The sequence below is a fragment of the Tasmannia lanceolata genome, unplaced genomic scaffold (assembly GCF_043159265.1).
Source record: "Tasmannia lanceolata isolate RefF3 unplaced genomic scaffold, GAP_Taslan_0.1 ptg000008l, whole genome shotgun sequence".
NCBI lineage: Eukaryota > Viridiplantae > Streptophyta > Magnoliopsida > Canellales > Winteraceae > Tasmannia > Tasmannia lanceolata.
In genome coordinates, this window is record NW_027518685.1 from 43746404 (window position 1) to 43818492 (window position 72089).

Consider the following 72089-nt stretch of genomic DNA (forward strand, 5'->3'; position numbering starts at 1 on the left):
TGGAGATTGAAAAAGTAGAAAGTTTCTAATTTTAGAAACTTTACAAAACACCCATCTTTTAGACATAGGAAACCCTATATATGGTGTCAAAGAACTTTTAGCTGAGTTTTGAGATGAGGATGAGATGATATTGAATCTTAGATTTAGTTGATGAAGAATAGAGATTTAAAAAATATATAGTTTCTTATTTTAGAAACTTTGTAAGACATATATCTTTTAGCAAAGGAAACCTTAGGGATGGTGTCAATGAGCTTTTAGCCACGTTTTGAGATGAGGATGAGATGGTATTGAATCTTAGATTCAGTTGATAAAGGATAGAGATTGAAAAAATAGAAAGTTTGTTATTGTAGAAAGCTTAAAAAACATCCATCTTTTAGACATATGAGACCCTAGAGACGGTGTCAATGAGCTTTTAGCCATGTTTTGGGATGAGGATGAGAGGGTATTGAATCTTAGATTTAGTTGATTAATGATGGAGATTGTAAAAATAGAAAGTTTCTTATTTTAGAAACTTTATCAAACATCCATCTTTTAGACGTAAGAAACCCTAGAGATGATATCAGCGAGCATTTAGCCAAGTTTTGGGATAAGAATGAGTGGGTATTGAATCTTAGATTTAGTTGATGAATGATGGATATTGAAAAAATAGAGAGTTTCTTATTTTAGAAACTTTATAAAATATCAATCTTTTAAACTTAGTAAATCGTAAAGATGGTGTCAAGGAGCTTTTTGCTTAGTTCTGAGATGAGGATGCGATGGTATTGAATCTTAGATTTAGTTAATGATGGATAGAGATGGAAAAAGTACAAAATTTATTATTTTAGAATCTTTATAAAACAAACATCTTTTAGATGTAAGAAAACCAAGATATGCTGTCAAGGTGCTTTTGTTGGTAGAGATTGAAAAACAGAAAGTTTCTTATTTTAGAAACTTTATAAAACATCCACCGTTTAGACATATGAAACACTATAGATGGTGTCCAAGAGGTTTTAGCCAAGTTTTGAGATTATGAATGATGGTATTGAATATTAGATTTTGTTGATCAAGGATAGAGATTGTAAAAATAGAAAGTTTGTTATTGTATAAAGCTTAAAAAACATCCATCTTTTAGACATATGAGACGCTAGAGACCGTGTTAATGAGCTTTTAGCCATGTTTTGGGATGAGGATGAGAGGGTATTGAATCTTAGATTTTGTTGATTAATGATGGAGATTGTAAAAATAGAAAGTTTCTTATTTTAGAAACTTTATCAAACATCCATCTTTTAGACATAAGAAACCCTAGAGATGATATCAACGAGCATTTAACTAAGTTTTGGGATAAGAATGAGTGGATATTGAATCTTAGATTTAGTTGATGAATTATGGATATTGAAAAAATAGAGAGTTTCTTATTTTAGAAACTTTATAAAATATCAATCTTTTAAACTTAGTAAATCGTAAAGATAGTGTCAAGGAGCTTTTTCCTTAGTTCTGAGATGAGGATGCGATGGTATTTAATCTTAGATTTAGTTAATGATGGATAGAGATGGAAAAAATAGAAAATTTCTTATTTTAGAAACTTTACAAAACAAATATCTTTTAGATATAAGAAAACCAATATATGCTGTCAAGGTGCTTTTGTTGGTAGAGATTGAAAAACAGAAAGTTTCTTATTTTAGAAACTTTATAAAACATCCACCTTTTAGACATATGAAACACTATAGATGGTGTCAATGAGGTTTTAGCCAAGTTTTGAGATTATGAATGATGATATTGAATCTTAGATTGAGTTGATAAAGGATAGAGATTGAAAAAATAGAAAGTTGGTTATTGTAGAAAGCTTAAAAAACATCCATCATTTAGACATAGGAGAGCCTAGAGACGATGTCAATGAGCTTTTAGCCATGTTTTGGGATGAGGATGAAAGGGTATTGAATCTTAGATTTAGTTGATTAATGATGGAGATTGTAAAAATAGAAAGTTTCTTATTTTAGAAACTTTATCAAACATCCATCTTTTAGACATAAGAAACCCTAGAGATGATATCAACGAGCATTTAGCCAAGTTTTGGGATAAGAATGAGTGGGTATTGAATCTTAGATTTAGTTGATGAATGATGGATATTGAAAAAATAGAGAGTTTCTTATTTTAGAAACTTTATAAAATATCAATCTTTTAAACTTAGTAAATCGTAAAGATGGTGTCAAGGAGCTTTTTGCTTAGTTCTGAGATGAGGATGCGATGGTATTGAATCTTAGATTTAGTTAATGATGGATAGAGATGGAAAAAATACAAAATTTATTATTTTAGAATCTTTATAAAACAAACATCTTTTAGATGTAAGAAAACCAAGATATGCTGTCAAGGTGCTTTTGTTGGTAGAGATTGAAAAACAGAAAGTTTCTTATTTTAGAAACTTTATAAAACATCCACCGTTTAGACATATGAAACACTATAGATGGTGTCCATGAGGTTTTAGCCAAGTTTTGAGATTATGAATGATGGTATTGAATATTAGATTTTGTTGATCAAGGATAGAGATTGTAAAAATAGAAAGTTTGTTATTGTATAAAGCTTAAAAAACATCCATCTTTTAGACATATGAGACGCTAGAGACCGTGTTAATGGGCTTTTAGCCATGTTTTGGGATGAGGATGAGAGGGTATTGAATCTTAGATTTAGTTGATTAATGATGGAGATTGTAAAAATAGAAAGTTTCTTATTTTAGAAACTTTATCAAACATCCATCTTTTAGACATAAGAAACCCTAAAGATGATATCAACGAGCATTTAACTAAGTTTTGGGATAAGAATGAGTGGGTATTGAATCTTAGATTTAGTTGATGAATTATGGATATTGAAAAAATAGAGAGTTTCTTATTTTAGAAACTTTATAAAATATCAATCTTTTAAATTTAGTAAATCGTAAAGATAGTGTCAAGGAGCTTTTTCCTTAGTTCTGAGATGAGGATGCGATGGTATTTAATCTTAGATTTAGTTAATGATGGATAGAGATGGAAAAAATAGAAAATTTCTTATTTTAGAAACTTTATAAAACAAATATCTTTTAGATATAAGAAAACCAATATATGCTGTCAAGGTGCTTTTGTTGGTAGAGATTGAAAAACAGAAAGTTTCTTATTTTAGAAACTTTATAAAACATCCACCTTTTAGACATATGAAACACTATAGATGGTGTCCATGAGGTTTTAGCCAAGTTTTGAAATTATGAATGATGGTATTGAATCTTAGATTGAGTTGATAAGGGATAGAGATTGAAAAAATAGAAAGTTGGTTATTGTAGAAAGCTTAGAAAACATCCATCATTTAGACATAAGAGAGCCTAGAGACGATGTCAATGAGCTTTTAGCCATGTTTTGGGATGAGGATGAAAGGGTATTGAATCTTAGATTTAGTTGATTAATGATGGAGATTGTAAAAATAGAAAGTTTCTTATTTTAGAAACTTTATCAAACATCAATCTTTTAGACATAAGAAACCCTAGAGATGATATCAACGAGCATTTAGCCAAGTTTTGGGATAAGAATGAGTGGGTATTGAATCTTAGATTTAGTTGATGAATGATGGATATTGAAAAAATAGAGAGTTTCTTATTTTAGAAACTTTATAAAATATCAATCTTTTAAACTTAGTAAATCGTAAAGATGGTGTCAAGGAGCTTTTTGCTTAGTTCTGAGAAGAGGATGGGATGGTATTGAATCTTAGATTTAGTTAATGATGGATAGAGATTGAAAAAATAGAAAGTTTCTTATTTTAGAAACTTTATAAAACAAAGATCTTTTAGATATAAGAAAACCAAGATATGCTGTCAAGGTGCTTTTGTTGATAGAGATTGAAAAACAGAAAGTTTCTTATTTTAGAAACTTTATAAAACATCTACCTTTTAGACATAAGAAATACTATAGATGGTGTTAATGAGGTTTTAGCCAAGTTTTGAGATTATGATTAGATGGTATTGAATATTAGATTTTGTTGATCAAGGATAGAGATTGTAAAAATAGAAAGTTTCTTATTTTAGTAACTTTATAAAACATCCATCTTTTAGACATAGGAAACCTCATAGATAGTGTCAAGGAGCTTTTTGCAAAGTTTTGAGGTGGGGATGGGATGATATTGAATCTTAGATTTAGTTGATGAAGGATGGAGATTGAAAAATTCGAAAGTTTCTTATTTTAGAAACTTTATAAAACAGACATCTTTTAGATATAAGAAAACCAAGATATGCTGTCAAGGTGATTTTGTTGGTAGAGATTGAAAAACAGAAAGTTTAATATTTTAGAAACTTTATAAAACATCCACCTTTTAGACATATGAAACACTATAGATGGTGTCCAAGAGGTTTTAGCCAAATTTTGAGATTATGAATGATGGTATTTAATATTAGATTTTGTTGATCAATGATAGAGATTGTAAAAATAGAAAGTTTGTTATTGTATAAAGCTTAAAAAACATCCATCTTTTAGACATATGAGACGCTAGAGACCGTGTCAATGAGCTTTAAGCCATGTTTTGGGATGAGGATGAGAGGGTATTGAATCTTAGATTTAGTTGATTAATGATTGAGATTGTAAAAATAGAAAGTTTCTTATTTTAGAAACTTTATCAAACATCCATCTTTTAGACATAAGAAACCCCATAGATGGTGTCAAGAGCTTTTTGCAAAGTTTTGAGGTGTGGATGAGATGATATTGAATCTTCGATTTAGTTGATGAAGGATGGAGATTGAAAAATTAGAAAGTTTCTTATTTATGAAACTTTCTAAGACATCAATATTTTACAAATAGGAAACCCAAAAGATGGTGTCGAGGAGCTTTTAGCTAAGTTTTGAGATGTGGATGAGATGGTATTGAATTTTAGAATTAGTTTATAAAGGATGGAGATTGAAAAAGTAGAAAGTTTCTTATTTTAGAAACTTTACAAAACACCCATCTTTTAGACATAGGAAACCCTATATATGGTGCCAAGGAAATTTTAGCTGAGTTTTGAGATGAGGATGAGATGATATTGAATCTTAGATTTAGTTGATGAAGAATAGAGATTTAAAAAATAGATAGTTTCTTATTTTAGAAATTTTTGTAAGACATCTATCTTTTAGCAAAGGAAACCTTAGGGATGGTGTGAAGGAGCTTTTAGCCAAGTTTTGAGATGAGGATGAGATGGTATTGAATCTTAGATTCAGTTGATAAATGATAGAGATTGAAAAAATAGAAAGTTTGTTATTGTAGAAAGCTTAAAAAACATCAATCTTTTAGACATATCAAACCCTAGAGACGGTGTCAATGAGCTTTTAGCCATGTTTTGGGATGAGGATGAGAGGGTATTGAATCTTAGATTTAGTTGATTAATGATGGAGATTTTAAAAATAGAAAGTTTCTTATTTTAGAAACTTTATCAAACATCCATCTTTTAGACATAAGAAACCCTAAAGATGATATCAACGAGCATTTAGCCAAGTTTTGGGATAAGAATGAGTGGGTATTGAATCTTAGATTTAGTTGATAAATGATGGATATTGAAAAAATAGAGAGTTTCTTATTTTAGAAACTTCATAAAATATCAATCTTTTAAACATAGTAAAATCGTAAAGATGGTGTCAACGAGCTTTTTTGCTTAGTTCTAAGATGAGGATGCGATGGTATTGAATCTTAGATTTAGTTGATGATTGATAGAGATTGAAAAAATAGAAAGTTTCTTATTTTAGAAACTTTATAAAACAAACATCTTTTAGATATAAGAAAACCAAGATATGCTGTCAAGGTGCTTTTGTTGATAGAGATTGAAAACCAGAAAGTTTCTTATTTTAGAAACTTTATAAAACATCCACCTTTTAGACATAGGAAACACTATAGATGGTGTCCATGAGGTTTTAGCCAAGTTTTGAGATTATGATTAGATTTAGTTGATCAATGATAGAGATTGTAAAATAGAAAGTTTCTTATTTTAGTAACTTTATAAAACATCCATCTTTTAGACATAAGAAACCCCATAGATGGTGTCAAGGAGCTTTTTGCAAAGTTTTGAGGTGGGGATGAGATGATATTGAATATTCGATTTAGTTGATGAAGGATGGAGATTGAAAAATTAGAAAGTTTCTTATTTTTGAAACTTTATAAGACATCAATATTTTAGACATAGGAAACCCAAAAGATGGTGTCGAGGAGCTTTTAGCCAAGTTTTGAGATATGGATGAGATGTTATTGAATTTTAGAATTAGTTTATAAAGGATGGAGATTGAAAAAGTAGAAAGTTTCATATTTTAGAAACTTTACAAAACACCCGTCTTTTAGACATAGGAAACCCTATATATGGTGTCAAAGAACTTTTAGCTGAGTTTTGAGATGAGGATGAGATGATATTGAATCTTAGATTTAGTTGATGAAGAATAGAGATTTAAAAAATATATAGTTTCTTATTTTAGAAACTTTGTAAGACATATATCTTTTAGCAAAGGAAACCTTAGGGATGGTGTCAATGAGCTTTTAGCCACGTTTTGAGATGATGATGAGATGGTATTGAATCTTAGATTCAGTTGATAAAGGATAGAGATTGAAAAAATAGAAAGTTTGTTATTGTAGAAAGCTTAAAAAACATCAATCTTTTAGACATATGAGACCCTAGAGACGGTGTCAATGAGCTTTTAGCCATGTTTTGGGATGAGGATGAGAGGGTATTGAATCTTAGATTTAGTTGATTAATGATGGAGATTGTAAAAATAGAAAGTTTCTTATTTTAGAAACTTTATCAAACATCCATCTTTTAGACGTAAGAAACCCTAGAGATGATATCAGCGAGCATTTAGCCAAGTTTTGAGATAAGAATGAGTGGGTATTAAATCTTAGATTTAGTTGATGAATGATGGATATTGAAAAAATAGAGAGTTTCTTATTTTAGAAACTTTATAAAATATCAATCTTTTAAACTTAGTAAATCGTTAAGATGGTGTCAAGGAGCTTTTTGCTTAGTTCTGAGATGAGGATGCGATGGTATTGAATCTTAGATTTAGTTAATGATGGATAGAGATGGAAAAAATACAAAATTTCTTATTTTAGAAACTTTAAAAAACAAACATCTTTTAGATATAAGAAAACCAAGATATGCTGTCAAGGTGCTTTTGTTGGTAGAGATTGAAAAACAGAAAGTTTCTTATTTTAGAAACTTTATAAAACATCCACCGTTTAGACATATGAAACACTATAGATGGTGTCCATGAGGTTTTAGCCAAGTTTTGAGATTATGAATGATGGTATTGAATATTAGATTTTGTTGATCAAGGATAGAGATTGTAAAAATAGAAAGTTTGTTATTGTATAAAGCTTAAAAAACATCCATCTTTTAGACATATGAGACGTTAGAGACCGTGTTAATGAGCTTTTAGCCATGTTTTGGGATGAGGATGAGAGGGTATTGAATCTTAGATTTAGTTGATTAATGATGGAGATTGTAAAAATAGAAAGTTTCTTATTTTAGAAACTTTATCAAACATCAATCTTTTAGACATAAGAAACCCTAGAGATGATATCAACGAGCATTTAACTAAGATTTGGGATAAGAATGAGTGGGTATTGAATCTTAGATTTAGTTGATGAATTATGGATATTGAAAAAATAGAGAGTTTCTTATTTTAGAAACTTTATAAAATATCAATCTTTTAAACTTAGTAAATCGTAAAGATAGTGTCAAGGAGCTTTTGCCTTAGTTCTGAGCTGAGGATGCGATGGTATTTAATCTTAGATTTAGTTAATGATGGATAGAGATGGAAAAAATAGAAAATTTCTTATTTTAGAAACTTTATAAAACAAATATCTTTTAGATATAAGAAAACCAATATATGCTGTCAAGGTGCTTTTGTTGGTAGAGATTGAAAAACAGAAAGTTTCTTATTTTAGAAACTTTATAAAACATCCACCTTTTAGACATATGAAACACTATAGATGGTGTCCATGAGGTTTTAGCCAAGTTTTGAGATTATGAATGATGTTATTGAATCTTAGATTGAGTTGATAAAGGATAGAGATTGAAAAAATAGAAAGTTGGTTATTGTAGAAAGCTTAAAAAACATCCATCATTTAGACATAGGAGAGCCTAGAGACGATGTCAATGAGCTTTTAGCCATGTTTTGGGATGAGGATGAAAGGGTATTGAATCTTAGATTTAGTTGATTAATGATGGAGATTGTAAAAATAGAAAGTTTCTTATTTTAGAAACTTTATCAAACATCCATCTTTTAGACATAAGAAACCCTAGAGATGATATCAACGAGCATTTAGCCAAGTTTTGGGATAAGAATGAGTGGGTATTGAATCTTAGATTTAGTTGATGAATGATGGATATTGAAAAAATAGAGAGTTTCTTATTTTAGAAACTTTATAAAATATCAATCTTTTAAACTTAGTAAATCGTAAAGATGGTGTCAAGGAGCTTTTTGCTTAGTTCTGAGATGAGGATGCGATGGTATTGAATCTTAGATTTAGTTAATGATGGATAGAGATGGAAAAAATACAAAATTTCTTATTTTAGAAACTTTATAAAACAAACATCTTTTAGATATAAGAAAACCAAGATATGCTGTCATGGTGCTTTTGTTGGTAGAGATTGAAAAACAGAAAGTTTCTTATTTTAGAAACTTTATAAAACATCCACCGTTTAGACATATGAAACACTATAGATGGTGTCCATGAGGTTTTAGCTAAGTTTTGAGATTATGAATGATGGTATTGAATATTAGATTTTGTTGATCAAGGATAGAGATTGTAAAAATAGAAAGTTTGTTATTGTATAAAGCTTAAAAAACATCCATCTTTTAGACATATGAGACGCTAGAGACCGTGTTAATGAGCTTTTAGCCATGTTTTGGGATGAGGATGAGAGGGTATTGAATCTTAGATTTAGTTGATTAATGATGGAGATTGTAAAAATAAAAAGTTTCTTATTTTAGAAACTTTATCAAACATCCATCTTTTAGACATAAGAAACCCTAGAGATGATATCAACGAGCATTTAACTAAGTTTTGGGATAAGAATGAGTGGATATTGAATCTTAGATTTAGTTGATGAATTATGGATATTGAAAAAATAGAGAGTTTCTTATTTTAGAAACTTTATAAAATATCAATCTTTTAAACTAAGTAAATCGTAAAGATAGTGTCAAGGAGCTTTTTCCTTAGTTCTGAGATGAGGATGCGATGGTATTTAATCTTAGATTTAGTTAATGATGGATAGAGATGGAAAAAATAGAAAATTTCTTATTTTAGAAACTTTATAAAACAAATATCTTTTAGATATAAGAAAAACAATATATGCTGTCAAGGTGCTTTTGTTGGTAGAGATTGAAAAACAGAAAGTTTCTTATTTTAGAAACTTTATAAAACATCCACCTTTTAGACATATGAAACACTATAGATGGTGTCCATGAGGTTTTAGCCAAGTTTTGAGATTATGAATGATGGTATTGAATCTTAGATTGAGTTGATAAAGGATAGAGATTGAAAAAATAGAAAGTTGGTTATTGTAGAAAGCTTAGAAAACATCCATCATTTAGACATAGGAGAGCCTAGAGACGATGTCAATGAGCTTTTAGCCATGTTTTGGGATGAGGATGAAAGGGTATTGAATCTTAGATTTAGTTGATTAATGATGGAGATTGTAAAAATAGAAAGTTTCTTATTTTAGAAACTTTATCAAACATCCATCTTTTAGACATAAGAAACCCTAGAGATGATATCAACGAGCATTTAGCCAAGTTTTGGGATAAGAATGAGTGGGTATTGAATCTTAGATTTAGTTGATGAATGATGGATATTGAAAAAATAGAGAGTTTCTTATTTTAGAAACTTTATAAAATATCAATCTTTTAAACTTAGTAAATCGTAAAGATGGTGTCAAGGAGCTTTTTGCTTAGTTCTGAGATGAGGATGCGATGGTATTGAATCTTAGATTTAGTTAATGATGGATAGAGATGGAAAAAATACAAAATTTCTTATTTTAGAAACTTTATAAAAACAAACATCTTTTAGATATAAGAAAACCAAGATATGCTGTCATGGTGCTTTTGTTGGTAGAGATTGAAAAACAGAAAGTTTCTTATTTTAGAAACTTTATAAATAATCCACCGTTTAGACATATGAAACACTATAGATGGTGTCCATGAGGTTTTAGCCAAGTTTTGAGATTATGAATGATGGTATTGAATATTAGATTTTGTTGATCAAGGATAGAGATTGTAAAAATAGAAAGTTTGTTATTGTATAAAGCTTAAAAAACATCCATCTTTTAGACATATGAGACGCTAGAGACCGTGTTAATGAGCTTTTAGCCATGTTTTGGGATGAGGATGAGAGGGTATTGAATCTTAGATTTAGTTGATTAATGATGGAGATTGTTAAAATAGAAAGTTTCTTATTTTAGAAACTTTATCAAACATCCATCTTTTAGACATAAGAAACCCTAGAGATGATATCAACGAGCATTTAACTAAGTTTTGGGATAAGAATGAGTGGGTATTGAAATCTTAGATTTAGTTGATGAATTATGGATTTTGAAAAAATAAAGAGTTTCTTATTTTAGAAACTTTATAAAATATCAATCTTTTAAACTTAGTAAATCGTAAAGATAGTGTCAAGGAGCTTTTTCCTTAGTTCTGAGATGAGGATGCGATGGTATTTAATCTTAGATTTAGTTAATGATGGATAGAGATGGAAAAAATAGAAAATTTCTTATTTTAGAAACTTTATAAAACAAATATCTTTTAGATATAAGAAAACCAATATATGCTGTCAAGGTGCTTTTGTTGGTAGAGATTGAAAAACAGAAAGTTTCTTATTTTAGAAACTTTATAAAACATCCACCTTTTAGACATATGAAACACTATAGATGGTGTCCATGAGGTTTTAGCCAAGTTTTGAGATTATGAATGATGGTATTGAATCTTAGATTGAGTTGATATAGGATAGAGATTGAAAAAATAGAAAGTTGGTGATTGTAGAAAGCTTAAAAAACATCCATCATTTAGACATAGGAGAGCCTAGAGACGATGTCAATGAGCTTTTAGCCATGTTTTGGGATGAGGATGAAAGGGTATTGAATCTTAGATTTAGTTGATTAATGATGGAGATTGTAAAAATAGAAAGTTTCTTATTTTAGAAACTTTATCAAACATCCATCTTTTAGACATAAGAAACCCTAGAGATGATATCAACGAGCATTTAGCCAAGTTTTGGGATAAGAATGAGTGGGTATTGAATCTTAGATTTAGTTGATGAATGATGGATATTGAAAAAATAGAGAGTTTCTTATTTTAGAAACTTTATAAAATATCAATCTTTTAAACTTAGTAAATCGTAAAGATGGTGTCAAGGAGCTTTTTGCTTAGTTCTGAGATGAGGATGCGATGGTATTGAATCTTAGATTTAGTTAATGATGGATAGAGATGGAAAAAATACAAAATTTCTTATTTTAGAAACTTTATAAAACAAACATCTTTTAGATATAAGAAAACCAAGATATGCTGTCATAGTGCTTTTGTTGGTAGAGATTGAAAAACAGAAAGTTTCTTATTTTAGAAACTTTATAAAACATCCACCGTTTAGACATATGAAACACTATAGATGGTGTCAATGAGGTTTTAGCCAAGTTTTGAGATTATGAATGATGGTATTGAATATTAGATTTTGTTGATCAAGGATAGAGATTGTAAAAATAGAAAGTTTGTTATTGTATAAAGCTTAAAAAACATCCATCTTTTAGACATATGAGACGCTAGAGACCGTGTTAATGAGCTTTTAGCCATGTTTTGGGATGAGGATGAGAGGGTATTGAATCTTAGATTTAGTTGATTAATGATGGAGATTGTAAAAATAGAAAGTTTCTTATTTTAGAAACTTTATCAAACATCCATCTTTTAGACATAAGAAACCCTAGAGATGATATCAACGAGCATTTAGCCATGTTTTGGGATAAGAATGAGTGGGTATTGAATCTTAGATTTAGTTGATGAATGATGGATATTGAAAAAATAGAGAGTTTCTTATTTTAGAAACTTTATAAAATATCAATCTTTTAAACTTAGTAAATCGTAAAGATGGTGTCAATGAGCTTTTTGCTTAGTTCTGAGATGAGGATGCGATGGTATTGAATCTTAGATTTAGTTAATGATGGATAGAGATGGAAAAAATACAAAATTTCTTATTTTAGAAACTTTATAAAACAAACATCTTTTAGATATAAGAAAACCAAGATATGCTGTCATGGTGCTTTTGTTGGTAGAGATTGAAAAACAGAAAGTTTCTTATTTTAGAAACTTTATAAAACATCCACCGTTTAGACATATGAAACACTATAGATGGTGTCCATGAGGTTTTAGCCAAGTTTTGAGATTATGAATGATGGTATTGAATATTAGATTTTGTTGATCAAGGATAGAGATTGTAAAATAAAAAGTTCCATATTTAGTAACTTTATAAAACATCCATCTTTTAAACATAGGAAACCCCATAGATGGTGTCAAGGAGCTTTTTATAAAGTTTTGAGGTGGGGATGAGATGATATTGAATCTTAGATTTAGTTGATGCAGGATGGAGATTAAAAAATTAGAAAGTTTCTTATTTTTGAAACTTTATAAGACATCAATATTTTAGAAATAGGAAACCCAGAAGATGGTGTCGACGAGCTTTTAGCCAAGTTTTGAGATGTGTATGAGATAGTATTAAATTTTAGAATTAGTTTATAAAAGGTGGAGATTGAAAAAATAGAAAGTTTCTTATTTTAGAAACTTTACAAAACATCCATCTTATAGACATAGGAAACCCTATATATAGTGTCAAGGAACTTTTAGCTGAGTTTTGAGATGAGGATGAGATCATATTGAATCTTAGATTTAGTTGATGAATAATAGAGATTTAAAAAATAGATGGTTTCTTATTTTAGAAACTTTGTAAGACATCTATCTTTTAGCAAAGGAAACCTTAGGGATGGTGTCAATGAGCTTTTAGCCACGTTTTGAGATGAGGATGAGATGGTATTGAATCTTAGATTCAGTTGATAAAGGATAGAGATTGAAAAAATAGAAAGTTTGTTATTGTAGAAAGCTTAAAAAACATACATCTTTTAGATATAAGAAAACCAAGATATGCTGTCAAGGTGCTTTTGTTGGTAGAGATTGAAAAACAGAAAGTTTCTTATTTTAGAAACTTTATAAAACATCCACCTTTTAGACATATGAAACACTATAGATGGTGTCTATGAGGTTTTAGCCAAGTTTTGAGATTATGAATGATGGTATTGAATCTTAGATTGAGTTGATAAAGGATAGAGATTGAAAAAATAGAAAGTTGGTTATTGTAGAAAGCTTAAAAAACATCCATCATTTAGACATATGAGAGCCTAGAGACGATGTCAATGAGCTTTTAGCCATGTTTTGGGATGAGGATGAAAGGGTATTGAATCTTAGATTTAGTTGATTAATGATGGAGATTGTAAAAATAGAAAGTTTCTTATTTTAGAAACTTTATCAAACATCCATCTTTTAGACATAAGAAACCCTAGAGATGATATCAACGAGCATTTAGCCAAGTTTTGGGATAAGAATGAGTGGGTATTGAATCTTAGATTTAGTTGATGAATGATGGATATTGAAAAAATAGAGAGTTTCTTATTTTAGAAACTTTATAAAATATCAATCTTTTAAACTTAGTAAATCGTAAAGATGGTGTCAAGGAGCTTTTTGCTTAGTTCTGAGATGAGGATGCGATGGTATTGAATCTTAGATTTAGTTAATGAGGGATAGAGATGGAAAAAATACAAAATTTCTTATTTTAGAAACTTTATAAAACAAACATCTTTTAGATATAAGAAAACCAAGATATGCTGTCTAGGTGCTTTTGTTGGTAGAGATTGAAAAACAGAAAGTTTCTTATTTTAGAAACTTTATAAAACATCCACCGTTTAGACATATGAAACACTATAGATGGTGTCCATGAGGTTTTAGCCAAGTTTTGAGATTATGAATGATGGTATTGAATATTAGATTTTGTTAATCAAAGATAGAGATTGTAAAAATAGAAAGTTTGTTATTGTATAAAGCTTAAAAAACATCCATCTTTTAGACATATGAGACGATAGAGACCTTTTTAATGAGCTTTTAGCCATATTTTGGGATGAGGATGAGAGGGTATTGAATCTTAGATTTAGTTGATTAATGATGGAGATTGTAAAAATAGAAAGTTTCTTATTTTAGAAACTTTATCAAACATCCATCTTTTAGACATAAGAAACCCTAGAGATGATATCAACGAGCATTTAGCCAAGTTTTGGGATAAGAATGAGTGGGTATTGAATCTTAGATTTAGTTGATGAATGATGGATATTGAAAAAATAGAGAGTTTCTTATTTTAGAAACTTTATAAAATATCAATCTTTTAAACTTAGTAAATCGTAAAGATGGTGTCAAGGAGCTTTTTGCTTAGTTCGGAGATGAGGATGCGATGGTATTGAATCTTAGATTTAGTTGATGATGGATAGAGATTGAAAAAATAGAAAGTTTCTTATTTTACAAACTTTATAAAACAAACATCTTTTAGATATAAGAAAACCAAGATATGCTGTCAAGGTGCTTTTGTTGATAGAGATTGAAAAACAGAAAGTTTTTTATTTTAGAAACTTTATAAAACATCCACCTTTTAGACATAGGAAACACTATAGATGGTGTCCATGAGCTTTTAGCCAAGTTTTGAGATTATGAATGATGGTATTGAATATTAGATTTTGTTGATTAAGGATAGAGATTGTAAAATAGAAAGTTTCTTATTTTAGTAACTTCATAAAACATCCATCTTTTAGACATAGGAAACCCCATAGATGGTGTCAATGAGCTTTTATAAAGTTTTGAGGTGGGGATGAGATGATATTGAATCTTAGATTTAGTTGATGCAGGATGGAGATTGAAAAATTAGAAAGTTTCTTATTTTTGAAACTTTATAAGACATCAATATTTTAGAAATAGGAAACCGAAAAGATGGTGTCAAGGAGTTTTTAGCCAAGCTTTGAGATGTGTATGAGATAGTATTGAATTTTAGAATTAGATTATAAAGGGTGGAGATTGAAAAAATAGAAAGTTTCTTATTTTAGAAACATTACAAAACATCCATCTTATAGACATAGGAAACCCTATATATGGTGTCAAGGTACTTTTAGCTGAGTTTTGAGATGAGGATGAGATCATATTGAATCTTAGATTTAGTTGATGAATAATAGAGATTTAAAAAATAGATGGTTTCTTATTTTAGAAACTTTGTAAGACATCTATCTTTTAGCAAATGAAACCTTAGGGATGGTGTCAAGGAGCTTTTAGCCAAGGTTTGAGATGAGGATGAGATTGTATTGAATCTTAGATTCAGTTGATAAATGATACAGATTGAAAAAATAGAAAGTTTGTTATTGTAGAAAGCTTAAAAAACATCAATCTTTTAGACATAAGAGACCCTAGAGACGGTGTCAATGAGCTTTTAGCCATCTTTCGGGATGAGGATGAGAGGGTATTGAATCTTAGATTTAGTTGATTAATGATGGAGATTGTAAAAATATAAAGTTTCTTATTTTAGAAACTTTATCAAACATCCATCTTTTAGACATAAGAAACCCTAGAGATGATATCAACGAGCATTTAGCCAAGTTTTGGGATAAGAATTAGTGGGTATTTAATCTTAGATTTAGTTGATGAATGATGGATATTGAAAAAATAGAGAGTTTCTTATTTTAAAAACTTTATAAAATATCAATCTTTTAAACTTAGTAAATCGTAAAGATGGTGTCAATGAGCTTTTTGCTTAGTTCAGAGATGAGGATGCGATGGTATTGAATCTTAGATTTAGTTAATGATCGATAGAGATGGAAAAAATACAAAATTTCTTATTTTAGAAACTTTATAAAACAAACATCTTTTAGATATAAGAAAACCAAGATATGCTGTCAAGGTGCTTTTGTTGGTAGAGATTGAAAAACCGAAAGTTTCTTATTTTAGAAACTTTATAAAACATCCACCTTTTAGACATATGAAATACTGTAGATGGTGTCCATGTGGTTTTAGCCAAGTTTTGAGATTATGAATGATGGTATTGAATCTTAGATTGAGTTGATAAAGGATATAGATTGAAAAAATAGAAAGTTTGTTATTGTAGAAAGCTTAAAAAAATCCATCATTTAGACATATGAGAGCCTAGAGACGGTGTCAATGAGCTTTTAGCCATGTTTTGGGATGAGGACGAAGGGTATTGAATCTTAGATTTAGTTGATTAATGATGGAGATTGTAAAAATAGAAAGTTTCATATTTTAGAAACTTTATCAAACATCCATATTTTAGACATAAGAAACCCTAGATATGATATCAACGAGCATTTAGCCAAGTTTTGGGATAAGAATGAGTGGGTATTGAATCTTAGATTTAGTTGATGAATGGTGGATATTGAAAAAATAGAGAGTTTCTTATTTTAGAAACTTTATAAAATTTCAATCTTTTAAACTTAGTAAATCGTAAAGATGGTGTCAAGGAGCTTTTTGCTTAGTTCTAAGATGAGGATGCGATGGTATTGAATCTTAGATTTAGTTGATTATGGATAGAGATTGAAAAATTAGAAAGTTTCTTATTTTAGAAACTTTATAAAACAAACATCTTTTAGATATAAGAAAACCAAGATATGCTGTCAAGGTGCTTTTGTTGATAGAGATTGAAAAACAGAAAGTTTTTTATTTTAGAAACTTTATAAAACATCCACATTTTAGACATAGGAAACACTATAGATGGTGTCAATGAGCTTTTAGCCAAGTTTTGAGATTATGAATGATGGTATTGAATATTAGATTTTGTTGATCAAGGATAGAGATTGTAAAATAGAAAGTTTCATATTTAGTAACTTTATAAAACATCCATCTTTTAGACATAGGAAACCCCATAGATGGTGTCAAGGAGCTTTTTATAAAGTTTTGAGGTGGGGATGAGATGATATTGAATCTTAGATTTAGTTGATGCAGGATGGAGATTAAAAAATTAGAAAGTTTCTTATTTTTGAAACTTTATAAGACATCAATATTTTAGAAATAGGAAACCCAGAAGATGGTGTCGACGAGCTTTTAGCCAAGTTTTGAGATGTGTATGAGATAGTATTAAATTTTAGAATTAGTCTATAAAGGGTGGAGATTGAAAAAATAGAAAGTTTCTTATTTTAGAAACTTTACAAAACATCCATCTTATAGACATAGGAAACCCTATATATGGTGTCAATGAACTTTTAGCTGAGTTTTGAGATGAGGATGAGATCATATTGAATCTTAGATTTATTTGATGAATAATAGAGATTTAAAAAATAGATGGTTTCTTATTTTAGAAACTTTGTAAGACATCTATCTTTTAGCAAAGGAAACCTTAAGGATGGTGTCAAGGAGCTTTTAGCCAAGATTTGAGATGAGGATGAGATGGTATTGAATCTTAGATTCAGTTGATAAAGGATAGAGATTGAAAAAATAGAAAGTTTGTTATTGTAGAAAGCTTAAAAAACATCAATCTTTTAGACATATGAGACCCTAGAGACGGTGTCAATGAGCTTTTAGCCATGTTTCGGGATGAGGATGAGAGGGTATTGAATCTTAGATTTAGTTGAAGATGAGGATGGAGATTGTAAAAATATAAAGTTTCTTATTTTAGAAACTTTATCAAACATCTATCTTTTAGACATAAGAAACCCTAAAGATGATATCAACGAGCAATTAGCGAAGTTTTGGGATAAGAATGAGTGGGTATTGAATCTTAGATTTAGTTGATGAATATTGCATATTGAAAAAATAGAGAGTTTCTTATTTGAGAAACTTTATAAAATATCAATCATTTAAACTTAGTAAATCGTAAAGATGGTGTCAAGGAGCTTTTTGCTTATTTCTGAGATGAGGATGCGATGGTATTGAATCTTAGATTTAGTTGAAGATGGATAGAGATTAAAAAAAATAAGAAACTTTATAAAACAAACATCTTTTAGATATAAGAAAACCATGGCATGCTGTCAAGGTGATTTTGTTGATAGAGATTTAAAAGCAGAAAGTTTCTTATTTTAGAAACTTTATAAAACATCCCCCTTTTAGACATAGGAAACACTATAGATTTTGTCAATGCGCTTTTAGCCAAGTTTTGAGATTATGATTAGATGTTATTTAATATTAGATTTTGTTGATCAAGGATAGAGATTGTAAAATAGAAAGTTTCTTATTTTAGTAACTTTATGAAACATCCATCTTTTAGACATAGGAAACCCCATAGATGGTGTCAAGGTGCTTTTTGCAAAGTTTTGAGGTGGGTATGAGATGATATTGAATCTTAGATTTAGTTGATGAAGGATGGAGATTGAAAAATTAGAAAGTTTCTTATTTTTGAAACTTTAAAAGACATCAACATTTTAGACATAGGAAACCCAAAAGATGGTGTCGAGGAGCTTTTAGCCAAGTTTTGAGATGTGGATGAGATGATATTGAATTTTAGAATTAGTTTATAAAGGATGGAGATTGAAAAAATAGAAAGTTTCTTATTTTAGAAACTTTACAAAACATCCATCTTTTAGACATAGGAAACCCTATATATGGTGTCAAGGAACTTTTAGATGAGTTTTGAGATGAGGATGAGATGATATTGAATCTTAGATTTAGTTGATGAATAATAGAGATTTAAAAAATAGATGGTTTCTTATTATAGAAACTTTGTAAGACATCTATCTTTTAGCAAAGGAAACCTTAGGGATGGTGTCAAGGAGCTTTTAGCCAAGTTTTGAGATGAGGATGACATGGTATTGAATCTTAGATTTAGTTGATAAAGGATAGAAATTGAAAAAATAGAAAGTTTGTTATTGTAGAAGGCTTAAAAAATATCCATCTTTTAGACATATGAGACCCTAGAGACGGTGTCAATGAGCTTTTAGCCATGTTTTGGGATGAGGATGAGAGGGTATTGAATCTTAGATTTAGTTGATTAATGATGGAGATTGTAAAAATAGAAAGTTTCTTATTTTAGAAACTTTATCAAACATCCATCTTTTAGACATAAGAAACCCTAGAGATGATATCAACGAGCATTTAGCTAAGTTTTGGGATAAGAATGAGTGGGTATTGAATCTTAGATTTAGTTGATGAATGATGGATATTGAAAAAATAGAGAGTTTCTTATTTTAGAAACTTTATAAAATATCAATCTTTTAAACTTAGTAAATCGTAAAGATGGTGTCAAGGGGCTTTTTGCTTAGTTCTGAGATGCGGATGAGATTGTTTCGAATCTTAGATTTAGTTGATGATAGATAGTGATTGAAAAAATAGAAAGTTTCTTGTTTTAGAAAGTTTAAAAAACAAACATCTTTTAGATATAAGAAAACGAAGATATGCTGTCAAGGTGCTTTTGTTGATAGATATTGAAAAACAGAAAGTTTCTTATTTTAGAAACTTTATAAAACATCCACCTTTTAGACATAGGAAACACTATAGATGGTGTACATGAGGTTTTAGCCAAGTTTTGAGATTATAATTAGATGGTATTGAATATTAGATTTTCTTGATCAAGGATAGAGATTGTAAAATAGAAAGTTTCTTATTTTAGTAACTTTATAAAACATCCATCTTTTAGACATAGGAAACCCCATAGATGGTGTCAAGGAGCTTTTTGCAAAGTTTTGAGGTGGGGATGAGATTATATTGAATCTTAGATTTAGTTCATAAAGGATGGAGATTGAAAAATTAGAAAGTTTCTTATTTTTGAAACTTTATAAGACATCAATATTTTAGACATAGGAAACCAAAAAGATGGTGTCGAGGAGCTTTTAGCCAAGTTTTGCGATGTGGATGAGATGGTATTGGATTTTAGAATTAGTTTATAAAGGATGGAGATTGAAAAAATATAAAGTTTCTTATTTTAGAAACTTTACAAAACATCCATCTTTTAGACATAGGAAACCCTATATATGGTGTCAAGGAACTTTTAGCTGAGTTTTGAGATGAGGATGAGATGATATTGAATTTTAGATTTAGTTGATGAAGAATAGAGATTTAAAAAATATATGGTTTCTTATTTTGGAAACTTAGATTTAGTTGATAATATATAAAGATTGAAAAAATAGAAAGTTTCTTATTTTAGAAACTTTATAAAACAAACATCTTTTAGATATAAGAAAACCAAGATATGCTGTCAAGGTGCTTTTGTTGGTAGAGATTGAAAAACAGAAAGTTTCTTATTTTAGAAACTTTATAAAACATCAACATTTTAGACATAGGAAACACTATAGATTGTGTCCATGAGGTTTTAGCCAAGTTTTGAGATTATGATTAGAGGGTATTGAATATTAGATTTTGTTGATCAAGGATAGAGATTGTAAAAGAGAAAGTTTCTTATTTTAGTAACTTTATAAAACATCCATCTTTTACACATAGGAAACCCCATAGATGGTGTCAAGGAGCTATTTGCAAAGTTTTGAGGTGGGGATGAGATGATCACTACAAGAAAAAGGGGTATTACCGGCGGATATTTCCCGGCGGTCGTAATATCCGTCGGCAAATACCCAAATTTCACCGGCGGTTTCGGAAAAAACGCCGGAAATATTAATAACATCAGACGCTTTTTTTTAACCGTGGCCATAGTATTGCCGACAGCCATGACCGTCGGCAATATATGTTAGTCACCGGCGGTAATAAGTAAAACCGCCGGGAATACCTGATGTATAAAAAACCCACGATCCCCATTTTCCCTTTCCCGCGTGAGAACCCGCCATATTTCCTTCCTCTTTCATCTATTTGGGCATTTTCATCCTCGCGCGCGAACCCACGATCCCCGGTGTCCCTCCCTTTTTTCCTTGCAGCTCGATCTCTCGCCGCTTAATCGAGTCTCATTTCAACGAAGGTAGGTGATTTCGTTTTCGTTTTCCTCCACTTCTGCTCTGTATTTTCCCTTTTGTCTCCACCTCTTCTCCCTATCTCGTTTGGTTGTAATAACGGTTTTTTGGATCTCGTTTTAGGGTTTTGCAAAGGGTGGGAAAGAGGGCTTGAAGAAGATAAGGATAAATTTGTTTAGGGTTTTGGAGATTGGAGAAGAAGAGAAGGGTCTGATTTCCATTTGAGTTTTGGTTAGGGTTTCATCGGGGTTTCTCTCTTCACCGAAATCCCTGGATGTATATAGGGTTTCGATTTCATTGACGGAGCTTGGGGTTTCGATTTTGGATTTTCGTTTCCATTTGAGTTTTGGTTTGTGTTTTTTTGATGTGGTTTCAGTGTAATAGATGCTGTTTTGATATGGTTTTTGATGTGGTTTGGGTTTTTGATATGGTTTTCTCAGCTCTTTTATGTGAAAGATGGGGTTTGGGGTTTTGATGGGGTTTCGTTTTTCTCATATGGAAATATCTGATATTATGATTTTAATGCTCAATGTGGTTTATTTATAAAATCATGTATTAGTATCTACCCCTGTATTAGTATCTACCTCTTGCTCAGTCTGATTTATTTATAAAATCATGTATGATTGCCTTATTCTATAGGTCTGGAGAGTGCACCCCATCCAACGACAGAGACTCAGGAGACATCCGGAACATCAGAAGTGAATGGTACTTCTCTCCTTGCTGGTTGGTTCTGTTTAAATGTATCTAGTTGGTTGGTTCTGTTTAAATGTATCTGGGTTCTCGTTGGGCCTCTGATGAAAGTCTTAATATCTTTGCCATGAATTTCGATTCTTGATTTGATTTTAGGCTATTGCTGTGTATGTTTAATGGGTATCCTTTCTGGTTTTTTAGATCATGTGCTTGAATCTCTTAGACAATAACTGGGTCATTTTGATCCTTGTTTTGCAATAGCTTTCACACGTTGTATGGCATGGCCTTGCCTAGCATGTGGAAATGCTTCTTTTCTGTGTGTTTTTTTTTTTTTTTTACAGTGTATGAACTCTGCCTTTTTCTGAAAGACGGGATTCCGGGAACTAAGAAATTGAGGAAAAATAGAAAAAAATGCCACTCATTTGCCTTTAATTTGTAGTAATGTTTAATGAAATTGAAGTGATAGTTGAATTCTTGTGAGTTTGCTTTTGATTTATAAAAAATGCAAGAAAGAATGCGGCTTTTGATCGGATCTGTTGACCCAACCGGAGACCACAAGTCCAGTCAAATGCCATTGAGAATACCTTAATCGGATGATCCTAGGCCCTTCATCAATCAAGCCTCTTTTTGTCCTTCCAACATAAAGCTTATTGGTTGAATTGTAGTTTTGTATCACATGCATGGGATAACGATTTGATGGGTACTGGATTTTGTGGGTTGCCTCGTAATGTTCTACAAGATCAAAATAATGGGTCGTAAATCATTTTGCAATAACTGATGGAAATCCATAGCTGAAGGGATGGTGATTTTCAAGCAAATGCTTGAAAGTGGTTGTGAACCAGATATTATGACTTATAATACTCTAATTTCTGGTTCCTGTCGTGATGGGAATGTGGGACAGGCAGATGATCTTTTAAAGGAGGCAATGGAGAGGGGATTGCTGCCTAATAAGTTTAGTTATACGCCTCTTGTTCATGGGTATTATCGGGAGAGGGATATTGTTAGGGCATCAAATTTGTTTATTGAGATGATGGAGAGAGGACATAGACCTGACTTGGTAACTTATGGAGTTCTTGTCCATGGCCTTGTTAGTGTTGGTGAGGTTGATGATGCATTAATGATCCATGATAAAATGATAGAAAGAGGAGTTCTACCTGATGCAGCTATTTACAACGTTTTAATGAATGGTCTTTGCAAGAAAGGGAAGCTTACTGCCTCAAAAAATTTGCTTGCTGAGATGCCCAACAGGAATGTCCTTCCAGATGAGTTTGTTTATGTGACACTAATTGATGGGTTCACCAGACACGGTGATGCTGGTGAGGCTAAAAAGCTCTTTGAGTTCATGGTTGAAAAGGGTATCGAGTCTGGGGTTGTCGGTTACAATGCCATGATCAATTGCTATTGTAAATTTGGAATGATGAATGACGCAATCTTGAATGTCAATAAAATGGTAATTAGCAATCTTCATCCTGACACAGTCACCTACACAACGGTTATAGATGGGTATGTTAAACAAAATAACATGAATGGTGCCCTAAGGGCATTTGGTGATATGGTGAAACGGAATTGTAAGCCAAACATTGTTACTTATTCTGCTCTGATTAATGGGTTTTGCCGGGAGGGAGATTTTGATAGAGCCCAAGAGATTTTTAGAGAGATCAAATCCTGTGGTTTGGCTCCTAATGTTATCACATACAGTATTCTTATAGGAAGCTTTTCTAGGGACGGTAAACTTGGAATATCTGCCTCGTTATTTGAAGAAATGCTTCATAATAACTGCGTACCCAATGACATCATCTTCCATCATTTGATTAGCGGGTTTGCGGCTTCCAAAGGAAGTGAATGCCCAGAGCATGGCCAGTCTATTATTCTGGATATGTTCAGGCATATGGTATTGGATGAATGGGATTACAAGACTGCTGCTTATAATGCCATCATCATTTGCCTTTGCAAACATCGAATGCTCGAAGTTGCTTTGGAGTTGAGACACAAAATGCTGGCAAAGGGCTGCATGCCAGATTCAGTTACCTTTGTTTCTCTTTTACATGGTATTTGTCTGGAAGGGAGATCCAGGGAGTGGGGGAACCATCTTTCTCGTGATTTTGATGAAGAGGAGCTCCAGGTTGCTCTTAAGTATTCAATCTTGTTAGATCAATACCTATATAAAGGCTTGACTTCTGATGCTTCAGGGATTTTGCAAAACATTGGTCGAGGAGCTAATTCCAAACCAGGAATGGATAACCAAGAAGTAAAGGCTCTTGAGGTGTCAGTAGTTTGAAGAGGAGATACAAACCAAATAACCATTCAATGAACTCTGTCAAGAAGCTTCAGTTGAGCATTGTCTATGAGAAAGAGTGACTGATGCTCCTTCGTACTTCCTGCTAGGCGCAAGTTGCAATAAACAAATTGCTATTCTATGCGGGTTGTGATGCCTCATGATGGACGTAAGGTACATTGGGGAGAAATCCATGGTAAACTCGTAGAGGGGGCTATCGTGTCTATGATTTGGAAGTTGGATACAGTGCTCCTTGAAGTGCTTTGTGGTGGGTATAAGCTTCTATTGGTCGTGCTCTTGATTATCAAACCTGAACAGTTGTGTATGATTCGGGATTGGGTTTAATGTCAGATTATTTGTGCCCCCTGTGGTTGAGGTTTATAGAAAAAGAACCAATTCTCAACTTGTATGGTTATACCACCATTGTCTATTGCTTCGAATGAACACGAGTAACAACTTCGTTTTGTTGAAGGAAGCAGAACAATATCGTTTCTGGGTAATGGAGAATCTGAACCTACAGTGCTGTTTTTATTTTTCTGCATAGCACTGTACAATGCTTTGTGTTTCTAATCATGCCCTGATTTTTTGGACTACAGGATAAAGAAATGGACTAGGCTTTCATTTATCTGACAACCTTGGAAACCATCAGTTCCAAAAGGACTTGGGGACTTTCTTTCAGAGAGAGGTACGAGCATTTAAAGAGATCACACACAAACATGCAATCCATGTGGCTGACTCGCATAGGGAAAAAAGAGGAAACAGAGAGCTCTTCAAAAATTGAAGATGGTCAAGCCCTTTAATGGGTCTGCATTTGAAGACACAATTTCTAAGAAAAAGGGAGGAGCCTGTCACTGCATTGTAGGCTTGGCAGCTACAATTAAGATTACTGCAGTTATGGTATGTAGCTAATTTTCATAAACCTTGACCAAGGAAAAATAAGATGGGTCAACTATTAGTCAGTTTGATCTATATTTACCTATAAAAACTTGTATGTATATTAGGCTATGTAGGCATATTCTAGAATTTTTATTTTGTCCTAGAAAAAGCAATCTAGTGAAGCACATCCAATATACTATTTGTGCTGCCCTAAATCTTTCAAAATTCTGTTGATAGCATCGTAATTAGGTTCTATGTTATAATAGAAGCCAATGTGAGGTTGTTCGACTAGCAAATGAGGGAGTCTGGTTGAAATCTTGTACTTAGAGCTCATATGCCTGAATTTCATAGTTCTTTGCTGGTCTACTTGTAGCTGGCTATCTCATGTTTGATGCTGTTTTTTTTTGTCTAGTCTTATCTATATTCTATAATGAAGATGTTGCTGCTATTACAAAAGCATAAATTTTCTATCTTTAAGGACAAGATCATTTTTTTAATGTTTTAGGAATTCGTGTTCGCAGAGAACTTGGGATTTAGACCTCCAACTTTGAATATTTTTCCTTCCCAAATTGGGATTCTTTATTTTAACAAGTGTGTTTGACCTCAATGACACTTTGTTTTTCTTCAGTCGTACACATTCGTTCCAATCATTATCATTCTATTCTTGAGTAAAGCAGGAGAGTAGTCATGGATAAAAGTTGGATGCAACTTCCAAGGTACGACCCTCATAACGTAGGGTTAGTTTATTAAATTTGGATTTAACCAATTCGTTATCTTAATTTATAAGCCTCACGCATGTTCCCATTTTTTATAAACAGAGTTGACCCAGCATATAGGGCAGGGTTGGATAGGTTCCTTGATTTTGCATTTGCTAGAACTAATTATGGGAACATGATCAAATGTCCATGTGTTAAATGTGGCAACATTTATTTGGTTGATCGAATACAGGCCGAGGATCATTTGGTTGTCGATGGGATGCTTAAGGGCTACGATACATGGATTTTTCATGGGGAGGCAGTGCCATCGGCGTGTGTTATGGCCGACAGTGATCACCGAGTGCACGATGAACCCATACTACAAGATGAAATGCATGAAATGTTACACGATCTCAACCCATTGTTTAACCCTGCTATGGACAATGTGCCATCAGACGGTGGGGTTGATCTAGGAAATACAAGTACGGAGGGGCTAGATTTAAATTCGCAAAGATTTTTCAAATTATTAGAGGACGCCGAGCAGAAATTATACCCGGGCAGCAAATTCACTAAATTATCCTTCCTTGTTCGACTTTTTCACATCAAGTGTCTCAATGGATGGAGCAACAAATCGTTCACTATGTTACTTGATCTCTTGAAGGAGGCACTTCCTGATGGTGAAACGTTGCCAAAGTCATTTTATGAAACGAAGAAAATTATTAAGGATTTGGGCCTCGATTACAACAAGATAGATGCATGCCCTAACGATTGCATGTTGTATTGGAAGGAAGCTGCTAATGAATTTAAATGTCGCACATGTGGGGCATCGAGGTGGAGAACAGATGCAGTACATCCAGACGACGAGCCATCTGAGACATCTACAAAAGGAAAAAAAATTCCTGCCAAGATTCTGCGTCACTTCCCACTGAAACCAAGATTGCAGAGGCTATACATGTCGAGGAAAACAGCATCTTTTATGACATGGCATGATGAGGGCCGCACAAAAGATGGTATATTAAGGCATCCTGCAGACTCAACAGCATGGAAGACTTTGGACTGCAAGTATAAAGAGTTTGGTTCAGAGACTCGCAATGTTAGACTTGGGTTAGCAAGTGATGGCTTCAATCCCTTTAGGACGATGAGTATTGCTCACAGCACGTGGCCAGTTGTTCTAATGCCATATAACTTGCCACCATGGATGTGCATGAAGCAACCGTATATGATCCTCTCACTGCTTATTCCAGGACCATCTTCACCAGGGAATGACATAGATATCTACTTGCAACCTTTGGTAGAAGAGTTGAAGGAACTATGGATTGATGGTGTGCAGACTTTCGACGCAGAGAGGAATGAAATGTTTCAAATGCATGCTGCTGTGTTGTGGACGATTAGTGACTTTCCGGCGTATGCTAACTTGTCAGGATGGAGCACGAAAGGAAAACTGGCTTGTCCATCTTGCCATAAAGAAACGTGTTCTCAAAGGTTGAGTCATGGAAGAAAGCAATGCTACATGGGCCACCGGCGATTCTTACCGATCAATCACACATTTCGATCTGATAAGTCAGGTTTTGATGGGACGGAAGAATGGAGGGTAGCTCCGATTCCGCTATCAGGCAGTCAAGTTCTGGATCAATTACAGAGCATTAACGTAACATTTGGTAAGAAGCCGGATACTAGTGGGAAGAAGCCAACCACAACTGGGAAGAAGCTAGATACACGTGGAAAGAAACAAGATACACGTGGCAAGAAGTCAGATAACAGTGGGAAGAAGCCGAATACCCATGGAAAGAAAAGGAGGCGTGAGAAGAATCCCAATGAACCTGAGAATACCGAAGAGATGCCTCGTAAGGAACACAATTGGAAGAAGAAAAGCATATTTTTTTGTCTTCCGTATTGGAAATCATCAAGACGAAACCTAGGGATTTGTACGAAGTGCGTGGAGACAATGACGAGACATATATACAGAGCGAAGCGGTGGAAATCCAGAATTTGGAAGAAATTGAACAATGGGAACGGACAGATATTGTTGGGACAGAGATTGATATACCATTGGATGTCTTCAGTCAGGAAAACCAAGACGAAGAAGAATATGATACGGAGCAAGATGATAGTGATGGAGTTGACAATACCTGGGAGGCAATTCTGAGTGATATTTCAAATTTGAGTTGTGTCATGAGGTGTATCTGTGCCTAAGAACAGCTTGGTCATTGTACTCTCATTTATGCTGTTGAAAAGTTTCTTTTGTGGAATATTTTCCACCTCAATCATAGCATGGGTTGGGTCCATCATTTTACATTAAAAGGTTTTTTTTGGCATCATTTCTTCAAGTGTTAAGAACTCGTTTACATTATTTTGTCATTGTACTTTTATTTACATAACAAGTTTTTTATTCTTCTGATTTTCGACTGTACAAGTGTTAAGAACTCGTTGCTCTTGCTCTTTCTATACTAATTATATGCAAGGTCGTGTGGATTATATGAAGTCCTTGAATTAGAATTGGAGAAGGTTATGATATCTGATATTTTTTCATGCATTGGTAAACAGAAAGATCTGTTTGATTTCCTTGCGCATCCATCAAACAAGAATCCTATCTAAGGTATGTAACATTCCACCATTGAGAAGTAAAAAAAAATCATATATGCTAATTTATATGCTCTTTAGAAGGATGTTACTCCTCTTATTAAATTCAGGTGCATGCAAAAGTTTCATTTGATAAGTAGGTTCATCTGATGCTGGTTTCATCTTCATCCATTGGAATTTGAGAATGCTATTATGTTTTCCTCAAGCAGGTCTACTTACACAGCTTATTTATCTTGAATTTATGATATCTCTTTCTATGTATTGTTTCAAGTTACAGGTTATCTTATACATTTAAAAAAATGCCTAGAGAGAGTCAGGCTCCATCCCATTCACATGACTTTGAGCGTACGGATGTTCAGTCTGCAGAGGAGCCTCTCACTGACCAATCTCAGGAGGAGCATCCTAACCGGTCCAGTGCCTCCTCATCGAAGAGGAAAAGAGGGCCTACACGTTGCAAAAAGACTTGGGGCCGACAAGGACCGCCGGAACCAGTTGAATTCAACCAAATTGGGCAGCCAGATTCAGAAAATACAAATCCTTTCGAAAGTTTCCTCGGAAATATTGCGAGGACAGGTGAAAAATGTCCTATCTCATATAGGGACTGGAGGAGGGTTCCACTTGAAAAAAAAGAAGATATGTGGGCAATTGTCAAGGTAAACGTTGTTGAATCTGTATATATGTCTACATTTACTTTTATTATTCTAACCTAATGATACTTATATTTCACTTGACATGTAATACAGACTAAATATGACGTTCCTGAAGACAACAAGCCGTATGTTATAGCAGACCTTGGGAAGAAATGGCGGGAATGGAAGTCAACCCTGAGGACTAAATACTTCCTCCAAAATGAACCACCACCACCTGGAAGCGTGATCCCGTCAGAATATCAAATTCTATGCGACTTTTGGAACTCTCCTGAAGGGCAGGTAGACAATATTACCTCCTGTATTATTCTCTCCTTTAAAATACTATAGTTATATATCTATTTATTGTTTTCACACTGCAGAAACTTTGCGCAACAAATAAGGCAAACCGAGCCCAACAAATGATAGCACACACTGCCGGTTCGCGGAGCTATGCAAGAGTGACCAAGATGGAGGTAATTTCAGCAACCTTTTATGTTGATTTACTATCTCTTTTTTATATTGATCACTTGCTGTCATTATTGCAATGAGTACAGTTCAAAGCTAAGAAGAAAATGCCGAGCCGTGCGGATACGTTTGTGATTACCCATACGAAAAAAGACGGGAAGACTGCAGATCCTAAATCCAAGGAGATTATGGTATGTTTTACATAATCTGTTATTTAGGTCAACAACTTTATATAACTTGTCATTATTTTCCCTCATATTTTTCAAGGCAAAAATCAAAGAGCGTCAGGAGCAGAATCCCGAACCTGAATCGAGCGGGATCCCTTCCAGAGATGACCTCTTCGGCCAATTAATGGGCGAAGAGACACGTGGTAGGGTGCGTATGCTTGGGTTTTTTGCTACTCCCTCAACAACATTGGGCACTGCAACTAGGCCTCCTCAACCCCGAGGAAATAGTTTGCATCTTAACACGAAAATGGCCCAATTAGAACAGGTGAATGCAATTATGGCAGAGGAGCTGACACAAGTGAAACAACAAATGTCGCAGATCTTAACCCACCTCCAGGGCGTTAGCCCCAACTACGTAAGTTTTTCACTATGTCCCTTAGGATTAATACGTAGATATTTCATTTCATACATTTATTACAATATCTTTCTTAGCAGACTCCCGAAGATGTTTTGCAGTCGCGAGCTAATGTAGCTTCCTCTTCTGGCAGTCATGGATTACGATCACCCTCATCAGACGAGGTATAAATCCGTTATGTAAATTCTGACTTGATATTTCGATCATCTACATAAGTCATTAATTTTGTTTCTTATAATGTTGATAAGGTTGTTTTATTGAGTAAAATACGAAAGGGAGTTCAAGTGGCAAGGGGCATTTTTCTCAGCAGAGATCCAAATGATGAGGTTGATGATTTGCCGATTGGACTTGGATACTCCGTGGTCCAAATCGATGTCATATTTGAGCCGGAGGAACCTTTGCTAAAGCCATCCCTATACCTCAAGACTATTGGAGATGCAGCGGGAGCACCAGTCGCTTGGCAGTCCTATCTTGTAAGTAAATGACCAATGAAAATTGTACTACTCCTTATTTTTGCTGCTAATAACTTGGTGTTTCTAATTTATTTTAATATTTTTTTGTTTGATTTCTTCTTGCAGATTAGACCAGCTCATACCGCTTAAGGCCGACCTCTACTATATATTTTGATTGTTTTTCAGTTTCATAGTTGATTTTCGGACTATATACCTTTTGTTGCATTGTAATAGACATTTTGAGTTTGTAAAGTTTCCTCGTTTATGGACTTTTGTATATCTTCTTTGTATAATGGGTCTCTTACTTTATCTAGAATTAAAACTTGTGCGCATTATATTGCTCGTTTGCCTATTTTATTGCTATGGTGTTACTGTTTAACTTTGAGGCTTTGGTGGTTTTGAGTAGATACCTAATTACTGAACAACAAATGTTGACAAGCTCGAGAAGGTACAATTCAATCAATTTTGTATGTAATATTGCCTTATTTGTGTATAGTCTATGATAATTAGTAACTGAATAACTGATAATTAGTTGTGCAAATTTTTGCCCATAATGGCATCAGTACTTGGGTATTACGTGATATAGGGTGATAGAACATCAAAATTCAGTTCTAGTATTTTACTATTATCAAAATTCAGTTCTAGTAATTTGATATTTTATTTGATTCTAAGAATAACAGACTGTCTTACTGATCTTAGTTATTAAAAACTATTCAAAAGGCTGAATTTTCTTTTGGAAATGTATATTTCTTAATACAGAACTTGAGAAGCACATTCCAGACCTACACGTTCTTATAACTACACCGTTCCATCCGGCCTACGTTACAGCCGAAAGGATAAAGAAGGCCAAGAATTTAGAAGTCCTCCTCACTGCTGGAATTGGCTCTGACCATGTTGATCTCAAAGCTGCAGCTGCTGCTGGATTGACAGTCGCTGAGGTCACTGGATCCAATGTGGTCTCTGTTGCTGAAGATGAGCTCATGAGAATTCTCATTCTCGTTCGCAATTTTCTACCTGGTTATAATCAGGTGATCAAAAGGGATTGGAACGTTGCCGGCATTGCTTATAGGGCTTATGATCTTGAGGGAAAGACGGTCGGGACAATTGGTGCAGGGCGTATTGGAAAGCTTTTGCTCCAATGCTTGAAGCCATTCAACTGTAACCTCCTCTACCACGACCGAGGATTGAACCGGAGCTCGAGAATCAGTTGGGTGCAAAATTTGAGGAAGATGTTGATAAAATGCTTCCCAAGTGTGACATTGTTGTTGTCAACATGCCTCTTACGGAAAAAACTAAGTAAGAACTTTCCCACGTACCTCAGCTTTTATCTAGCATTTCAAATGGGATCTTACCTGTTTATGACTAACATTGTTCCAGAATGTAGTTAATTCTCTAGATTGTTTTATGACCAAACACTTTTATGGAAAAAAAAGGCTTGGATTATGATTCTAAAATCTCCAAACCACCATTTCCAGCTCCCCTCAAAGTGACAGATGTCATTCACTGTCTCATTTTTCTATCTAATGTAAAGACACCTTTGCTTGTTTTTCACCATAGTTTCCAATATGTCCTCAATTCAGGGAAAAAGCAACGATATCCATATATTGAACCTATTCTCAATATATTTCCTATACTATATATAGCATTAATCAAAAGTGTAAAAACAAAGTAATCTTCAATTGAGAAAACTTATAATCGGTTATTTCGGTTCGGTTATAACCGAATAACCACCCCTAGATAACATGACTATTTTCCATGGTTTGGCAACTATACTTACATGGCCCATACACAATGGTTTCTGCATGGTCTAAAACCGTACAAAATATACAGAATCCTTTCCTGTGATCTTTATAAACCTTCTTACTCCCTCGTTTTTTCCATAAGAGATACTTTCTCATCCCACGATCGCACATATCATGGGGTATACTCTACCTTGTAGTCTTAGATTATTAAACCTAAGTCTCCCACGCTCTATTTCTGTCCTAGTCCAACTAGGAAATCACAAGAGAGCACATTCACGTCCAAACGCTCTCTTTCCTAATCTTATCAGGGAGATACAACACAAGAGTCCCTCCACATGGAAACAAGACAAGAATCCCAACACCACCTTTGTATAGTTGATTTTCCATTATTCAGTGTCTGTTCACTTTTCTGAATTTAAGAGCCCAGCTTATTAAAATCATTGCAATTATGTAACAGGGGGATGTTCGACAAAGAGAGGATTGCAAAGTTGAAGAAGGGAGTCCTTATTGTGAACAATGCCCGAGGGGCAATCATGGATGCCCAAGCTGTGGCAGATGCTTGTGCCAGCGGGCATATTGCAGGTAACTCAACATTTGCATTTCTCATGAAGTGATTGTGCATCCGTGATGGAAAGACTATTGAATTTCATCAACATATTGATGGACTATAGAATGATGATAGAAAAAAATTTCAGAACTTAGCCATGCATAACTTTACAAGTCCAAAATCTTTCTTGGTTTTCTTTCTCTGCTACCAAGTGTAAGAAAGATATTTGCCTTCTTTTTCTTGCTACATAAGCAAGGATTTTATTGAAGTGGATAGATTTTACATGGATATCAATACTGCAACCATAGAACTTGAGTAAAAGATAAGAAACTATAGACAAACCTTTTATCGGTGTCTATTTACCTCGATTCTTAAAGTCAATGCAAAGCTTTGACATGCCAGATTCCCTTGTTTGAGTAACACCTGCAATTTCAGCAGCATTACCTTTAATTTTGTTTGAGTAACACCTGTAAGACAAAAATAACCCTCCTATGTACACTAACACACGTTTTGTAACTTAGGAAAAATACTCTCCCCCACACGAAAGATTGCCCATACTCTTTTCATACCATCAACCTCCACTCACTCTTTTGGTCAACACGAGAGAGAGAGAGAGAGAGAGAGAGAGAGAGAGAGAGAGAGAGAGAGAGAGAGAGAGAGAGAGAGACTCCTCTAGTTTATTTAGGATTACTCTTTTAAACTAGACGGGGCTGTCCCAAATAAGAAATGGGGTGAACATATCATTTCCCTATATGTTGTTATCTAGTGGAGATGATATCTGTGCTCTCTTTTTGTTCTTAGCACTTTCCTCTTTATTATTTTGTCCACATTTCTCAATAGCTGTTGTGATAGCTTCTTGGCTTTGTTTCTTTCCACTGTGCTCTCTTTTTGTTCTTAGCACTTTCCTCTTTATTATTTTGTCCACATTTCTCAATAGCTGTTGTGATAGCTTCTTGGCTTTGTTTCTTTCCACTGTGCTCGCTTTGTTTCTTTCCACTGGACACAGGTTTATTTTATTTTATAATGACATAGGATATCCCCACCCCAATATTAATATCTACCGACCCAAAAGAAAAGAGGCCACAAGTGAAGGGGAGTGGTACAGTGTAAATGAGTAAATAACACCAATTCTAACAGCTTAAGCTTGTGGAGTAAATAACATCCATGAGGGGGAGTGCTAAGTATAGCTGATTGAATAACACCAGCTCTAACAGCTTAAGCATTTGGAGTAACTGGTTGTTTCACAACTTCTAATAAATGACACTCTGTAGGTGAATAATGAACTACCAAACACATTTAAAGCATACAGATTTCAGCAGCAGAGATGGTGTTTTGGGCATTATACTATAATCCGTTTGTTTATGCAATTTGGTAGTCAAAATTGTAGTCATCCAATGTATATCCTTGTGCCGGTAACTGAATCATAATCAGCTCATTGGGCATTTTATAAATTGTGTTGTCTCTTTCTTTTTTTAGTGGTTTAGTGGCTGAATTTCTTATGTTTATCATAGTTCTTGAGCTTGGTTTGGTTGAAAACATGAGCATAATTTAATGAGTCTAGTTTTGTCAAAGATGCACTTGCATATATTTTTTTTTCTCAATTTCAGATCAAGGGTTGAAGAACTTTATTGATATTCTTTTTTGTAGGTAATGAACAATTCAGTCAATACACATAAAGAGAATGAAGATGGTATCTCGTTCATTGAAGTAAGCCAAGAAGTAGAGTCATATGAAATTTCTCCTTACCAAGGCTCGGATGATGAAGAGGAAGAAGAGGATGACATAGCAGAGAATGGTTCATATTCAGTAAAACCTAAGCCCCTCTTTCCTGGCTGCGTCTTCTTATTGTGTGTATTAAACAAGGAGATACATGACTTCATCAGATAGTGTAATGGAATAGGGGACTTTCTTCGATGTAGAGTACGTTGGAAGTACGTAAGATACTAATATATTAAACTTTTAAGAATTATTTGGTGTAAATATAATGCAGATGGCAATCCAACATCCATTTGGTGTTTTCTCCTATTGAGTTTTTAAATTTGGTATTTGATTCCTCCTTCGCTTGCTTTTGGTATTTATTATTGAATGTCTTTTTATTGCACCTGTTTGTATCATCCTTTATCATTGTGATTGAATTGTTTCTGAGGTATGATTTCTGAATGGTTATGGATGGAAGGTGGGGTGCTTTTTACGCTCATAGTACTTGTGGGACGCAGGGTTACATGGAAAGATGTGTACATAAGAAAGATAAGTGATGTTATTGGATGTGTAGTTCTACTTGTCTTTGATGTGGATAATGTGATAAACGATAATTTGTTATCAGGTATATGTACCCATGAAGGGAATGAAGAATAATAACCCACTTTCATTTTTATTTTAAAAAAAAAAAAAACACATTTACCGGCTGTCCTGAACGCCGCTATATCCTAACTTAAACCGCCGCGAGAACGATTACATACACACCGGATAAAACTATTACCGGCGTTTATGAACCGCCGGTGAAAAGTTTGCATTTTCACCGGCGGTCTAGAACGCCGCTATATCTTACTTAAACCGCCGCCCGAACTATTACATACGCACCGGCTAAAGCTATTACCGGCGTTTATTAACCGCCGGCACTTAGTTTACTTTTTCTCCGGCATTTTCTAACCGCCAGCATTAGTTTTCGTATAACATTTTCCTCTGAAATTGGCCGGCGGTTATAACCGTCGGCAATATATGTTATTCCCCGGCGGTTTCTAAAACCGCCGGCAATACCTTTCCCCACAGAATGTGCGCCGGCGGTTGTATGACCGCTGGATAACCGCCGGCAAAGGTATCGCCGGCGGATAGGCCATCTTTTAGCGGCGTTCTAGAACGCCGGGGAAAACCGTTTTTCTTGTAGTGGATATTAAATCTTAGATTTAGTTGATGAAGGATGGAGATTGAAAAATTAGAAAAAGACATCAATATTTTAGACATAGGAAACCCCATAGATGGTGTCAAGGAGCTTTTTGCAAAGTTTTGAGGTGGGGATGAGATCATATTGAATCTTAGATTTAGTTGATAAAGGATGGAGATTAAAAAATTAGAAAAAGACATCAATATTTTAGACATAGGAAACCCAAAAGATGGTGTCAAGGAGCTTTTAGCCAAGTTTTGAGATGTGGATGAGACGGTATTGAATTTTCGAATTAGTTTATAAAGGACGGAGATTGAAAAAATAGAAAGTAAGTTATTTTAGAAACTTTATAAAACATGCATCTTTTAGACATAGGAGACCCTATATATGGTGTCAAGGAACTTTTAGCTGAGTTTTGAGATGAGGATGAGATTATATTGAATCTTAGATTTAGTTGATGAAGAATAGAGATTTAAAAAATAGAAGGTTTCTTATTTTAGAAACTTTGTAAGACATCTATCTTTTAGCAAAGGAAACCTTAGGGATGGTGTCAAGGAGCTTTTAGCCAAGTTTTGATATGAGGATGAGATGGTATTGAATCTTAGATTTAGTTGATGATATATAGAGATTGAAAAAATAGAAAGTTTCTTATTTTAGAAACTTTATAAAACAAACATGTTTTAGATATAAGAAAACCAAGATATGCTGTCAAGGTGCTTTTGTTGATAGATATTGAAAAACAGAAAGTTTCTTATTTTAGAAACTTTATAAAACATCCACCTTTTAGACATAGGAAACACTATAGATGGTGTCCATGAGGTTTTAGCCAAGTTTTGAGATTATAATTAGATGGTATTGAATATTAGATTTTGTTGATCAAGGATAGAGATTGTAAAAGAGAAAGTTTTTTATTTTAGTAACTTTATAAAACATCCATCTTTTACACATAGGAAACCCCATAGATGGTGTCAAGGAGCTATTTGCAAAGTTTTGAGGTGAGGATGAGATGATATTAAATCTTAGATTTAGTTGATGAAGGATGGAGATTGAAAAATTAGAAAAAGACATCAATATTTTAGACATAAGAAACCCCATAGATGGTGTCAAGGAGCTTTTTGCAAAGTTTTGAGGTGGGGATGAGATGATATTGAATCTTAGATTTAGTTGATAAAGGATGGAGATTGAAAAATTAGAAAAAGACATCAATATTTTAGACATAGGAAACCCAAAAGATGGTGTCGAGGAGCTTTTAGCCAAGTTTTGAGATGTGGATGAGACGGTATTGAATTTTAGAATTAGTTTATAAAGGATGGAGATTGAAAAAATAGAAAGTAAGTTATTTTAGAAACTTTACAAAACATCCATCTTTTAGACATAGGAAACCCTATATATGGTGTCAAGGAACTTTTACCTGAGTTTTGAGATGAGGATGAGATGATATTTAATCTTAGATTTAGTTGATGAAGAATAGAGATTTAAAAAATAGAAGGTTTCTTATTTTAGAAACTTTGTAAGACATCTATCTTTTAGCAAAGGAAACCTTAGGGATGGTGTCAAGGAGCTTTTAGCCAAGTTTTGATATGAGGATGAGATGGTATTGAATCTTAGATTTAGTTGATGATATATAGAAATTGAAAAAAAAAAGTTTCTTATTTTAGAAACTTTATAAAACAAACATCTTTTAGATATAAGAAAACCAAGATATGCTGTCAAGGTGCTTTTGTTGGTAGAGATTGAAAAACAGAAAGTTTCTTATTTTAGAAACTTTATAAAACATCCACCTTTTAGACATACGAAACACTATAGATGGTGTCCATGAGGTTTTAGCCAAGTTTTGAGATTATGATTAGATGGTATTGAATATTAGATTTTGTTGATCAAGGATAGAGATTGTAAAATAGAAAGTTTCTTATTTTAGTAACTTTATAAAACGTCAATCTTTTAGACATAGGAAACCCCATAGATGGTGTCAAGGAGTTTTTTGCAAAGTTTTGAGGTGGGATGAGATGATATTTAATCTTAGATTTAGTTGATGAAGGATGGAGATTCAAAAATTAGAAAGTTTCTTATTTTTGAAACTTTATAAGACATTAATCTTTTAGACATATGAAACCCAAAAGATGGTGTCGATGAGCTTTTAGCCAAGTTTTGAGATGTGGATGAGATGGTATTTAATTTTAGAATTAGTTTATAAAGGATGGAGATTGAAAAAATAGAAAGTTTCTTATTTTAGAAACTTTACAAAACATCATTCTTTTAGACATAGGAAACCCTATATATGGTGTCAAGGAACTTTTAGCTGAGTTTTGAGATGAGGATGAGATGATATTGAATCTTAGATTTAGTTGATGAAGAATAGAGATTTAAAAAATAGATGGTTTCTTATTTTAGAAACTTTGTAAGACATTTATCTTTTAGCAAAGGAAACCTTAGGGATGGTGTCAAGGAGCTTTTAGCCAAGTTTTGAGATGAGGATGAGATGGTATTGAATCTTAGATTTAGTTGATAAAGGATAGAGATTGAAAAAATAGAAAGTTTGTTATTGTAGAAAGCTTAAAAAACATCCATCTTTTAGACATATGAGACCCTAAAGACGGTGTCAATGAGCTTTTAGCCATGTTTTGGGATGAGGATGAGAGGGTATTGAATGTTAGATTTAGTTGATTAATGATGAAGATTGTAAAAATAGAAAGTTTCTTATTTTAGAAACTTTATCAAACATCCATCTTTTAGACATAAGAAACCCTAGAGATGATTTCAACGAGCATTTAGCCAAGGTTTGGGATAAGAATGAGTGGGTATTGAATCTTAGATTTAGTTGATGAACGATGGGTATTTAAAAAATAGAGACTTTCTTATTTTAGAAACTTTATAAAATATCAATCTTTTAAACTTAGTAAATCGTAAAGATGGTGTCAATGAGCTTTTTGCTTAGTTCTGAGATGAGGATGCGATGGTATTGGATCTTAGATTTAGTTGATGATGGATAGAGATTGAAAAAATAGAAAGTTTCTTATTTTAGAAACAATATAAAACAAACATCTTTTAGATATAAGAAACTCAAGATATGCTGTCAAGGTGCTTTTGTTGATAAAGATTGAAAAACAGAAAGTTTCTTATTTTAGAAACTTTATAAAACATCCACCTTTTAGACATAGGAAACACTATAGATGGTATCCATGAGGTTTTAGCCAAGTTTTGAGATTATGATTAGATGGTATTGAATATTAGATTTTGTTGATCAAGGATAGATATTGTAAAATAGAAAGTTTCTTACTTTAGTAACTTTATAAAACATCCATTTTTAGACAAAGGAAACCTCATAGATGGTGTCAAGGAGCTTTTTGCAAAGTTTTGAGGTGGGGATGAGATGATATTGAATCTTAGATTCAGTTGATGAAGGATGGAGATTGAAAAATTAGAAAGTTTCTTATTTTTGAAACATTATAAGACATCAATATTTTAGACATAGGAAACCCAAAAGATGGTGTCGATGAGCTTTTAGCCAAGTTTTGAGATGTGGATGAGATGGTATTGAATTTTAGAATTAGTTTATAAAGGATGGAGATTGAAAAAATAGAAAGTTTCTTATTTTTGAAACCTTACAAAACATCCATCTTTTAGACATAGGAAACCCTATATATGGTGTCAAGGAACTTTTAGCTGAGTTTTGAGATGAGGATGAGATGATATTGAATCTTAGATTTAGTTGATGAAGAATAGAGATCTAAAAAATAGATGGTTTCTTATTTTAGAAACTTTATAAAACAAACATCTTTTAGATATAAGAAAACCAAGATATGTTGTCAAGGTGCTTTTGTTGATAGAGATTGAAAAACAGAAAGTTTCTTATTTTAGAAACGTTATAAAACACTCACCTTTTAGACGTAGGAAACACTATAGATGGTGTCCATGAGGTTTTAGCCAATGTTTGAGATTATGATTAGATGATATTGAATATTAGATTTTGTTGATCAAGGATAGAGATTGTAAAATAGAAAGTTTCTTTTTTTAGTAACTTTATAAAACATCCATCTTTTAGACATAAGAAACCCCATATATGGTGTCAAAGAGCTTTTTGCAAATTTTTGAGGTGGGGATGAGATGATATTGAATCTTAGATTTAGTTGATGAACGATGGAGATTGAAAAATTAGAAAGTTTCTTATTTTTGAAACATTATAAGACATCAACCTTTTAGACATAGGAAACCCAAAAGATGGTGTCGAGGAGCTTTTAGCCAAGTTTTGAGATGTGGATGAGATGGTATTGAATTTTAGAATTAGTTTATAAAGGATGGAGATTGAAAAAATAGAAAGTTTCTTATTTTGTAAACTTTACAAAACATCCATCTTTTAGACATAGGAAACCCTATATATGTTGTCAAGGAACTTTTAGCTGGGTTTTGAGATGAGGATGAGATGATATTGAATCTTAGAATTAGTTGATGAAGAATAGAGATTAAAAAAATAGATTGTTTCTTATTTTAAAAACTTTGTAAGACATCTATCTTTTAGCAAAGGAAACCTTAGGAATGGTGTAAAGGAGCTTTTAGCCAAGTTTTGATATGAGGATGAGATGGTATTAAATCTTAGATTTAGTTGATAAAGGATAGAGATTGAAAAAATAGAAAGTTTGTTATTGTAGAAAGCTTAAAAAACATCCATCGTTTAGACATATGAGACCCTAGAGACGGTGTCAATGAGCTTTTAGCCATGTTTTGGGATGAGGATGAGAGGGAATTGAATCTTAGATTTAGTTGATTAATGATGGAGATTGTAAAAATAGGGAGTTTCTTATTTTAGAAACTTTATAAAATCTCAATCTTTTAAACTTAGTAAATCGTAAAGATGGTGTCAAGGAGCTTTTTGCCTAGTTCTGAGATGAGGATGCGATGGTATTGAATCTTAGATTTAGTTGATGATATATAAAGATTGAAAAAAGAGAAAGTTTCTTATTTTAGAAACTTTATAAAACAAACATCTTTTAGATATAAGAAAACCAAGATATGCTGTCAAGGTGCTTTTGTTGGTAGAGATTGAAAAACAGAAAGTTTCTTATTTTAGAAACTTTATGAAACATCCACTTTTTAGACATAGGAAACACTACAGATGGTGTCCATGAGGTTTTAGCCAAGTTTTGAGATTATGATTAGAGGGTATTGAATATTAGATTTTGTTGATCAAGGATAGAGATTGTAAAAGAGAAAGTTTCTTATTCTAGTAACTTTATAAAACATCCATCTTTTACACATAAGAAACCCCATAGATGGTGTCAATGAGCTATTTGCAAAGTTTTGAGGTAGGGATGAGATGATATTAAATCTTAGATTTAGTTGATGAAGGATGGAGATTGAAAAATTAGAAAAAGACATCAATATTTTAGACATAGGAAACCCCATAGATGGTGTCAAGGAGATTTTTGCAAAGTTTTGAGGTGGGGATTAGATGATATTGAATCTTAGATTTAGTTGATTAAGGATGGAGATTGAAAAATTAGAAAAAGACATCAATATTTTAGACATAGGAAACCCAAAAGATAGTGTCGATAAGCTTTTAGCCAAGTTTTGAGATGTGGATGAGATGGTATTGAATTTTAGAATTAGTTTATAAAGGATGGAGATTGAAAAAATAGAAAGTAAGTTATTTTATAAACTTTACAAAACATCCATCTTTTAGACATAGGAAACCCTATATATGGTGTCAAGGAACTTTTAGCTGAGTTTTGAGATGAGGATGAGATGATATTAAATCTTAGATTTAGTTGATGAAGAATAGAGATTTAAAAAATAGAAGGTTTCTTATTTTAGAAACTTTGTAAGACATCGATCTTTTAGCAAAGGAAACCTTAGGGATGGTGTCAAGGAGCTTTTAGCCAAGTTTTGATATGAGGATGAGATGGTATTGAATCTTAGATTTAGTTGATGATATATAGAGATTGAAAAAATAGAAAGTTTCTTATTTTAGAAACTTTATAAAACAAACATCTTTTAGATATAAGAAAACCAAGATATGCTGTCAAGGTGCTTTTGTTGGTAGAGATTGAAAAACAGAAAGTTTCTTATTTTAGAAACTTTATAAAACATCCACCTTTTAAACATAGGAAACACTATAGATGGTATCCATGAGGTTTTAGCCAAGTTTTGAGATGAGGATGAGATGGTATTGAATCTTAGATTTAGTTGATAAAGGATAGAGATTGAAAAGATAGAAAGTTTGTTATTGTAGAAACCTTAAAAAACATCAATCTTTTAGACATATGAGACCCTAGAAACGGTGTCAATGAGCTTTTAGCCTTGTTTTGGGATGAGGATGAGAGGGTATTGAATCTTAGATTTAGTTGATTAATGATGGAGATTGTAAAAAATAGAAAGTTTCTTATTTTAGAAACTTTATCAAACATCCAACTTTTAGACATAAGAAACCCTAGAGATGATTTCAACGAGCATTTAGCCAAGTTTTGGGATAAGAATGAGTGGGTATTGAATCTTAGATTTAGTTGATTAATGATGGGTATTTAAAAAATAGAGAGTTTCTTATTTTAGAAAGTTTATAAAATATCCATCTTTTAAACTTAGTAAATCGTAAAGATGGTGTCAAGGAGCTTTTTGCTTAGTTCTGAGATGAGGATGCGATGGTATTGAATCTTAGATTTAGTTGATGATGGATAGAGATTGAAAAAATAGAAAGTTTCTTATTTTAGAAACAATATAAAATAAACATCTTTTAGATATAAGAAGACCAAGATATGCTGTCAAGGTGCTTTTGTTGATAAAGATTGAAAAACAGAAAGTTTCTTATTTTAGAAACTTTATAAAACACGCACCTTTTAGACATAGGAAACACTATAGATGGTGCCCATGAGGTTTTAGCCAAGTTTTGACATTAGGATTAGATCGTATTGAATATTAGATTTTGTTGATTAAGGATAGAGATTGTAAAATAGAAAGATTCTTATTTTAGTAACTTTATAAAACATCCATATTTTAGACATAGGAAACCCCATAGATGGTGTCAAGGAGCTTTTTGCAAAGTTTTTAGGTGGGGATGAGATGATATTGAATCTTAGATTTAGTTGATGAAGGATGGAGATTGAAAAATTAGAAAAAGACATCAATATTTTAGACATAGGAAACCCAAAAGATGGTGTCGAGGAGCTTTTAGCTAAGTTTTGAGATGTGGATGACATGGTATTGAATTTTAGAATTAGTTTATAAATGATGGAGATTGAAAAAGTAGAAAGTTTCTTATTTTAGAAAATTTACAAAACATCTATCTTTTAGACATAGGAAACCCTATATATGGTGTCAAGGAACTTTTCGCTGAGTTTTGAGATGAGGATGAGATGATATAGAATCTTAGATTTAGTTGATTAAAAAATAGAGATTTAAAAAATAGATGGTTTCTTATTTTAGAAACTTTGTAAGACATCTATCTTTTAGCAAAGGAAACCTTAGGGATGGTGTCAAGGAGCTTTTAGCAAAGTTTTGATATGAGGATGAGATGGTATTGAATCTTAGATTTAGTTGATAAAGGATAGAGATTGAAAAAATAGAAAGTTTGTTATTGTAGAAAGCTTAAAAAACATCCATCTTTTAGACATATGAGACCCTACAGACGGTGTCAATGAGCTTTTAGCCATGTTTTGGGATGAGGATGAGAGGGTATTGAATCTTAGATTTAGTTGATTAATGATGGAGATTGTAAAAATTGAAAGTTTCTTATTTTAGAAACTTTATCAAACTTCCATCTTTTAGACATAAGAAACCCTAGAGATGATATCAACGAGCATTTAGCCAAGTTTTGGGATACGAATGTGTGGGTATTGAATCTTAGATTTAGTAGATGAATGATGGATATTGAAAAAATAGAGAGTTTCTTATTTTAGAAACTTTATAAAATATCAATCTTTTAAACTTAGTAAATCGTAAAGATGGTGTGAATGAGCTTTTTACTAACTTCTGAGATGAGGATGCGATGGTATTGAATCTTAGATTTAGTTGATGATGGACAGAGATTGAAAAAATAGAAAGTTTCTTATTTTAGAAACTTTAAAAAACAAACATCTTTTAGATATAAGAAAACCAAGATATGCTGTCAAGGTGCTTTTGTTAATAGAGATTGAAAAACAGAAAGTTTCTTATTTTAGAAACTTTATAAAACATCCACCTTTTAGACATATGAAACACTATAGATGGTGTCCATGAGGTTTTATGCAAGTTTTGAGATTATGATTAGATGGTATTGAATATTAGATTTTGTTGATCAAGGATAGAGATTGTAAAGTAGAAAGTTTCTTATTTTAGTAACTTTATAAAACATCCATCTTTTAGACATAGGAAACCCCATAGATGGTGTCAAGGAGCTTTTTGCAATGTTTTGAGGTGGGGATGAGATGATATTGAAACTTAGATTTAGTTGATGAAGGATGGAGATTGAAAAATTAGAAAGTTTCTTATTTTTGAAACTTTATAAGACATCAATATTTTAGACATAGGAAACCCAAAAGATGGTGTCGAGGAGCTTTTATACAAGTTTTGAGATGTGGATGAGATGGTATTGAATTTTAGAATTAGTTTATAAAGGATGGAGATTGAAAAAATAGAAAGTTTCTTATTTTAGAAACTTTACAAAACATCTATCTTTTAGACATAGGAAACCCTATATATGGTGTCAATGAACTTTTAGCTGAGTTTTGAGATGAGGATGAGATGATATTGAATCTTAGATTTAGTTGATGAAGAATAGAGATTTAAAAAATAAATGGTTTCTTATTTTAGAAACTTTGTAAGACATCTATCTTTTAGCAAAGGAAACCTTAGGGATGGTGTGAAGGAGCTTTTAGCCAAGTTTTGAGATGAGGATGAGATGGTATTGAATCTTAGATTTAGTTGATAAATGATAGAGATTGAAAAAATAGAAAGTTTGTTATTGTAGAAAGCTTAAAAAACATCCATCTTTTAGACATATGAGACCCTAGAGACGGTGTCAATGAGCTTTTAGGCATGTTTTGGGATGAGGATGAGAGGGTATTGAATGTTAGATTTAGTTGATTAATGATAGAGATTGTAAAAATTGGAAGTATCTTATTTTAGAAACTTTATCAAACTTCCATCTTTTAGACATAAGAAACCCTAGAGATGATATCAACGAGCATTTAGCCAAGTTTTGGGATACGAATGTGTGGGTATTGAATCTTAGATTTAGTAGATGAATTATGGATATTGAAAAAATAGAGAGTTTCTTATTTTAGAAACTTTATAAAATATAAATCTTTTAAACTTAGTAAATCGTAAAGATGGTGTGAAGGAGCTTTTTACTAATTTCTGAGATGAGGATGCGATGGTATTGAATCTTAGATTTAGTTGATGATGGATAGAGATTGAAAAAATAGAAAGTTTCTTATTTTAGAAACTTTATAAAACAAACATCATTTAGATATAAGAAAACCAAGATATGCTGTCAAGGTGCTTCTGTTGATAGAGATTGAAAAATAGAAAGTTTCTTATTTTAGAAACTTTATAAAACATCCACCTTTTAGACATAGGAAACCCCATAGATGGTGTCAAGGAGCTTTTTGCAAAGTTTTGAGGTGGGGATGAGATCATATTGACTCTTAGATTTAGTTGATGAAGGATGGAGATTGAAAAATTAGAAAGATTCTTATTTTTGAAACTTTGTAAGACATCCATCTTTTAGACATAGGAAACCCAAAAGTTGGTGTCGAGGAGCTTTTAGCCAAGTTTTGAGATGTGGATGAGATGGTATTGAATTTTAGAATTAGTTGATGAAGAATAGAGATTTAAAAAATAAATGGTTTCTTATTTTAGAAACTTTGTAAGACATCTATCTTTTAGCAAAGGAAACCTTAGGGATGGTGTCAAGGAGCTTTTAGCCAAGTTTTGAGATGAGGATGAGATGGTAATGAATCTTAGATTTAGTTGATAAAGGATAGAGATTGAAAAAATAGAAAGTTTGTTATTGTATAAAGCTTAAAAAACATCCATCTTTTAGACATATGAGACCCTAGAGACGGTGTCAATGAGCTTTTAGGCATGTTTTGGGATGAGGATGAGAGGGTATTGAATGTTAGATTTAGTTGATTAATGATGGAGATTGTAAAAATTGGAAGTATCTTATTTTAGAAACTTTATCAAACTTCCATCTTTTAGACATAAGAAACCCTAGAGATGATATCAACGAGCATTTAGCCAAGTTTTGGGATACGAATGTGTGGGTATTGAATCTTAGATTTAGTAGATGAATGATGGATATTGAAAAAATAGAGAGTTTCTTATTTTAGAAACTTTATAAAATATAAATCTTTTAAACTTAGTAAATTGTAAAGATGGTGTGAAGGAGCTTTTTACTAATTTCTGAGATGAGGATGCGATGGTATTGAATCTTAGATTTAGTTGATGATGGATAGAGATTGAAAAAATAGAAAGTTTCTTATTTTAGAAACTTTATAAAACAAACATCTTTTAGATATAAGAAAACCAAGATATGCTGTCAAGGTGCTTCTGTTGATAGAGATTGAAAAATAGAAAGTTTCTTATTTTAGAAACTTTATAAAACATCCACCTTTTAGACATAGGAAACCCCATAGATGGTGTCAAGGAGCTTTTTGCAAAGTTTTGAGGTGGGGATGAGATCATATTGACTCTTAGATTTAGTTGATGAAGGATGGAGATTGAAAAATTAGAAAGATTCTTATTTTTGAAACTTTGTAAAACATCCATCTTTTAGACATAGGAAACCCAAAAGATGGTGTCGAGGAGCTTTTAGCCAAGTTTTGAGATGTGGATGAGATGGTATTGAATTTTAGAATTAGTTGATGAAGAATAGAGATTTAAAAAATAAATGGTTTCTTATTTTAGAAACTTTGTAAGACATCTATCTTTTAGCAAAGGAAACCTTAGGGATGGTGTCAAGGAGGTTTTAGCCAAGTTTTGAGATGAGGATGAGATGGTAATGAATCTTAGATTTAGTTGATAAAGGATAGAGATTGAAAAAATAGAAAGTTTGTTATTGTATAAAGCTTAAAAAACATCCATCTTTTAGACATATGAGACCCTAGAGACGGTGTCAATGAGCTTTTAGGCATGTTTTGGGATGAGGATGAGAGGGTATTGAATGTTAGATTTAGTTGATTAATGATGGAGATTGTAAAAATTGGAAGTATCTTATTTTAGAAAATTTATCAAACTTCCATCTTTTAGACATAAGAAACCCTAGAGATGATATCAACGAGTATTTAGCCAAGTTTTGGGATACGAATGTGTGGGTATTGAATCTTAGATTTAGTAGATGAATGATGGATATTGAAAAAATAGAGAGTTTCTTATTTTAGAAACTTTATAAAATATAAATCTTTTAAACTTAGTAAATCGTAAAGATGGTGTGAAGGAGCTTTTTACTAATTTCTGAGATGAGGATGCGATGGTATTGAATCTTAGATTTAGTTGATGATGGATAGAGATTGAAAAAATAGAAAGTTACTTATTTTAGAAACTTTATAAAACAAACATCTTTTAGATATAAGAAAACCAAGATATGCTGTCAAGGTGCTTCTGTTGATAGAGATTGAAAAATAGAAAGTTTCTTATTTTAGAAACTTTATAAAACATCCACCTTTTAGACATAGGAAACCCCATAGATGGTGTCAAGGAGCTTTTTGCAAAGTTTTGAGGTGGGGATGAGATCATATTGACTCTTAGATTTAGTTGATGAAGGATGGAGATTGAAAAATTAGAAAGATTCTTATTTTTGAAACTTTGTAAGACATCCATCTTTTAGACATAGGAAACCCAAAAGATGGTGTCGAGGAGCTTTTAGCCAAGTTTTGAGATGTGGATGAGATGGTATTGAATTTTAGAATTAGTTGATGAAGAATAGAGATTTAAAAAATAAATGGTTTCTTATTTTAGAAACTTTGTAAGACATCTATCTTTTAGCAAAGGAAACCTTAGGGATGGTGTCAAGGAGGTTTTAGCCAAGTTTTGAGATGAGGATGAGATGGTAATGAATCTTAGATTTAGTTGATAAAGGATAGAGATTGAAAAAATAGAAAGTTTGTTATTGTATAAAGCTTAAAAAACATCCATCTTTTAGACATATGAGACCCTAGAGACGGTGTCAATGAGCTTTTAGGCATGTTTTGGGATGAGGATGAGAGGGTATTGAATGTTAGATTTAGTTGATTAATGATGGAGATTGTAAAAATTGGAAGTATCTTATTTTAGAAACTTTATCAAACTTCCATCTTTTAGACATAAGAAACCCTAGAGATGATATCAACGAGCATTTAGCCAAGTTTTGGGATACGAATGTGTGGGTATTGAATCTTAGATTTAGTAGATGAATGATGGATATTGAAAAAATAGAGAGTTTCTTATTTTAGAAACTTTATAAAATATAAATCTTTTAAACTTAGTAAATCGTAAAGATGGTGTGAAGGAGCTTTTTACTAATTTCTGAGATGAGGATGCGATGGTATTGAATCTTAGATTTAGTTGATGATGGATAGAGATTGAAAAAATAGAAAGTTTCTTATTTTAGAAACTTTATAAAACAAACATCTTTTAGATATAAGAAAACCAAGATATGCTGTCAAGGTGCTTCTGTTGATAGAGATTGAAAAATAGAAAGTTTCTTATTTTAGAAACTTTATAAAACATCCACCTTTTAGACATAGGAAACCCCATAGATGGTGTCAAGGAGCTTTTTGCAAAGTTTTGAGGTGGGGATGAGATCATATTGACTCTTAGATTTAGTTGATGAAGGATGGAGATTGAAAAATTAGAAAGATTCTTATTTTTGAAACTTTGTAAGACATCCATCTTTTAGACATAGGAAACCCAAAAGATGGTGTCGAGGAGCTTTTAGCCAAGTTTTGAGATGTGGATGAGATGGTATTGAATTTTAGAATTAGTTGATGAAGAATAGAGATTTAAAAAATAAATGGTTTCTTATTTTAGAAACTTTGTAAGACATCTATCTTTTAGCAAAGGAAACCTTAGGGATGGTGTCAAGGAGGTTTTAGCCAAGTTTTGAGATGAGGATGAGATGGTATTGAATCTTAGATTTAGTTGATAAAGGATAGAGATTGAAAAAATAGAAAGTTTGTTATTGTATAAAGCTTAAAAAACATCCATCTTTTAGACATATGAGACCCTAGAGACGGTGTCAATGAGCTTTTAGTCAAGTTTTGGGATGAGGATGAGAGGGTATTGAATCTTAGATTTAGTTGATTAATGATGGAGATTGTAAAAATAGAAAGTTTCTTATTTTAGAAACTTTTTCAAACATCCATCTTTTAGACATAAGAAACGCTAGAGATGATTTCAACGAGCATTTAGCCAAGTTTTGGGATAAGAATGAGTGGGTATTGAATCTTAGATTTAGTTGATGAATGATGGGTATTTAAAAAATAGAGAGTTTCTTATTTTAGAAACTTTATAAAATATCAATCTTTTAAACTTAGTAAATCGTAAAGATGGTGTCAAGGAGCTTTTTGCTTAGTTCTGAGATGAGGATACGATGGTATTGAATCTTAGATTTAGTTGATGATGGATAAAGATTCAAAAAATAGAAAGTTTCTTATTTTAGAAACAATATAAAACAAACATCTTTTAGATATAAGAAAAGCAAGATATGCTGTCAAGGTGCTTATGTTGATAGAGATTGAAAAACAGAAAGTTTCTTATTTTAGAAACTTTATAAAACACCCACCTTTTAGACATAGGAAACACAAAAGATGGTGTCGAGGAGCTTTTAGCCAAGTTTTGAGATGTGGATGAGATGGTATTGAATTTTAGAATTAGTTTATAAAGGATGGAGATTGAAAAAGTAGAAAGTTTCTTATTTTAGAAACTTTACAAAACATCCACCTTTTAGACATAGGAAACCCTATATATGGTGTGAAGGAACTTTTAGCTGAGTTTTGAGATGAGGATGAGATGATATTGAATCTTAGATTTAGTTGATGAATAATAGAGATTTAAAAAATAGATGGTTTCTTATTTTTGAAACTTTGTAAGACATCTATCTTTTTAGCAAAGGAAACCTTAGGGATGGTGTCAAGGAGCTTTTAGCAAAGTTTTGATATGAGGATGAGATGGTATTGAATCTTAGATTTAGTTGATAAAGGATAGAGATTGAAAAAATAGAATGTTTGTTATTGTAGAAAGCTTAAAAAATATCCATCTCTTAGACATATGAGACCCTAGAGACGTTGTCAATGAGCTTTTAGCCATGCTTTGGGATGAGGATGAGAGGGTATTGAATCTTAGATTTAGGTGATTAATGATGGAGATTGTAAAAATAGAAAGTTTCTTATTTTAGAAACTTTATCAAACATCCATCTTTTAGACATAAGAAACCCTAGAGATGATATCAACGAGCATTTAGCCAAGTTTTGGGATAAGAATGAGTGGGTATTGAATCTTAGATTTAGTTGATGAATGATGTATATTGAAAAAATAGAAAGTTTCTTATTTGATAAACTTTATAAAATATCAATCTTTTAAACTTAGTAAATCGTAAAGATGGTGTGAATGAGCTTTTTGCTTATTTCTGAGATGAGGATGCGATGGTATTGAATCTTAGATTTAGTTGATGATGGACAGAGATCGAAAAAATAGAAAGTTTCTTATTTAAAAAACTTTATAAAACAAACATCTTTTAGATATAAGAAAACCAAGATATGCTGTGAAGGTGCTTTTGTTGATAGAGATTGAAAAACAGAAAGTTTCTTATTTTAGAAACTTTATAAAATATCTACCTTTTAGACATAGGAAACACTATAGATGGTGTCCATGAGCTTTTAGCCAAGTTTTGAGATTATGATTAGATGGTATTGAATATTAGATTTTGTTGATCAAAGATAGAGATTGTAAAATAGAAAGTTTCTTATTTTAGTAACTTTATAAAACATCCATCTTTTAGACATAGGAAACCCCATAGATGGTGTCAAGGAGCTTTTTGCAAAGTTTTGAGGTGTGGATGAGATGATATTGAATCTTAGATTTAGTTGATGAAGGATGGAGATTGAAAAATTAGAAAGTTTCTTATTTTTGAAACTTTACAAGACATCAATCTTTTAGACATAGGAAACCCAAAAGATGGTGTCGAGGAGCTTTTAGCCAAGTTTTGAGATTTGGATGAGATGATATTGAATTTTAGAATTAGTTTATAAAAGATGGAGATTGAAAAAATAGAAAGTTTCTTATTTTAGAAACTTTACAAAACATCCTTCTTTTAGACATAAGAAACCCTATATATGGTGTCAAGGAACTTTTAACTTAGTTTTGAGACGAGGATGAGATGATATTGAATCTTAGATTTACTTGATTATGAATTCAGATTTAAAAAATAGATGGTGTCTTATTTTAGAAACTTTGTAAAACATCAATCTTTTAGCAAAGGAAACCTTAGGGATGGTGTCAAGGAGCTTTTAGCTAAGTTTTGAGATGAGGATGAGATGGTATTGAATCTTAGATTTAGTTGATAAAGGATAAATTTTGAAAAAATAGAAAGTTTGTTATTGTAGAAAGCTTAAAAAACATCCATCTTTTAGACATATGAGACCCTAGAGACGGTGTCAATGAGCTTTTAACAATGTTTTGGGATGAGGATGAGAGGGTATTGAATGTTAGATTTAGTTGATTAATGATGGATATTGTAAAAATAGAAAGTTTCTTATTTTAGAAACATTATCAAACATCCATCTTTACGACATAAGAAACCCTAGAGATGATATCAACGAGCATTTTGCCAAGTTTTGGGATAAGACTGAGTGGGTATTGAATCTTAGATTTAGTTGATGAATGATGGATATTGAAAAAATAGAGAGTTTCTTATTTTAGAAACTTTATAAAATATCAATCTTTTAAACTTAGTAAATCGTTAAGATGGTGTGAATGAGCTTTTTGCTTATTTCTGAGATGAGAATGCGATGGTATTGAATCTTAGATTTAGTTGATGATGGATAGAGATTGAAAAAATAGAAAGTTTCTAATTTTAGAAACTTTATAAAACAAACATCTTTTAGATATAAGAAAACCAAGATATGCTGTGAAGGTCCTTTTGTTGATAGAGATTGAAAAATAGAAAGTTTCTTATTTTAGAAAGTTTATAAAACATCCACCTTTTAGACATAGGAAACACTATAGATGGTGTCCACGAGGTTTTAGCCAAGTTTTGAGATTATGATTAGATGGTATTGAATATTAGATTTTGTTGATCAAGGATAGAGATTGTAAAATAGAAAGTTTCTTACTTTAGTAACATTATAAAACATCAATCTTTTAGACATAGGATACCCCATAGATGGTGTCAAGGAGCTTTTTGCAATGTTTTGCGGTGGGGATGAGATGATATTGAATCTTAGATTTAGTTGATGAAGGATGAAGAGTAAAAAATTGAAAAGTTTCTTATTTTTGAAACTTTATAAGACATCAATATTTTAGACATAGGAAACCCAAAAGATGGGGTCGATGAGCTTTTAGCCAAGTTTTGAGATGTTGATGAGATGGTATTGAATTTTAGAATTAGTTTATAAAGGATGGAGATTGAAAAAATAGAAAGTTCTTATTTTAGAAACTTTACAAAACATCTATCTTTTAGACATAGGAAACCCTATATATGGTGTCAAGGAACTTTTAGCTGAGTTTTGAGATAAGGATGAGATGAGATTGAATCTTAGATTTAGTTGATGAAAAATAGAGATTTAAAAAATAGATGTTTCTTATTTTAGAAACTTTGTAAGACATCTATCTTTTAGCAAAGGAAACCTTAGGGATGGTGTCAAGGAGCTTTTCGCCAAGTTTCGAGATTAGGATGAGATGGTATTGAATCTTAGATTCAGTTGATAAAGGATAGAAATTGAAAAAATAGAAAGTTTGTTATTGTAGAAAGCTTAAAAAACATCCATCTTTTAGACATATGAGACCTTAGAGACGGTGTCAATGAGCTTTTAGCCATGTTTTGGGATGAGGATGAGAGGGTATTGAATCTTAGATTTAGTTGATTAATGATGGAGATTGTAAAAATAGAAAGTTTGTTATTGTAGAAAGCTTAAAAAACATCCATCTTTTAAACATATGAGACCCTAGAAACGGTGTCAATGAGCTTTTAGCCATGTTTTGGGATGAGGATGAGAGGGTATTGAATCTTAGATTTAGTTGATTAATGATGCAGATTGTAAAAATAAAAAGTTTCTTATTTTAGAAAGTTTATAAAACATCCACCTTTTAGACATAGGAAACACTATAGATGGTGTCCACGAGGTTTTAGCCAAGTTTTGAGATTATGATTAGATGTTATTGAATATTAGATTTTGTTGATCAAGGATAGAGATTGTAAAATAGAAAGTTTCTTACTTTAGTAACTTTATAAAACATCAATCTTTTATACATAGGATACCCCATAGATGGTGTCAAGGAGCTTTTTGCAAAGTTTTGAGGTGTTGATGAGATGATATTGAATCTTAGATTCAGTTGGTGAAGGATGGAGATTGAAAAATTAGAAAGTTTCTTATTTTTGAAACTTTATAAGACATCAATATTTTAGACATAAGAAACCGAAAAGATGGTGTCGAGGAGCTTTTAGCCAAGTTTTGAGATGTAGATGAGATGGTATTGAATTTTAGAATTTGTTTATAAAGGATGGAGATTGAAAAAATAGAAAGTTTCTTATTTTAGAAACTTTACAAAACATCCATCTTTTAGACATAGGAAACCCTATATATGGTGTCAAGGAACTTTTAGCTGAGTTTTGAGATGAGGATGAGATGATATTGAATCTTAGATTTAGTTGATGAAGAATAGTGATTTAAAAAATAGATGGTTTCTTATTTTAGAAACTTTGTAAGACATCTATCTTTTAGCAAAGGAAACCTTAGGGATGGTGTCAAGGAGCTTTTAGCCAAGTTTTGAGACGAGGATGAGATGGTATTGAATCTTAGATTTAGTTGATAAAGGATAGAGATTGAAAAAATAGAAAGTTTGTTATTGTAGAAAGCTTAAAAAACATCCATCTTTTAGACATATGAGACCCTAGAGACGGTGTCAATGAGCTTTTAGCCATGTTTTGGGATGAGGATGAGAGCGTATTGAATCTTAGATTTAGTAGATTAATGATGGAGATTGTAAAAATAGAAAGTTTCTTATTTTAGAAACTTTATCAAACATCCATCTTTTAGACATAAGAAACCATAGAGATGATATCAACGAGCATTTAGCCAAGTTTTGGGATAAGAATGAGTGGGTATTGAATCTTAGATTTAGTTGATGAATGATGGATATTGAAAAAATAGAGAGTTTCTTATTTTAGAAACTTTATAAAATATCAATCTTTTAAACATAGTAAATCGTAAAGATGGTGTCAAGGAGCTTCTTGCTTTGTTCTGAGATGAGGATGCGATGGTATTGAATCTTAGATTTAGTTGATGATAGATACAGATTGAAAAAATAGAAAGTTTCTTATTTTAGAAACTTTATAAAACAAACATCTTTTAGATATAAGAAAACTAAGATATGCTGTCAAGGTGCTTTTGTTGATAGAGATTGAAAAACAGAAAGTTTCTTATTTTAGAAACTTTATAAAACATCCACCTTTTAGACATATGAAACACTATAGATGGTGTCCATGAGCTTTTAGCGAAGTTTTGAGATTATGATTAGATGGTATTGAATATTAGATTTTGTTGATCAAGGATAGAGATTGTAAAATAGAACGTTTCTTATTTTAGTAACTTTATAAAACATCCATCTTTTAGACATAGGAAACCCCATAGATGGTGTCAAGGAGCTTTTTGCAAAGTTTTGCGGTGGGGATGAGATGATATTGAATCTTAGATTTAGTTGATGAAGGATGAAGAGTAAAAAATTGAAAAGTTTCTTATTTTTGAAACTTTATAAGACATCAATATTTTAGACATAGGAAACCCAAAAGATGGGGTCGATGAGCTTTTAGCCAAGTTTTGAGATGTTGATGAGATGGTATTGAATTTTAGAATTAGTTTATAAAGGATGGAGATTGAAAAAATAGAAAGTTCTTATTTTAGAAACTTTACAAAACATCTATCTTTTAGACATAGGAAACCCTATATATGGTGTCAAGGAACTTTTAGCTGAGTTTTGAGATAAGGATGAGATGAGATTGAATCTTAGATTTAGTTGATGAAAAATAGAGATTTAAAAAATAGAGGTTTCTTATTTTAGAAACTTTGTAAGACATCTATCTTTTAGCAAAGGAAACCTTAGGGATGGTGTGAAGGAGCTTTTCGCCAAGTTTCGAGATGAGGATGAGATGGTATTGAATCTTAGATTCAGTTGATAAAGGATAGAAATTGAAAAAATAGAAAGTTTGTTATTGTAGAAAGCTTAAAAAACATCCATCTTTTAGACATATGAAACCTTAGAGACGGTGTCAATGAGCTTTTAGCCATGTTTTGGGATGAGGATGAGAGGGTATTGAATCTTAGATTTAGTTGATTAATGATGGAGATTGTAAAAATAGAAAGTTTGTTATTGTAGAAAGCTTAAAAAGCATCCATCTTTTAAACATATGAGACCCTAGAAACTGTGTCAATGAGCTTTTAGCCATGTTTTGGGATGAGGATGAGAGGGTATTGAATCTTAGATTTAGTTGATTAATGATGCAGATTGTAAAAATAAAAAGTTTCTTATTTTAGAAACTTTATCAAACATCCATCTTTTAGACATAAGAAACCCTAGAGATTATATCAACGGGCATTTAGCCAAGTTTTGGGATAAGAATGAGTGGGTATTGAATCTTAGATTTAGTTGATGAATGATGGGTATTGCAAAAAATATAGAGAGTTTCTTATTTTAGAAACTTTATAAAATATCAATCTTTTAAACTTAGTAAATCGTAAAGATGGTGTCAAGGGGCTTTTTGCTTAGTTCTGAGATGAGGATACGATAGTATTGAATCTTAGATTTAGTTGATGTTGGATAGTGATTGAAAAAATAGAAAGTTTCGTATTTTAGAAACAATATAAAACAAACATCTTTTAGATATAAGAAAACCAAGATATGCTGTCAAGGTGCTTTTGTTAATAGAGATTGTAAAACAGAAAGTTTCTTACTTTAGAAACTTTATAAAACACCCACCTTTCAGACATAGAAAACCCTATAGATGGTGTCCATGTGGTTTTAGCCAAGTTTTGAGATTGTGATTAGATGGTATTGAATATTAGATTTTGTTAATCAACGATAGAAATTGTAAAATAGAAAGTTTCTTATTTTAGTAACTTTGTAAAACATCCATCTTTTAGACATAGCAAAAACCCCATAGATGCTGTCAAGGAGCTTTTTGCAAAGTTTTGAGGTGGGGATGAGATGATATTGAATTTTAGATTTAGTTGATTAAGGATGGAGATTGAAAAATTGGAAAGTTTCTTATTTTTGAAAACTTTATAAGACATCAATATTTTAGACATAGGAAACCCAAAAGATGGTGTCGAGGAGCTTTAAAGCCAAGTTTTGAGTTGTGGATGAGATGATATTGAATTTTAGAATTAGTTTATATAGGATGGAGATTGAAAAAATAGAAAGTTTCTTATTTTAGAAACTTTACAAAACATCAATCTTTTAGACATAGGAAACCCTTTATATGGTGTCAAGGAACTTTAAGCTGAGTTTTGAGATGAGGATAACTTGATATTGAATCTTAGATTTAGTTGATGAAGAATAAAGATTTAAAAAATAGATGGTTTCTTATTTTAGAAACTTTGTAAGACATCTATCTTTTAGCAAAGGAAACCTTAGGGATGGTGTCAAGGAGCTTTTAGCCAAGTTTTGAGATGAGGATGAGATGGTATTAAATCTTAGATTCAGTTGATAAATGATAGAGATTGAAAAAATAGAAAGTTTCTTATTTTAGAAACTTTACAAAACATCCATCTTTTAGACATTGGAAACCCTATATATGGTGTCAATGAACTTTAAGCTGAGTTTTGAGATGAGGATGAGTTGATATTGAATCTTAGATTTAGTTGATGAAGAATAAAGATTTAAAAAATAGATGGTTTCTTATTTTAGAAACTTTGTAAGACATCTATCTTTTAGCAAAGGAAACCTTAGGGATGGTGTCAAGGAGCTTTTCGCCAAGTTTTGAGATGAGGAATAGATGGTATTGAATCTTAGATTTAGTAGATAAAGGATAGAGATTGAAAAATTAGAAAGTTTGTTATTGTAGAAAGCTTAAAAAACATCCATCTTTTCGACATATGAGACCCAAGAGACGGTGTCAATGAGCTTTTAGCCATGTTTTGGGATGAGGATGAGAGGGTCTTGAATCTTAGATTTGGTTGATTAATGATGGAGATTGTAAAAATAGAAAGTTTCTTATTTTAGAAACTTTATCAAACATCCATCTTTTAGACATAAGAAACCCTAGAGATGATATCAACGAGCATTTAGCCAAGTTTTGGCATAAGAATGAGTGGGTATTGAATCTTAGATTTAGTTGATGATAGATAGAAACTTTATAAAATATCAATCTTTTAAACTTAGTAAATCGTAAAGATGGTGTAAAGGAGCTTTTTGCTTAGTTCTCAGATGAGGATGCGATGGTATTGAATCATAGATTTAGTTGATGATAGATAGAGATTGAAAAAATAGAAAGTTTCTTATTTTAGAAACTTTATAAAACAAACATCTTTTAGATATAAGAAAACCAAGATATGCTGTCAAGGTGCTTTTGTTGATAGAGATTGAAAAACATAAAGTTTCTTACTTTAGAAACCTTATAAAACATCCACCTTTTAGACATAGGAAACACTATAGATGGTGTCCATGAGGTTTTAGCCAAGTTTTGAGATTATGATGAGATGGTATCGAATATTAGATTTTGTTGATCAAGGATAGAGATTGTAAAATAGAAAGTTTCTTATTTTAGTAACTTTATAAAACATCCATCTTTTAGGAATAGGAAACCCCATAGATGGTGTCAAGGAGCTTTTTGCAAAGTTTTCAGGTCGGGATGAGATGATATTGAATCTTAGATTTAGTTGATGAAGGATGGAGATTTAAAAATTAGAAAGTTTCTTATTTTTGAAACTTTATAAGACATCAATATTTTAGACATATGAAACCCAAAAGATGGTGTCGATGAGCTTTTAGCCAAATTTTGATATGTGGATGAGATGGTATTGAATTTTAGAATTAGTTTATATAGGATGGAGATTGAAAAAATAGAAAGTTTCTTATTTTAGAAACTTTACAAAACATCCATCTTTTAGACATAAGAAACCCTATATATGTTGTCAACGAGCATTTAGCCAAGTTTTGGGATAAGAATGAGTGGGTGTTGAATCTTAGTTTTAGTTGATGAATGATGGATATTGAAAAAATAGAGAGTTTCTTATTTTAGAAGCTTTATAAAATATGAATCTTTTAAACTTAGTAAATCGTAAAGATGGTGTCAAGGAGCTTTTTGCTTAGTTCGGAGATGAGGATGCGATAGTATTGAATCTTAGATTTAGTTGGTGATGGATAGAGATTGAAAAATTAGAAAATTTCTTATTTTAGAAACTTTAGAAAACAAACATCTTTTAGATATAAGAAAACAAAGATATGCTGTCAAGGTGCTTTTGTTGATAGAGATTGAAAAACAGAAAGTTTCTTATTTTAGAAACTTTATAAAACATCCACCTTTTAGACATTGGAAACACTATAGATGGTGTCCATGAGGTTTTAGCCAAGTTTTGAGATTATGATTAGATGGTATTGAATATTAGATTTTGTTGATAAAGGACATAGATTGTAAAATAGAAAGTTTCTTATTTTAGTAACTTTCGAAAACATCCATCTTTTTGATATAGGAAACCCCATATATGGTGTCAAAGAGCTTTTTGCAAAGTTTTGAGCTGGGGATGAGATGATATTGAATCTTAGATTTAGTTGATGAATGATGGAGATTGAAAAATTGGAAAGTTTCTTATTTTTGGAACATTATAAGAAATTAATATTTTAGACATAGGAAACCCAAAAGATGGTGTCGAGGAGCTTTTAGCCAAGTTTTGAGATGTGGATGAGATGGTATTGAATTTTAGAATTAGTTTATAAAGGATGGAGATTGAAAAAATAGAAAGTTTCTTATTTTAGAAACTTTACAAAACATCCATCTTTTAGATATAGGAAACCCTATATATGGTGTCAAGGGACTTTTATCTGAGTTTTGAGATGAGGATGAGATGATATTAAATCTTAGATTTAGTTGATGAAGAATAGAGATTTAAAAAATAGATGGTTTCTTATTTTAGAAACTTTGTAAGACATCTATCTTTTAGCAAAGGAAACCTTAGGGATGGTGTCAAGGAGCTTTTCGCCAAGTTTTGTGATGAGGATGAGATGGTATTGAATCTTAGATTCAGTTGATAAATGATAGAGATTGAAAAAATAGAAAGTTTGTTATTGTACAAACCTTAAAAAACATCCATCTTTTAGACATATGAGACCCTAGAGACGGTGTCAATGAGCTTTTAGCCATGTTTTGGGATGAGGATGAGAGGGTGTTGAATCTTAGATTTAGTTGATTAATGATGGAGATTTTAAAATTAAAAGTTTCTTATTTTAGAAACTTTATCAAACATCCATCTTTTAGACATAAGAAACCCTAAAGATGATATCAACGACAATTTAGCCAAGTTTTGGGATAAGAATGAGTGGGCAATTGAATCTTAGATTTAGTTGATGAATGATTGATATTGAAAAAATAGACAGTTTCTTATTTTAGAAACTTTATAAAATATCAATCTTTTAAACTTAGTAAATCGTAAAGATGGTGTCAAAGAGCTTTTTGCTTAGTTCTCAGATGAGGATGCGATGGTATTGAATCTTAGATTAAGTTGATGATGGATAGAGATTGAAAAAATAGAAAGTTTCTTATTTTAGAAACTTTATAAAACAAACATCTTTTAGACATAAGAAAACCAAGATATGCTGTCAGGTACTTTTGTTGATAGAGATTGAAAAACAGAAAGTTTCTTATTTTAGAAACTTTATAAAACATCCACCTTTTAGACATAGGAAACACTATAGATGGTGTCAATGAGGTTTTAGCCAAGTTTTGAGATTATGATTTGATAGTATTGAATATTAGATTTTGTTGATCAAGGATGATAGAGATTCTAAAATAGAAAGTTTCTTATTTTAGTAACTTTATAAAACATCCATCTTTTAGACATAGGAAACCCCATAGATAGTGTCAAGGAGCTTTTTGCAAAGTTTTGAGGTGGGGATGAGATGATATTGAATCTTAGATTTAGTTGATGAAGGATGGAGATTGAAAAATTAGAAAGTTTCTTATTTTTGAAACTTTATAAGACATCAATATTTTAGACATAGGAAACCCAAAATATGGTGTCGATGAGCTTTTAGCAAAGTTTTGAGATGTGGATGAGATTGTATTGAATTTTAGAATTAGTTTATAAAGGATGGAGATTGAAAAAATAGAAAGTTTGTTATTGTAGAAAGCTTAAAAAATATCCATCTTTTAGACATATGAGACCCTAGAGACGGTGTCACTGAGCTTTTAGCCATGTTTTGGGATGAGGATGAGAGGGTATTGAATCTTAGATTTAGTGATTAATGATGGAGATTGTAAAAATAAAAAGTTTCTTATTTTAGAAACTTTATCAGACATCCATCTTTTAGACATAAGAAACCATAGAGATGATATCAACGAGCATTTAGCCAAGTTTTGGGATAAGAATGAGTCGGTATTGAATCTTAGATTTAGTTGATGAATGATGGGTATTGCAAAAAAAATAGAGAGTTTCTTATTTTAGAAATTTTATAAAATATCAATCTTTTAAACTTAGTAAATCGTAAAGATGGTGTCAAGGAGCTTTTTGCTTAGTTCTGATATGAGGATGCAATGGTATTGAATCTTAGATTTAGTTGATGATAGATAGAGATTGAAAAAATGGAAACTTTCTTATTTTAGAAACTTTATAAAACAAACATCTTTGAGATATAAGAAAACCAAGGTATGCTGTCAAGGTGCTTTTATTGAAAGAGATTGAAAAACAGAAAGTTTCTTATTTTAGTAACTTTATAAAACATCCATCTTTTAGACATAGGAAACCCCATAGATGGTGTCAAGGAGCTTTTTGCAAAGTTTTGAGGTGGGGATGAGATGATATTGAATCTTAGATTTAGTTGATGAAGGATGGAGATTGAAAAATTAGAAAGTTTCCTATTTTTGAAACTTTACAAGACATCAATATTTTAGACATACGAAACCCAAAAGATGGTGTCGAGGTTCTTTTAGCCAAGTTTTGAGATGTGGATGAGATGGTATTGAATTTTAGAATTAGTTTATAAAGGATGGAGATTGAAAAAATAGAAAGTTTCTTATTTTAGAAACTTTACAAAACATCCATCTTTTAGAGATAGGAAACCCTATATATGGTGTTAAGGAACTTTTAGCTGAGTTTTGAGATGAGGATGAGATGATATTGTATCTTAGATTTAGTTGATGAAGAATAGAGATTTAAAAAATAGATGGTTTCTTATTTTAGAAACTTTGTAAGACATCTATCTTTTAGCAAAGGAACCTTAGGGATGGTGTGAAGAAGCTTTTAGCCAAGTTTTGAGATGAGGATGAGATGGTATTGAATCTTAGATTTAGTTGATAAAAGATAGAGATTGAAAAATTAGAAAGTTTGTTATTGTAGAAAGCTTAAAAAACATCCATCTTTTTGACATTTGAGACCCAAGAGACGGTGTCAATGAACTTTTAGCCATGTTTTGGGGTGAGGATGAGAGGGTATTGAATCTTAGATTTAGTTGATTAATGATGGAGATTGTAAAAATAGAAAGTTTCTTATTTTAGAAACTTTATCAAACATCCATCTTTTAGACATAAGAAACCCTAGAGATGATATCAACGAGCATTTAGCCAAGTTTTGGGATAAGAATGAGTGGGTATTGAATCTTAGATTTAGTTGATGAATGATGTATATTGAAAAAATAGAGAGTTTCTTATTTTAGAAACTTTACAAAATATTAATTTTTTAAACTTAGTAAATCGTAAAGATGGTGTCAAGGAGCTTTTTGCTTCAATCTGAGATGAGGACGAGATGGTATTGATTCTTAGATTTACTTGATGATGGATAGAGATTGAAAAAATAGAAAGTTTCTTATTTTAGAAACTTTATAAAAGAAACATCTTTTAGATATAAGAAAACCAAGATATGCTGTCAAGGTGCTTCTGTTGGTAGAGATTGAAAAACAAAAAGTTTCTTATTTTAGAAACTTTATAAAACATCCACCTTTTAGACATAGGAAACACTATAGATGGTGTCCATGATGTTTTAGCCAAGTTTTGTGATTATGATTAGATGGTATTGAATATTAGATTTTGTTGATCAAAGATAGAGATTGTAAAATAGAAAGTTTCTTACTTTAGTAACTTTATAAAACATCCATCTTTTAGACATAGGAAACCCCATAGATGGTGTCAAGGAGCTTTTTGCAAATTTTGAGGTGGGGATGGGATGATATTGAATCTTCGATTTAGTTGATGAAGGATGGAGATTGAAAAATTAGAAAGTTTCTTATTTTTGAAACTTTATAAGACATCAATATTTTAGACATAGGAAACCCAAAAGATGGTGTCGAGGAGCTTTTAGCCAAGTTTTGAGCTGTGGATGAGATGGTATTGAATTTTAGAATTAGTTTATAAAGAATGGAGATTGAAAAAATAGAAAGTTTCTTATTTTAGAAACTTTACCAAACATCCATCTTTTAGACATAAAAAACCCTATATATGGTGTCAAGGAGCTTTTAGCTGAGTTTTGTGATGAGGAGGAGATGATATTGAATCTTAGATTTAGTTGATGAAGAATAGAGATTCAAAAAATAGATGGTTTCTTATTTAAGAAACTTTGTAAGACATCTATCTTTTAGCAAAGAAAACCTTAGGGATGGTGTCAAGGAGCTTTTAGCCAAGTTTTGAGATGAGGATGAGATGGTATTGAATCTTAGATTTAGTTGATAAAGGATAGAGATTGAAAAAATAGAAAGTTAGTTATTGTAGAAAGCTTAAAAAACATCAATCTTTTAGACATATGAGACCCTAGAGACGGTGTCAATGAGCTTTTAGCCATGTTTTAGGATGAGGATGAGAGGGTATTGAATCTTAGAATTAGTTGATTAATGATAGAGATTGTAAAAATAGAAAGTTTCATATTTTATAAACTTTATCAAACATCCATCTTTTAGACATAAGAAACCCTAGCGATGATATCAACGAGCATTTAGCCAAGTTTTGGGGTAAGAATGAGTGGGTATTGAATCTTAGATTTAGTTGATGAATGAAGGACATTGAAAAAATAGAGAGTTTCTTATTTTAGAAACTTTATAAAATATCAATCTTTTAAACTTAGTAAATCGTAAAGATGATGTCAAAGAGCTTTTTGCTTAGTTCTGAGATGAGGATGCCATGTTATTGAATCTTAAATTTAGTTGATGATGGATAGAGATTGAAAAAATAGAAAGTTTCTTATTTTAGAAACTTTATAAAACAAACATCTTTTAGATATAAGAAAACCAAGATATGCTGTAAGGTGCTTTTGTTGGTAGAGATTGAAAAACAGAAAGTTTCTTATTTTAGAAACTTTATAAAACATCCACCTTTTAGACATAGCAAACACTATATATGGTGTCCGTGAGGTTTTAGCCAAGTTTTGAGATTATGAGTAGATGGTATTTAATATTAGATTTTGTTGATCAAGGATAGAGATTGTAAAATAGAAAGTTTCTTACTTTAGTAACTTTATAAAACATCCATCTTTTAGACATAGGAAACCCCATAGATGTTGTCAAGGAGCTTTTTGCAAAGTTTTGAGGTGGGGATGAGATGATATTGAATCTTAGATATAGTTGATGAAGGATGGAGATTGAAAAATTAGAAAGTTTCTTATTTTTGAAACTTTACAAGACATCAATATTTTAGACATAGGAAACCCAAAAGATGGTGTCGAGGTTCTTTTAGCCAAGTTTTGAGATGTGGATGAGATGGTATTGAATTTTAGAATTAGTTTATAAAGGATGGAGATTGAAAAAATAGAAAGTTTCTTATTTTAGAAACTTTACAAAACATCCATCTTTTAGACATAGGAAACCCTATATATGGTGTTAAGGAACTTTTAGCTGAGTTTTGAGATGAGGAAGAGATGATATTGTATCTTAGATTTAGTTGATGAAGAATAGAGATTTAAAAAATAGATGGTTTCTTATTTTAGAAACTTTGTAAGACATCTATCTTTTAGCAAAGGAACCTTAGGGATGGTGTGAAGGAGCTTTTAGCCAAGTTTTGAGATGAGGATGAGATGGTATTGAATCTTAGATTTAGTTGATAAAGGATAGAGATTGAAAAATTAGAAAGTTTGTTATTGTATAAAGCTTAAAAAACATCCATCTTTTCGACATTTGAGACCCAAGAGACGGTGTCAATGAGCTTTTAGCCATGTTTTGGGGTGAGGATGAGAGGGTATTGAATCTTAGATTTAGTTGATTAATGATGGAGATTGTAAAAATAGAAAGTTTCTTATTTTAGAAACTTTATCAAACATCCATCTTTTAGACATAAGAAACCCTAGAGATGATATCAACGAGCATTTAGCCAAGTTTTGGGATAAGAATGAGTGGGTATTGAATCTTAGATTTAGTTGATTAATGATGTATATTGAAAAAATAGAGAGTTTCTTATTTTAGAAACTTTACAAAATATTAATTTTTTAAACTTAGTAAATCGTAAAGATGGTGTCAAGGAGGTTTTTGCTTCGTTCTGAGATGAGGACGCGATGGTATTGATTCTTAGATTTAGTTGATGATGGATAGAGATTGAAAAAATAGAAAGTTTCTTATTTTAGAAACTTTATAAAACAAACATCTTTTAGATATAAGAAAACCAAGATATGCTGTCAAGGTGCTTCTGTTGGTAGAGATTGAAAAACAAAAAGTTTCTTATTTTAGAAACTTTATAAAACATCCACCTTTTAGACATAGGAAACACTATAGATGGTGTCCATGATGTTTTAGCCAAGTTTTGTGATTATGATTAGATGGTATTGAATATTAGATTTTGTTGATCAAAGATAGAGATTGTAAAATAGAAAGTTTCTTACTTTAGTAACTTTATAAAACATCCATCTTTTAGACATAGGAAACCCCATAGATGGTGTCAAGGAGCTTTTTGCAAATTTTGAGGTGGGGATGGGATGATATGGAATCTTCGATTTAGTTGATGAAGGATGGAGATTGAAAAATTAGAAAGTTTCTTATTTTTGAAACTTTATAAGACATCATTATTTTAGACATAGGAAACCCAAAAGATGGTGTCGAGGAGCTTTTAGCCAAGTTTTGAGATGTGGATGAGATGGTATTGAATTTTAGAATTAGTTTATAAAGGATGGAGATTGAAAAAATAGAAAGTTTCTTATTTTAGAAACTTTACAAAACATTCATCTTTTGGACATAGGAAACCCTAAATATGGTGTCAAGGAACTTTTAGCTGAGTTTTGAGATGAGGATGAGATGATATTGTATCTTAGATTTAGTTGATGAAGAATAGAGATTTAAAAAATAGATGGTTTCTTATTTTAGAAACTTTGTAAGACATCTATCTTTTAGCAAAGGAACCTTACGGATGGTGTCAAAGAGCTTTTAGCCAAGTTTTGAGATGAGGATGAGATGGTATTGAATCTTAGATTTAGTTGATAAAGGATAGAGATTGAAAAAATAGAAAGTTTGTTATTGTAGAAAGCTTAAAAAACATCCATCTTTTAGACATATGAACCCTAGAGACGGTGTCAATGAGCTTTTAGCCATGTTTTGGGATGAGGATGAGAAGGTATTGAATCTTAAATTTAGTTTATTAATGATGGAGATTGTAAAAATATAAAGTTTCTTATTTTAGAAACTTTATCAAACATCTATCTTTTAGACATAAGAAACCCTAGAGATGATATCAACGAGCATTTAGCCACGTTTTGTGATAAGAATGAGTGGGTATTGAATCTTAGATTTAGTTGATGAATGATGGATATTGAAAAAATAGAGAGTTTCTTATTTTAGAAACTTATAAAATATCAATCTTTTAAACTTAGTAAATCGTAAAGATGGTGTCAAGGAGCTTTTTGCTTAGTTCTGAGATGAGGATGCGATGGTATTGAATCTTAGATTTAGTTGATGATGGATAGAGATTGAAAAAATAGAAAGTTTCTTATTTTAGAAACTTTATAAAACAAACATCTTTTAGATATAAGAAAACCAAGATATGCTGTCAAGGTGCTTCTGTTGGTAGAGATTGAAAAACAGAAAGTTTCTTATTTTAGAAACTTTATAAAACATCCACCTTTTAGACATAGGAAACACTATAGATGGTGTCCATGATGTTTTAGCCAAGTTTTGTGATTATGATTAGATGGTATTGAATATTAGATTTTGTTGATCAAAGATAGAGATTGTTAAATAGAAAGTTTCTTACTTTAGTAACTTTATAAAACATCCATCTTTTAGACATAGGAAACCCCATAGATGGTGTCAAGGAGCTTTTTGCAAAGTTTTGAGGTGGGGATGGGATGATATTGAATCTTCGATTTACTTGATGAAGGATGGAGATTGAAAAATTTGAAAGTTTCTTATTTTTGAAACTTTATAAGACATCAATATTTTAGAATAGGAAACCCAAAAGATGGTGTCGAGGAGCTTTTAGCCAAGTTTTGAGATGTGAATGAGATGGTATTGAATTTTAGAATTAGTTTATAAAGGACGGAGATTGAAAAAATAGAAAGTTACTTATTTTAGAAACTTTACAAAACATCCATCTTTTAGACATAGGAAACCCTATATATGGTGTCAAGGAACTTTTAGCTGAGTTTTGAGATTAGGATGAGATGATATTGAATCTTAGATTTAGTTGATGAAGAATAGAGATTTAAAAAATAGATGGTTTCTTATTTTAGAAACTTTGTAAGACATCTATCTTTTAGCAAAGGAAACCTTAGGGATGGTGTCAAGGAGCTTTTAGCCAAGTTTTGAGATGAGGATGAGATGGTATTGAATCTTAGATTTAGTTGATAAAGGATAGAGATTGAAAAAATAGAAAGTTAGTGTAGAAAGCTTAAAAAACAGCAATCTTTTAGACATATGAGACCCTAGAGACGGTGTCAATGAGCTTTTAGCCATGTTTTGGGATGAGGATGAGAGGGTATTGAATCTTAGATTTAGTTGATTAATGATAGAGATTGTAAAAATAGAAAGTTTCATATTTTATAAACTTTATCAAACATCCATCTTTTAGACATAAGAAACCCTAGAGATGATATCAACGAGCATTTAGCCAAGTTTTGGGGTAAGAATGAGTGGGTATTGAATCTTAGATTTAGTTGATGAATGAAGGATATTGAAAAAATAGAGAGTTTCTTATTTTAGAAACTTTATAAAATATCAATCTTTTAAACTTAGTAAATCGAAAAGATGATGTCAAAGAGCTTTTTGCTTAGTTCTGAGATGAGGATGCGATGGTATTGAATCTTAAATTTACTTGATGATGGATAGAGATTGAAAAAATAGAAAGTTTCTTATTTTAGAAACTTTATAAAACAAACATCTTTTAGATATAAGAAAACCAAGATATGCTGTCAATGTGCTTTTGTTGGTAGAGATTGAAAAATAGAAAGTTTCTTATTTTAGAAACTTTATAAAACATCCACCTTTTAGACATAGGAAACACTATAGATGTTGTCCATGAGGTTTTAGCCAAGTTTTGAGATTATGATTAGATGGTATTTAATATTAGATTTTGTTGATCAAGGATAGAGATTGTAAAATAGAAAGTTTCTTACTTTAGTAACTTTATAAAACATCCATCTTTTAGACATAAGAAACCCCATAGATGGTGTCAAGGAGCTTTTTGTAACGTTTTGAGGTGGGGATGAGATGATATTGAATCTTAAATTTAGTTGATGAAGGATGGAGATTGAAAAATTAGTAAGTTTCTTATCTTTGAAACTTTACAAGACATCAATATTTTAGACATAGGAAACCCAAAAGATGGTGTCGAGGTTCTTTTAGCCAAGTTTTGAGATGTGGATGAGATGGTATTGAATTTTAGAATTAGTTTATAAAGGATGGAGATTGAAAAAACAGAAAGTTTCTTATTTTAGAAACTTTACAAAATAATAATCTTTTAGACATAGGAAACCCTAAATATGGTGTCAAGGAACTTTTAGCTGAATTTTGAGATGAGGATGAGATGATATTTACTCTTAGATTTAGTTGATGAAGAATAGAGATTTAAAAAATAGATGGTTTCTTATTTTAGAAACTTTGTAAGACATCTATCTTTTAGCAAAGGAAACCTTAGGGATGGTGTCAAGGAGCTTTTAGCCAAGTTTTGAGATGAGGATGAGATGGTATTGAATCTTAGATTTAGTTGATAAAGGATAGAGATTGAAAAAATAGAAAGTTAGTTATTGTAGAAAGCTTAAAAAACAGCAATCTTTTAGACATATGAGACCCTAGAGACGGTGTCAATGAGCTTTTAGCCATGTTTTGGGATGAGGATGAGAGGGTATTGAATCTTAGATTTAGTTGATTAATGATAGAGATTGTAAAAATAGAAAGTTTCATATTTTATAAACTTTATCAAACATCCATCTTTTAGACATAAGAAACCCTAGAGATGATATCAACGAGCATTTAGCCAAGTTTTGGGATAAGAATGAGTGGGTATTGAATTTTAGATTTAGTTGATGAATGAAGGATATTGAAAAAATAGAGAGTTTCTTATTTTAGAAACTTTATAAAATATCAATCTTTTAAACTTAGTAAATCGTAAAGATGGTGTCAGTGAGCTTTTTGCTTAGTTCTAAGATGAGGATGCCATGGTATTGACTCTTAAATTTAGTTGATGATGGATAGAGATTGAAAAAATAGAAAGTTTCTTATTTTAGAAACTTTATAAAACAAACATCTTTTAGATATAAGAAAACCAAGATATGCTGTCAAAGTGCTTTTGTTGGTAGAGATTGAAAAACAGAAAGTTTCTTATTTTAGAAACTTTATAAAACATCCACCTTTTAGACATAGGAAACACTATAGATGGTGTCAATGAGGTTTTAGCCAAGTTTTGAGATTATAATTAGATGGTATTGAATATTAGATTTTATTGATCAATGATAAAGATTGTAAAATAGAAAGTCTCTTACTTTAGTAACTTTTTAAAACATCCATCTCTTAGACATAGGAAACCCCATAGATGGTGTCAAGGAGCTTTTTGCAAAGTTTTGAGGTGGGGATGAGATGATATTGCATCTTAGATTTAGTTGATGAAGGATGGAGATTGAAAAATTAGAAAGTTTCTTATTTTTGAAACTTTATAAGACATCAATATTTTAGACATAGTAAACCCAAAAGATGGTGTCGAGGAGCTTTTCGCCAAGTTTTGAGATATAGATGAGATGGTATTGAATTTTAGAATTAGTTTATAAAAGATGGACATTGAAAAAATAGAAAGTTTCTTATTTTAGAAACTTTACAAAACATACATCTTTTAGACATAGGAAACCCTATATATGGTGTCAAGGAACTTTTAGCTGAGTTTTGAGATGAGGATGAGATGATATTGAATCTTAGATTTAGTTGATGAAGAATAGAGATTTAAAAAATAGATGGTTTCTTATTTTAGAAACTTGGTAAGACATCTATCTTTTAGCAAAGGAAACCTTAGGGATGGTGTCAAGGAGCTTTTAGCCAAGTTTTGAGATGAGGATGAGATGGTATTGAATCTTAGATTTAGTTGGTAGAGGATAGAGATTGAAAAAAAAAAGAAAGTTTGTTATTGTAGAAAGCTTAAAAAACATCCATCTTTTCGACATATGAGACCCTAGAGACGGTGTCAATGAGCTTTTAGCAATGTTTTGGGATGAGGATGAGATGGTATTTAATCTTATATTTAGTTGATAAATGATACAGATTGAAAAAATAGAAAGTTTGTTATTGTAGAAAACTTAAAAAACATCCATCTTTTAGACATATGAGACCTTAGAGACGGTGTCAATGAGCTTTTAGCCATGTTTTGGGATGAGGAGTAGAGGGTATTGAATCTTAGATTTAGTTGATTAATGATGGAGATTGTAAATATAGAAAGTTTCTTATTTTAGAAACTTTATTAAACATCCATCTTTTAGACATAAGAAACCCTAGATATGATATAAACGAGCATTTAGCCAAGTTTTGGGATAAGAATGAGTGGGTATTGAATCTTAGATTTAGTTGATGAATGATGGGTATTGAAAAAATACAGAGTTTCTTATTTTAGAAACTTTATAAAACATCAATCTTTTAAACTTAGTAAATCGTAAAGATGGTGTCATGGAGCTTTTTGCTTAGTTCTGAGACGAGGATGCGATGGTATTGAATTTTAGATTTTGTTGATCAAGGATAGAGATTGTAAAGTAGAAAGTTTCTTACTTTAGTAACTTTATAAAACATTCATCTTTTAGACGTAGGAAACCCCATAGATGGTGTCAAGGAGCTTTTGGCAAAGTTTTGAGGTGGGGATGAGATGATATTGAATCTTTGATTTAGTTGATGAAGGATAGAGATTGAAAAATTAGAAAGTTTCTTATTTTTGAAACTTTATAACACATCAATATTTTAGACATAGGAAACTCAAAAGATGGTGTCGAGGAGCTTTTAGCCAAGTTTTGAGATGTGGATGAGATTTTAATTAATTTTAGAATTAGTTTATAAAGGATGGATATTGAAAAAATAGAAAGTTTCTTATTTTAGAAACTTTAGAAAACATCCATCTTTTAGACATAGGAAACCATATATATGGTGTCAAGGAACTTTTAGCTGAGTTTTGAAATAGGGATGAGATGATATTGAATCTTAGATTTAGTTGATGAAGAATAGAGATTTAAAAAATAGATGGTTTCTTATTTTAAAAACTTTGTAAGACATCTATCTTTTAGCAAAGGAAACCTTATGGATGGTGTCAAAGAGCTTTTAGCCAAGTTTTGAGATGAGGATGAGATGGTATTGAATCTTAGATTCAGTTGATAAATGATAGAAATTGAAAAAATAGAAAGTTTGTTATTGTAGAAAGCTTAAAAAACATCCATCTTTTAGACATATGAGACCTTAGAGACGGTGTCAATGAGCTTTTAGCCATGTTTTGGGATGAGGATGAGAGGGTATTGAATCTTAAATTTAGTTGATTAATGATGGAGACTGTAAAAATAGAAAGTTTCTTATTTTAGAAACTTTATCAAACATCCATCTTTTTAGACATAAGAAACACTAAAGATGATATCAACGAGCATTTAGCCAAGTTTTGGGATAAGAATGACTGGGTATTGAATCTTAGACTTAGTTGATGAATGATGGATATTGAAAAAATAGATAGTTTCTTATTTTAGAAACTTATAAAATATCAATCTTTTAAACTTAGTAAATCGTAAAGATGATGTCAAAGAGCTTTTTGCTTATTTCTGAGATGAGGATGCGATGGTATTGAATATTAAATTTAGTTGATGATGGATAGAGATTGAAAAAATAGAAAGTTTCTTATTTTAGAAACTTTATAAAACAAACATCTTTTAGATATAAGAAAACCAAGATATGCTGTCAAGGTGCTTCTGTTGGTAGAGATTGAAAAACAGAAAGTTTCTTATTTTAGAAACTTTATAAAACATCCACCTTTTAGACATAGGAAACACTATAGATGGTGTCCGTGAGGTTTTAGCCAAGTTTTGAGATTATGATTAGATGGTATTGAATATTAGATTTTGTTGATCAAGGATACAGATTGTAAAATAGAAAGTTTCTTACTTTAGTAACTTTCTAAAACATCTATCTTTTAGACATAGGAAACCCCATAGATGGTGTCAAGGAGCTTTTTTCAAACTTTTGAGGTGGGGATGAGATGATATTGAATCTTAGATTTAGTTGATGAAGGATGGAGATTGAAAAATTAGAAAGTTTCTTATTTTTGAAACTTTACAAGACATCAATATTTTAGACATAGGAAACCCAAAAGATGGTGTCGAGGTTCTTTTAGCCAAGTTTTGATATGTGGATGAGATGGTATTGAATTTTAGAATTAGTTTATAAAGGATGGAGATTGAAAAAATAGAAAATTTCTTATTTTAGAAACTTTACAAAACATCAATCTTTTAGACATAGGAAACCCTATATATGGTGTTAAGGAACTTTTAGCTAAGTTTTCAGATGAGGATGAGATGATATTGAATCTTAGATTTAGTTGATAAATAATAGAGATTTAAAAAATAGATGTTTTCTTATTTTAGAAATTTTGTAAGACATCTATCTTTTAGCAAAGGAAACCTTAGGGATGGTGTCAAGGAGCTTTTAGCCAAGTTTTGAGATGAGGATGAGATGGTATTGAATCTTAGATTTAGTTGATAAAGGATAGAGATTGAAAAGGTAGAAAGTTTGTTATTGTAGAAAGCTTATAAAACATCCATCTTTTAGACGTATGAGACCCTAGAGACGGTGTCAATGAGCTTTTAGCCATGTTTTGGGATGAGGATGAGAGGGTGTTGAATCTTAGATTTAGTTGATTAATGATAGAGATTGTAAAAATAGAAAGTTTCATATTTTAGAAACTTTATCAAACATCCATCTTTTAGACATAAGAAACCCTAGAGATGATATCAACGAGCATTTAGCCAAGTTTTGGGGTAAGAATGAGTGGGT

At 31.6% G+C, this 72089-nt stretch overlaps 3 protein-coding genes and 1 pseudogene across 4 annotated transcripts; all 4 read left to right on the plus strand.

Annotated features, from left to right (window-relative positions):
* The first annotated feature begins 22393 nt into the window (after positions 1-22393).
* LOC143882986 (uncharacterized) lies at positions 22394-24825 on the plus strand. The gene is made up of 2 exons (XM_077386361.1): positions 22394-24365; positions 24466-24825. The coding sequence occupies exon 1, from the start codon at positions 22394-22396 to the stop codon at positions 23870-23872; it is 1479 nt and encodes a 492-aa protein (XP_077242476.1). The 3' UTR covers positions 23873-24365; positions 24466-24825.
* A 607-nt stretch (positions 24826-25432) lies between these two features.
* Positions 25433-27633, plus strand: LOC143882987 (uncharacterized). The gene is made up of 3 exons (XM_077386362.1): positions 25433-25461; positions 25564-27284; positions 27374-27633. The coding sequence occupies exons 1-3, from the start codon at positions 25433-25435 to the stop codon at positions 27631-27633; spliced, it is 2010 nt and encodes a 669-aa protein (XP_077242477.1).
* Positions 27634-28023: 390 nt separating this feature from the next.
* On the plus strand, positions 28024-30435 carry LOC143883622 (uncharacterized). Its single transcript, XM_077386966.1, has 9 exons — positions 28024-28036; positions 28298-28673; positions 28764-28949; positions 29030-29122; positions 29204-29305; positions 29382-29696; positions 29777-29860; positions 29945-30169; positions 30275-30435. The coding sequence occupies exons 2-9, from the start codon at positions 28320-28322 to the stop codon at positions 30296-30298; spliced, it is 1383 nt and encodes a 460-aa protein (XP_077243081.1). The 5' UTR covers positions 28024-28036; positions 28298-28319; the 3' UTR covers positions 30299-30435.
* A 462-nt stretch (positions 30436-30897) lies between these two features.
* On the plus strand, positions 30898-34454 carry LOC143882988 (formate dehydrogenase, mitochondrial-like; annotated as a pseudogene). Its single transcript, XR_013252330.1, has 3 exons — positions 30898-31444; positions 32348-32472; positions 34085-34454. The product of XR_013252330.1 is annotated as a formate dehydrogenase, mitochondrial-like (transcript).
* Positions 34455-72089: the final 37635 nt, after the last annotated feature.

Bases quoted from the DNA above. Each gene is read 5' to 3' on its own strand.
- LOC143883622 (XM_077386966.1), top strand. From the start codon at position 28,320: ATGCCTAGAGAGAGTCAGGCTCCATCCCATTCACATGACTTTGAGCGT. The intron at 29,123-29,203 runs GTAATTTCAGCA...CAATGAGTACAG, and splicing joins CAAGAGTGACCAAGATGGAG to TTCAAAGCTAAGAAGAAAAT. The intron at 29,697-29,776 runs GTAAGTTTTTCA...CTTTCTTAGCAG, and splicing joins AGGGCGTTAGCCCCAACTAC to ACTCCCGAAGATGTTTTGCA.
- LOC143882986 (XM_077386361.1), top strand. From the start codon at position 22,394: ATGGTGATTTTCAAGCAAATGCTTGAAAGTGGTTGTGAACCAGATATT.
- LOC143882987 (XM_077386362.1), top strand. From the start codon at position 25,433: ATGGATAAAAGTTGGATGCAACTTCCAAG. The intron at 25,462-25,563 runs GTACGACCCTCA...TTTTATAAACAG, and splicing joins AGTTGGATGCAACTTCCAAG to AGTTGACCCAGCATATAGGG. The intron at 27,285-27,373 runs GTAAGGAACACA...ATTTGTACGAAG, and splicing joins GAATACCGAAGAGATGCCTC to TGCGTGGAGACAATGACGAG.